Raw genomic sequence first — 53,922 nt, 5'->3', positions numbered from 1 at the left:
TTTAGTTTGTTGCGCTAGCTCAACAACGGAAGGTAAAAATTGTAAGTTTTTTTTTTCAAGTTTGGATAAAATGAACCAAATTAGTTTGTCCAAAACAGATACATTAAAGAGATAATGTTTTGTTTAATTAAAATGTAGAGTATGAACATTACAATTGCAATAGAGATATGATTCTCTATAAATACAAATCTTCTTTACACTCTTGATTGTCATATGCTCATTTGAGTATAAGGACTTTCTTATTTTTTATCCGTTAGAATCAAAGACATGTATCAGAGAATTTATAACATTCACATCTTTCTTAATTAAGTGAGATAGATCCCTTATGTAAGGACTCATTTAAATCAACATCTTAATTTAAATTTTATTTGTTAAATTATTTGCATTTAGATATACATGTTAAAATATACATATACAATTTTGAAACGTTTAGATACATAATATTACTTATAAATTTTGTCTTATTTTACAAATTAAAAATAAAATAAAAAGTAGCTAAATAATTAAAAAATTACATTATATAAACAATTTCTCACATAATAAAGTAATTAGTTAATTGCATATGTAAAAGAAGAACAAAAGAAAATAAGTTAAAATAAATTATTCATAAATTATTCTATACGTTAAGTAGTGATAAAAACATATCATGTGAAAGAAAATAATTCTATATGGAAGTGAGAGGATTAAATCTACGCAATATAATCAAATATAAACTATTCAAATTTAATGTCATATCACCACTTAAAAGTAAGGGAATTTTTCTATCTTAATGTATGAATATATAGTTCAAATTTAATAATTTCACTTTCATATAAAATATTTTCTCTCTCAAGATATATACTATACATTTGATGGTATATTCATATTGCATTGTCCAAATTGAGGTATTTTCTATCACATTTAATAAGAATAAATAATTATTAAGTTGTTCATTTACTCCCCAAATTGCAAGAAGAAATTTTTGATCATTTATGTTATGGACCCCATAAGAATATATAGCCCTTTTTCTCCCCCAGTGGCCCAAATGATTTGAAGACAAATGTTAATTGTTTCTCTTATAACAAAATAAAAAATGTTTATAAAAAATAATTATTTATTTATAGGCTTATTTTATACTTCCAACTTTTTTATTTTTTGATAAATTAATTTAGCATATTTTACCCTTAACTTATAAAAAACATAAATTTTATCTTTCCCTGGCGTGACATGTTGACATAGCATAAGAGTTGAGGATAAAATTCGTCAAAAAAGTAAAAAAATTGAGAATAAAATTTTCCAAAAAGTGAAAAATTTGGAGGTAAAATATGCCAAAAAAGTAAAATTTTGGGATAAAAAATGTAATTCTTTTAGTTTGTTGCGCTAGCTCAACAATGGAAGGTAAAATTTGTAAGTTTTTTTTTCAAGTTTGGATAAAATGAACCAAATTAATTAAAATGTAGAGTATGAACATTACAATTGCAATATATAGAGATATGATTCTCTATAAACACAAATCTTCTTTACACTCTTGATTGTCATATGCTCATTTGAGTATAAGGATTCTCTTATTTTTTATCCGTTAAAATCAAAGACATGTATCAGAGAATTTATAACATTCACATCTTTTCTTAATTAAGTGAGATAGATCCCTTATGTAAAGACTCATTTAAATTTTATTTGTTAAGTTATTTGCATTTGGATATACATGTTAAAATATACATATACAATTTTAAAACATTTAGATACATAATATTACTTATAAATTTTGTCTTATTTTACAAATTAAAAAAATAAAAAGTAACTAAATAATTAAAAAATTACATTATATAAACAATTTCTCACATAATAAAGTAATTAGTTAATTGCATATGTAAAAGAGGAACAAAAAAAAAAGTTAAAATAAATTGTTCATAAATTATTGTATACATTAAGTAGTGGTAAAAACATATCATGTGAAAAAAAATAATTATATATGAAAGTGAGAGGATTAAATCTAAACAGTATAACCAAATATAAACTATTAAAATTTAATGTCATGTGACCACTTAAAAGTAAGAGAGTTTTTTTACATTAAATCTTAATGTATAAATATATAGTTCAAATTTAATAATTTCACTTTCATATAAAATATTTTATCTCTCAAGATATATACTATACATTTGATGGTATATTCATACAGCATTGTCCAAATTGAGGTATTTTCTATCACATTTAATAAGAATAAATAATTATTAAGTTGTTCATTTACTCCGCAAATTGCAAGAAGAAAATTTTCATCATTTATGTTATGTCATTAAAATTCTAGTCAACGCACCTAAATCCCCATAAAGAAGAGGTAGGAAAACTAATCTGCCCTCCCCAAATTAACAAATTAGCGTCTATGACCGAAAAAAATGAAATAAGGAGCAACAAAGACATAACTAACTCAACTAAATACCAAGCAAATAGCTCATGCAACCATAAGTAGAATAAGTATCCTCCTCCTTGAGCACACATTGAAGCAGAGGCAACTAAAATTTATTTTGTCTTCAAGTCAGTTATCAACCAATAACATGAAGATGGTAGAGTAAAAATCTATTTTTATATAATTCCAATTCAATTGTAATAATCAGAAGAAATGATATTTCAAGTTGGCAGTTTGCCAGATAAGTAGAGAGATAGCTTCTCTCTCATAATGGTGGCAGTATTGTCAGCAAATTCACTAGTTTGGTCTTGATATCTCGAATCATGCTGGTGGCAAGAGGGCATATCAATCAGTACTTCATCCTCCATATCGATAACTATATTATGTAGTATACAGCAAACAAGAATAATTCTTGGTAACTTGTGCTTATCAGGCTTCCACATCACACCTTGGATTATCTTCCACATATCCTTCAGCCTAGCCAATGCTTTCTTGGCCACCATTTGGGTTTCAACAACCCTTTTATTAAACTCAACTTGAACATTTGAGAATCCTTTACCTTCATAAGGTGTAAGAAGCCATGAAAAAAGGGGAAAGCCTGTATCCCCTATAATATATTCCCTAAACAGTGTTCCATCTGGAAGTGTTTTCTTACCCCCATTCAACCTCTTCCCTTCTTCAGCCAGTTTGAAAAAAGAAGAGCTTCGAAGCACTTGCTCATCACTCATACTTCCTGGCCATCCAGTAACTATGTCGCGGAATCTCAAATCCGGATCCACAATGGCTTGCAAGACCATGCTACAATTCTTCTCACGGTCAAGCCACACACTATTCAAAGCATCCACAGAGGGCAAAGTCATCATTATGTGTGTGCTGTCAACGGCACCACAACAATTAGAAAGGCCCCGTATGTTCTCAAACTTGGACTTTATCTCCTCCATTTCCATTTCAGTTGAAGCCCAACTAAGATGGTGGAGCCCTCTTTCTTCCATTGTTTCCACAAATTTCCATGTTACCTGGGAAACAGTTGACTGATTCATCCGAAATGATTCACCAATGGTTGACAATGACTCACCAGAGCTAAGCCTTCTGAGAGCTACAGCTACTTGATCATTCAAAGACAAACGATTGCCATTTAGATCAACAAAATTTGAGGCTCTGGCCAGCATGTCTTCTTCCACAAGAGAACATATATAGTTGAACGTCTTCCTTGAGATCTTGAAAACAGACTCAAATTTCTCTATATTTTTAGATCGAGCTAAAGGTCCTAAAATTAGCAAAATTAAACATGAGCATATCACGTAAATGGGCAATTGAATTTCACAATAGTATATAATGAATAACTTTAGCACATCATGAACCATCTTAAATAAAATGAAAGGAAGGTAGTCCACAAGCTAGAAGAAGCAATAGCAGATTCAATTTTCTTTATATCCAGATTACAAATAAATGTGCAAATCCTTAGTATTCTAGAGGTCAGTTTCTCTGAAAGCTATATTAGAAAAATCCTTCTCTTCTTATACAAAGCAATCTACTTAAGTCACAAAGCAAAAATATCACAAAATATGAACAACCTGATAGTAATGAATTGACTGAAGGGTTCACACCTATGCATTTCTGATTTTATTTTTCTTTCAAAACCTCCTTAGCTGTCAATCAGATCAGAAGGTTTTCAACTCATAACAATTCATTTTTTTTATTGTATCGACCATACCAGTCTAACATTTAATCCCATCAAAGCAAATTCTCACATTTAACCAAATAACTTTCACAGAATATGTATACCTTTCTATCATCAATCAATTCAATAAGCCACATGGAAAAAATCTCTTTCACAAGTAGTTTAATTGGTTACAATGTGTGTTAACCACAAGTTTGAGTAATCTCATTGCTCATGTATTTGGTAATTAGTCAGTATAAAGATGAGAGGGCAAATTATGTGACTCCTCAAAGCAGACATTGGGAAGAGACAAAAAAACTGGAGTAAAGGAAGAAAGATCATTTAAGATGTGTTGAAACAATGGAGATAGAAGTCAAAATGAGTATTGACTGACATCAATGCATAACAAGAGAAAGAAGCTGCACAATTCACGTGAAAAAAAAGCATATGATACCCAATTTGTTACGTACAGTGAATTACTGTAACAAGTGAAGATAACAAAAATAATGCAGGTATTTATACCTATAACCAGGATCCCACCAATGTTCTAATTAAGGTACAGAATAACAACTAGCCAAGCAGAGATATGCGAATCAAAACACAAGTAATTCAAGAAAATTGTTACCAAAGTCTAGGATAGTTCCTAAGCAAGAAACAAATTCGAAATACAAGACAAAGACATTAGGGTCAAAGGTATGAGGTTACTTTATTTATCAAGTAACTCGGTAAGAGCAACGTGAATATGAAAGTCAAGCAAAGCAAAGTGAGTAAATAACTAAAGCTTGAAGAAACAAATCTGGAATCATTATAATCCTACAACCCATTACCAGAAAGCACATAACTTCTTTGCCCTACATAACATTAAAAATAATAACAACTACCCCTCTTAATATATATATATATATATATATATATATTACAATAACAAGCAAGCAACAGAATATCACACACTTATCAAAATGAAAAGAGAGGATATTAATTAATTGCAGTGTACCTGAGATTCTGAGGGAGAAGTGATGCCACCAATCGAATGAGGTTGCAGAGGCATCTGGGCCATCTTTGTTGTCAGCTTTCTTCCTCTTCTTGATCCCTCTGATGGAACCCATTGAGTATTCACAACCCAAATTCACAAAAGGGGAACAAAACCCATTAATCATCACCCAGATTTCAACTACACCAAGAACAAGAAACAAAGTGAGTGAGTGTGTGTGCGAATTCCCGAGTATTCATTATAATATGAAAAGTTGAATGAATGGACGGACAAGTAGTAAAGCATAAACAACCAAGGGTGAGAGAAAGAAAGAAGCAGAATACGTGAGTAACTAACGCGTGGTGTAATATATATTGGTGAAGTGAAGGGAATCAAAGAAATGCAAGGAAAAACAATAAAAGAAAACAAATCAAAATATCGAGGCCAGGCCAATTTCAATGAGACTGCTATTTTAGTTTCTCTCGTAATGGACATGAACACTTGAATTCAAGACTTGTGAAACTTATGGTCTTTCAATTATTTTAATTTTTTTTTCAAGTCAGTTTACAATAAAATATATCCCTTCCATTATTATTATAAGTTCTGAATTAAAAGTATAGTTTCATCTTTTCTAATGGTACTATTTTATTTTTTTTTACAAAAAAAAAATGCCTTTAATTAAAATCTTTTATAATGACGTGGAAGTGAGATAAACATACTTTGTTCATTTTATTTACGGAAGTATTTTTTTAAAAAAATATTATTTTAGGATAAATTTAATACTCTTAGGTGAATTAATCAAATTTCTTAATTTTGATGAATTAATTAATTTGACCATTTATAAAAATTAGAAAGAATAGTATTTGACAATAAACATTTGTGGACACAGGACACTTAATGCACTAGCTTGGTATTGGCATTCATTCTTTTTATCATGTCTTATTTTATCTTCTTTTTTTTTTTTTTTTTACTGCATCTCTTTTATTTCTTTCTCTCGTCATTTTCCCATATTTTTGTTACATTGCATTTTACGCTCCACTCATCTATGTTCCTGTCTCGACAATAAGAATCATTTCAACACATCATTTTCATTTACTACTAGTTGTTGTTCGACCATCTCTCTCTGTTTTCACATTATCATCATCGTGTCTTTAGCTTAAATACGTGTAGATATTCATTATTTAACCGGGGGAGGGGACTCGAAATGTTGTTTTATCAATAGATTATATATTTTAGGATGAGTGCTTAAATTATATTCTTTATTCATTTTAAAAGTTGTATTATTTTTTTAAAAAGTATATTACATTTTCATTAGTTTTAATGTAAACAAAATTCTTAACAATAATGAATAATTTTGAATAAATTTCTCTATTATTTTGTTCTCAATTTCACTAAAAATTGCTTTCTTGACATTCTTATTATTGATTTTGAAAATTTTAAAATAAAACAAAAATTTAAATACTATCCACTTTTAGATTTCCATAAAAAAAATCATATTTTTTTAGAATTTCTAAATCTATATAATAAAGGGTAAAAACTATTCATCAAGTGGGAAAAATCCTACGATAATTATTTACATTAAAATTGATTAAAGTATATCATAATTATCTCTCAAAAAGTATAATTTCCAAATATTTTATCAAAAAAATAATGTAGTTTTTCGTTATGATAATTTTAGGATAAGAAGATTGTATTTTGGTTTAAGATAAGAAAAAGAAAACATGAGAGGAATATATTGAAAATTATCGTTAGCAATTTTTTTGGCCATTTTATGGAAAAATTTACTGACGTTAGTTGATTGGTAAAAGATGCCAATAAAAAAACGTAAGTAAAATGCGATTACCGTTTAAAATGAGGTGTCTTTATACAATTGTTGGGTATTAATAAATATATATATATAGCAAGATTTTTAGCCATTTTACGAAAAAAAAAAAAAAGAACTTCGCCCACCGTGGGGCTCGAACCCACGACCACAAGGTTAAGAGCCTTGCGCTCTACCAACTGAGCTAGACGGGCAACTGTTAATAGTTAAATGTATTTATATAATATATAGTTTTATAAATTGGTTACATACTATATTAAATTATAGAATATAGAATGAATAGATGTAGAAACTAAAAATACATACGTACCATCAAGTTCAATTGGTCACATACCATATAAAATATATATTTCTCACTTTGCAGATCCGATGATTTCAAATTAATTAAGTCTTAAATTATACATGACGTATCTATATATAGTGTACCATTTGGCATTTTAGCAATAATTTTTTGATAGCTTTGCGAAATGCGAAGTCTTTAATATAAGGTATCATTGGAGCGGTTGCATATTGCAGTGTTTATAGAACACACTTAAGTGATTCTTGTAGTATATAATTCCAATATTTGAACCACATGGGGTATGTGTCTGATATTTAGAACGTACCAAGTTGGTCAATCAAATTGAAGTGTTTATAGAGCATAACTAAATGTACCAAATTGTTCGCTCTAACTTGGGGAGTAAACCCACTCCTCAAAGCACGTTGACAAGTTTTTTCCCAAAATGGTGTTTTAGTTACAGAACCCAAGCCCAAGCCTTCCCTTCCCATGGAATACACCTTCAACACTTCTAAACAACAGCAAAACTACCTATACTTGTAACCCAAAAGGAGAGAATCTTGACAAAAGAGAAACCTTAGAATGCATCCACCAAATAATGTTCAATCAGATGACTAAAGCACTTATATTTGGAAAGAATTCGAAATGCAAAATAATTCAATTGAAGCAATCAAATTCCATTCAATTGTGAAATAACTTGTCTGGATTATTAAACTTGAGTAAATATTTCCATTGGGGTATCGGGCTCAACCAAATACAACAAGTTAGTAAGTTTTGCTCCACACAAATGATGATGCACTAATATTGGATTATTGGGTACCAAAAACAATGCAAGGAGCAATAATTCATGTCATGTTAATTTGATTGGAAGGACACAGCACAAGGGATAGATGTACTAGCAACAAATCACTCAATTTATTGTTCCATTTCTAACTTAACTAAAAAAACTGCGTAATGACACCAATTTGAGTGATTTATAGTTCCTCTCTCGTACTCACAAAGATCATCCACACCTGATGAACTGCATCAAAACTTCTGAAGCCTTGATCCTCCCACTTGGACGTTCATTCTCTACCCTCTGGCTTCTGATATCTGCTGATCCAAAACCCTCCAAAGACCCTTCCAACGTTCCAAAACTAGATCTAGAAAATGGCAAAGACCCTTCTTCATTCTCACCCAACTCCTTTGCATCACCATTTCCTTCACACTCTTCAACTTGCTCCTCCCTTTTTATCCTTTCCCTACGCTTCTCCTCAGTCTGAGTCGACGCAATAGTAGCTTTCCCTGCAAACTCTTCGCATTTATTTGCCGAGTAATACTTGTAATCACTCGAGTTCAATGACTGGCTTCTCCTCGTTATGGTGGCAGGGGAGTCTGCACCCGTGCTAGAATTGCTTGCTTCAGTGGAACTTTTGGAGCTTGATGTTGATATTGTTTCGCAGGATCGAAAGCTCAAAGAAGCTTCTATCATTTGTGTTCCTTTGAGGACATACTCATGGCCACTACTTGGGTAAATGAAATCATTCTCGGACAAATCTTGCCACACAAACCCGTTTTTGTAACTCCTAGAATGAAAGATCTCATTAGCATTCTTTGATAAACATTGTTTGCAAGAGGTTTGAGCTTGTGAACAAAATAAATGTGTGTTTTGATTCGCAGTATATCATCAAAAATTACGTTGAAATATCAGCAATTTTAGGTAAATGCTCATGTATCAAATTCCACAATAAGAAATTAATTTACATTCATATTGATCTTGAGCTAGATCAACTTTAAATAATACTATTTTCTACTACTAATGTATTTTTAGAATAAAACTATCCAAACATAAATGATTTAATCTCAAAGTCAATTTTGCAAAAGCTCGTTCAACACACACGTAAAGACAACTGGGTCTAAAGGGATTTTGTGTTCCAAGATTCTGAAGAGCCCATAATAATAGAATATACCTTTTTGTAGACCAAGAATACATGTTGGCCATTCCTTGTCCCCGGAGAAAACTCAATCTATCTATCACGTCTGAGAACGACAGGGTAAACAGAGAAAAAAAAATTGGTGAAATTATATCTTAGCATAAATCAAATTTACTAACTAGCACCTCTATTTTCCATTACTGTATTGTTGGCATTTACCTTTGAGACATAGCACTCTCTGTGGAGAAGAGATTGGAACCTCCATGAGATGTGGATGCTCAAGCTGGCCATTTCGGGAAAGGTAGTATATTACTGGAACTTTAACCTCAGTTGCTTGATGCTTTGGTTCAATCCAGATTTTAGAGCTCTCAAGACTTGCTTCTCTTTCTAACATTTTCCTTGATAAATTAGAAATAAAAAAAAAAACAGCAAATTTGAAGGTAATGAAAGCCAAAGTTTCTGAGTGCAGAATGAGAATGGGTGTGTAGAATTGTTATTTCTAATTCAGGTACTGAACTGAGGCATTTATAACGATAGGGGCCACCAAGAGGGAAAGTGTCTCTTGTTTGCATTTGGCAAGTAATGAGCTTATATGTACCAATACCAACAAGTGGAAGTGGCATGGCATGCAATTGCATATATTTCACGGCAATGTGTCAAACCTGTTGTTGAGCTTATAATACTAACTCACGAGGCAGGTGCTACTACTAGTTGCAAGTTAAGGGTCAAATGATGTTTATCAATTATTAATATCAATCATAGTACCCCGCTCACGGACCAAAGTAAGCTCAGGACAAAATTTTCATTTTCTTCATATAAAGTCAAAAGTAGTCCCGTGAAACCATCGCACTGCTTTCAGGGGAAAAAAATGGACAAGTTTCCCGGCAACCAGGCAGAATGTGCGGAAACTAGTGAAGCGAGTGCTTTTATAATAGAAGGCAAATGTTAATCCGTATTTTAAGAATACTGATTAAGAAAATAAAGAAAAAAGCTTTTCATTGGAATGAATAATAGATTAAAATGCCCAGTATTATTTTCAATAAAACTTTTTATCGTTTTAATTCCTTATCAAGTGTCCTTGGCAAGACCCTAGTAAGAAGTGAGGAATCTCGTGCAAAAAAAAGGGCCTAACTTACTATTCCTTCACATAGAAAAATTAAAACAACATGGGTGCTTAAATGCGATACTACATATATATATATATGGGGTACAAAAAAAAACTAGTGTGACACCGTCTACAAAAAATGCTCCTTGAATCTCTGTGTATCATTAAGCTTACATTCGAAGAGACACTTATTCTATTAATGCCGTGCTTTTTCTCTTGCCACATCCACATGCAGGTTACATTTCATAGCCAAAAAATGCCAGGATTTGCTCATATAAACGAAAGGTTATAATCGGAGTGGTTCTGCAAGCAACCTTCCTTGTTGGTGGAGCATACGTGACAAAACACTTTAACCAAGGTTGGAGGCAATTTCTCAGTTTGTTTGCGTTGGTTGTTTAACTAGCCCATGGCAAACTAGGACTAGTATTATGCAATAAGAGCTATTAATTTCGGGCGTGGTTCAAGTATCGTACGTGTGTGGATTGTGAGTTTGTCGTTTGGGGGAGAAGTGGCGTGTGACTGAAAAGAGTACAGTGGCAGAAAGTGAATGGGAAAGCTGGTGCTGGTGAGTGATGATAATTGATGAAAGCTTTACGTGTGACAGCGAATAAATTGGAAACAAATGAAGAAACTGTATTGCATTGATCCCTTCAATGCACAGAAAAGGCTAGCAGGCCACTTTTTGGAATTGGAACCACTACGTTCCAATATCACTGCAGAGTGCAGACAGAGCAAAATGCGCCCAGAAGAGGACTGTGTTATTTCTCCAGCACTTCACCATTTCTAAAACAACAACAAGTTTGTAACTTTGCTCACACATACACACAACTTAGCCGGGTGTGTGAAATGTGTAGAAAACAGTCTGTAGGGATTAAAAGTTGTTAATTAATTTTTACTCTTATTTTTTTTCTTTGTACGCATGCATACATACAATACGAGTGATGACTCTAGACCCATCCATCTTCTTGACAGTATGAGGCCACTTCCTTCTAAGATTGTATTTTCAGTTAGAAGAATAAAAGGTAACCAATTGATTCTAATTAATGATCATGACTCATGAAACCAGTTTCAAGGATTTCAGTCAAATTTTTACTCATCATTTGAATTTATTGCTACTTTTCTATTGGCCTGTATAAAGAAACTGTGATGGATTGATGTGGCATTAGCATTCCAGAGTGTGGATTCTCGGCAGTCACTTTGTAGGACCCAGCAGTCTGCTTTTTAAATGCAGAGAATCTTGGTCTGGCATTTCTGCAGTAGCTTAAGTAATTGCTTTGGTAAGTTTTCTTTTCAGGTACTATGTTGTATTGGAACCAGAAGCTTGGAGGGAGGTCCCTCACTCGTATCTGTCAGGTGATAGTGGCACCCATAAGAAAGTATCATGTTGAAGCACCTGATGACAAGTCTCTTTTATATGAGATTACATATACAATCAACTATCTTATCAAAATATGGCAATCCTGTAGTCATTAGTTCTCCAATCCTTCAGTTAGGTTATAATATCTGAAATGCTAGCTAGGACCAGATTCTTCAACTCAAGGGGAATATGATAATGTGGAATTCATTTTAAGAATGCTTCGTGCATTCGTCACTGGCATCACATTATTGGAATGCCGTTGATGATGCCGTACAGTAGCATAAATTAACTAACGCTAGCAGAATTTCACGTAATATTCTAATTACACAGTTTTACCTTAGTTAAATTTTCAAGAGAGCTCTCTCTGGTTTCTCAAGCATATAGTGCCTAGTTGCAATAGGCAAGTTGACCGTGCAGAAAACAGGGAAACAATCCTTATATTTACGTACTACTATTTGTTTACAGCTTTTTTTAGTTTTAGGAATCACTAAGGAGAAAATCGTGTCATCATGAACTGAATTCTTATCAATGCTGCATATTACGTTATTACATAGAAAAACATCAATCAAGTCTTCCAAGTTTGTTTTTCTCCCGTTTCATTTCATTTACACTCGGTCAATTTTCTTTCTCTGAATGGCTTATCATTTCCATTCTCTGACATTCAGTTTTTATATCAATTTACAAAATTCTCATTTTCCTTACAAGTACAACAAGGATAAGGTGCAATAAAAAGAAAGCTTGGATTCACACTATTAATTTGCATCAAAATGTCTATCTATCTGTGAACAAAATCTCAAACTACTAGTAACTTTTTAATCTCCTACTTTTCTTGGCTTATAACAAAGACAGAATTTTCATTTCAAGAGGAAACAAGGATAACAATAACAAGGGAAGCAGGAAACTGTAAATCCGACCAGTTATGAATGCAGCACTATTGTATTTTATAAACTACAATCAAACTATTTGCTAGAAGAAACAAGAACAGTGATCTGTTTGAGTTTTCCTACACACTTTAGGTTGTAGTTGCAGCAACTGTTTGTTTCTTTGGGCATGCCGCAAATGTATGTCCTTTCTCACCACACTCATAGCATGTCCTCCTCCTCATCTTGCCACTTCCTGTGGAACTTGGTTTATCACCATCAGCTCCATCTATCCTGTCACTTCCTGTGGAACTTGGTTTATCACCATTAGCTCCATTAACCGTGGAGCTTGTATGAGTTCCAGTTTTTTTCTTCAAAGGAACCGCACAACTTATCCTGACAGGTCTCCCAAACAAAACATTTTGGTCCAATGCAAGGGCTGTTTTCAGTGACTGACTATCACTGAAATCCACATGGGCATACCCTCGAAACTCTCCTGTCTCCTTGTCCATACCGAATCGTAGCGATGTTATCTCACAACCATTGAAGAATTTCCTTAGTTCTTCCTCAGTTATATCCCACGACAAATTTCCAACATATATCCTATTGTACCCCTCCAAAATTTCTGGAGCAAAATCTGAGGCTTTATTGGCTCGAGTTGCTTTATATGGTTGGATTTTAAGAAAGAGTCCTCCCCTGTTAAACATCAAATGTTCCATGAGAAATGCACAAAAACAGTAAATCAGGTTTCTAAGAAAGAAAATTGCTAGTGTTACTAACATGTCAGCTCCATCAAGAGCCAATGCTCTTTTAGCTGCAGCCTCAGTCTGCAGGAAGAATGCCACATGTCAGAGCAAGTTATGAGCATGCTTATTTACCAAAGTGAAATATAAACTTAAGACACAACAAATGTAGTGTGCTGATAAATCTCAAGGGCTCAACCGAGATTGATAGTTTAATAAAAAAAACAATCAAGAAATGCTCTATTGCAATAAATAAAAAATGAAGAAAAGAATAGTGCATTATTCCTGACCTTGAAAGTAATAATGGCAATCCCTCTAAACTTGCCAGTTTCAGGAAAAGTCATGCAATCAACTTCAGTTATGGTGCCACAGCTTTCAAAATAACTTCGAATATCATCCTCGGTTGAATAATAGGGAATTCCTCCAACATAAGCTTTCGTGTTTGTAGGAGCATCACCATTGTCTTTACTGAATATATATATATATATATCACAGAAAACATAAACAATTAAAACAAAAATGAAGACAAAAATCTCTCTGGCACTCACATTAAACAGTAGCTATTTACAGTGTAATATTATTATAATTACCTGGTAGTTGTATTGGTTTTGGTTAACTCTGTAGCCTCTGGCATTTCCCCTCCACCATTAGATTCGTTTTCTTCCGCCGTTGTGGATTTCTTCTTGTTCTTGTTCTTGTTCTTCTTCTGTTTTTGCTTCTTCTTCTTGTTCTTTGGTGTGTCGGAAACTCCATTTGCTGCCACGTCATCGCCCTCTACCTTCTTCCTCTTTCTCTTCTTATTGGGCGAACCCTCAGCTTCTGTTTCAGTTTGAATTTCCTTGTTGGCTTGTTGTGAAGGTTGGTCGGATCGAAGCTTCCTTCGCTTCTCTCTTTTGGAGAATCTGGCTTTAGGGGTGGCAGAGTCCAGAAGAGTTTTGAGAGAGTTGTTATTATTAGTAGAAGATGAAGATGAAGGGGGTTCGGCGGCGGCGTTGGAGTTTCTTTGGGCTAATTCAGCTCTCAGCTTAAGCTTCAGTTTCTTGTTTGATAGAACCATTCTGCTCTGCACCTCCCTCCACTCCAAACCCTCAACACACAAACGAAACAAAGGGTTTTGGGGAAGACGAAACAAACGACGCCGTAGATTCGGAGGGTATAACAAACATTTTAGGCTTCGAAAAACCCAGCAGACATTTCTTTGGGCCTTTAGCAAAACAATGGGTTTTGCTAGGTGCACCTACTTCTTATGCACCATCATTTTAAGTGAAGTGGCGAAATTGCCCTTTACTTTAAATTTAAAAAAGGTCTCCCTCTCCTCTCCCTCTTCGTATGCATTGTTGTTGCACTTCATTCTTCTTTCTTCTTTCTTCTTCGCTTCTTCTCGCCGCACCATTGTAGTTCTTGCTTCCAGTTATGCTTTGTTGCCAGTCCCCTTCATTGTTGTCGCCTTCACTTTCGTCGTAAGTTTCTCTTTTCCACTCGTTGATTTTTAATGGGATTGTGTAGCCATTATACAGATTTGAAATCCATATAATCCATACGGATATGCATTACACAGACTCTTAATCTGTATAAATATTTTTAAATATTATTAATTCCAAATTTTTATAAGTACTTATTGTAGAAATTAATTTAACAAGAAAATCTAAATTTGTAAATGACAATTTATTTTTATTGATATAGTCATATAAACATTACTACACTAATAGTAATAAATATTTATATAAATAGTCTTTGTAAGTATAAAATTAAAATTTGTTCATTTGTTTATCAAAATTTTAAAGTATTCAAATACTAATTTGTTAAAAAATGAAATACACATTTATTAGAAATAAATAAAAATTGTACTTACATTTTTATCATATATTTAAGTTTACTAGAATTAGTGATGTGAAGTCTATAAATATTTAAAAAAAATTTCTATATTGATTTATGAATATATAAAAGTATTGAAAAAGTTAATTAAAAATAATTAAATATTTATTTAAGAATTATTAAATACTAATTTATTCAATATTTTTAATTAAATTTATTTATTAGTGAATTTGTTAGTTTCTATGAAACTCAAGTATCATTTGAACGATAACATTAATTGTTATTACTGTTTAAATGCGTAAATTATGGTTAGAACTAGGAAAAGCTTTAAGGACAAAAGTTAATGGTGATGCAGATGAAGTCCCTTAGCGGCGAAGGCGACAACATCTGTACGTAGGCAACAAACACTCACACCTATTACCGAGGATGTTGAACATGTGGATCATGTACCTGACGAGGTCCATGAGCAGTTTCAGGATGCAGTTACTAATGATGTAGTTGTTGATGTCCAGGATTTTTCAGGCGGGCCCCACGATAAATCAGTTTTGATGGATTATGTTCATCATGTGGCAGTCACAATTTGAAATGGAGATATATTTATTTTTTAAAATATATCATATTTTCATAACTATTTTTTATTTAAGTTGAAATGATTTAAATTTTATTTTCATAAACATCTCGAGTTGAAGTTATCCTTCCATGGAAGAAAAGTAGAAAAAATTGGAAGACCTGCTCCAAAGATTGAAGACATAGTGGTTGTCACAAGATTAAGTCCTTTGATTGCATGTTCCTTGGACACTGGTGACAGAGACTTATATATGCTTTTGCAAAGAGGTGGCAAAAGAAAACTAGTAGTTTTCATCTTCCGATATGAGAGGTCACTATCACCCTCGATGATGTGGCATCGTTGCTACATCTTCCCATTACAGGCGCCTTCCATACCTTTGATGCTCTTCATTTAGACCAAGCTATGGACTTGTTAGTTGACTTGCTTGAAGTCAGTTCACAAGAAGCAAGAGATTAGACATTTCAATGCCATGGGGCATATATTTGGTTATCCTAGCTGCGAGACATTTATCGTAACAAATGTGACGCAGGACAATAGACCGTAGCAGCTCGAGCATATCTTTTGCATCTAGTAGGTTGCACACTCTTTGTTAAAAAGAATGTCACACACGTGCATGTGGTATTCTTGGATGCATTTCGCGACCTCAGCCAAACTAGAAGCTACTCATGGGGAGCTGCTGTATTGGTCCATATGTATGTGAATTTGATTGATGTGTCAAAGAGAATCGTCAAGCAACTTGCAGGATATATCACACTTTTACAGGTATTTATAATTTATTTTAAATTTAATTTTTAGTTTTGTAGTTTATATTGAGTATTATTTTGAATTTCTATTGTTTTTAAAATATATGCAGTGTTGGAACTATGAGCATTTTCCTATTATTACTTCTTGTATTGTTGTTGAAGATTATCATGAGAGGAGATCACGTGCTTGTCGTTGAAAGTCTGGAAAGGCATTATCAGTGTTGATGTATCATAAGCAGTTGGATAGATTAACATTCGATGCTATGTGTTGGATCCCTTATGATAACCACCGTGCATTAAGAGAATTTGAGCCGATCTCATTATTTTGCGAATAAATCAAATGGGGTCCATGTATTGTCATACATTGACCAAAGAAGATTGTGTAATAGTTTGGTTATGTGTAGACCATTCCTCTAACCTCTGCTGCCCCATTTTTATCTATAGAGGAGGTTGACGATAGATGGATGCACTTCTCTGAATATCTTGCACTGGTGGGTCAGATTTGTGTTGCTCCTAGACTGTGTGCGGTAAACTACATGAAATGGTTCTACATGATATCTTATTCCTTCATGAGTTTGACACAGCCTGGGATCCTCCTAGACATTCACTCGTGGTGCACGATGATACATTTATTGAACCAAATCCTCTTTAGTAGCCAATCGTCGCACCGATTATGCCAGAACCACCTACAGCTGCACTTGCCTATGTAAACATGCCTCGACATGCAGTGGTGTAATATATTTTGAATTCTCAAAATTATGTGTTATGCATTAAATGTTTATTTTTTTACCTTGTTGTCAATATTGTAGGAGGCTTGTCATGCAATAGTAGAAAGGTTGAAACGCTTGATCAACCTGAGGGTAGTCACAGAAGGAACTGAAGCATACACTGTGACCGAGGAGTGCTTAAGGATCACCAGGGGTGTGAATACGCAAGGGAATGTATATGTTCGATCGAGACGAAGGAGACGTACGTTGGACGCATGAAGATTATTATTATATTTTAGGTTTTATAGGAATTATGTATGCAATATGACTTAACAATGTTTATTATTTAATGTTATTTGATAAACTTTTTATTTATTTTCGTTTATTTAGTATATGAATATTAAATTATTGACCTAAGTAGATTAATTATGTTAAACCTTAAACCAAATTACTTAATCCCTCAACCCTAAATACATAATTCATCAACATTAACACCATAAACCCTAATTCAATTTAATTAGTCAAATAATCCTATATAAAAAACTAAATGAAACATGCGTTAATTATCATATTACATGTCAACCCCATAAGTATGTCACAACTATGTACATTACAAATATTGACTTAACAGTAACTAAATGTTCAATCTTCTCCTAAATCAACAAAGTTTGTTTTCAACCGCATCAAATTTGTATATTGTTGCATTCTACTAATATATAGTGTAGGTTATTGCTTTGCTTGATAATGATAATGTGTAGACCATAACAAAGCTGATGGCGGTAAGGGACAACAGTCTCTTATAAATACCTGTTACATAGGGACATACACATTCAAATTATCAGAATATATTTTATTACATAAATTACACAAACAGGATGATCATGCTTTTACTTGAACAAAATGATTATCATACACATGGCCGATACATATAACGTGATGCATAGAACAATCCCTTGGTGGTTGACTTCTAAGAGAAAAAAACGTCATGCTTTGTTGGAGAGAAAGAGAAACTAGGATAACATTATAACTTAATGCAATCACATATCTTATGTTGGTTATATTCATTCACTTATCCATGGTAACCTGCATGTAACAATTTTAATTTCATTTATTTAAAACAAAATTAATCCATCAAAGCGTAAAAGAAAACTTATAAACCATAGATAATCTATTAACAAGTAGGGACCACTTTAATTCCTCAAATCTGTTTATGCCACCAAGCAGATTGATATACTCATTAGACCATTTTGCAAGTTCTTTAAGCAAGTGGTTACAAATCAAAGACCATGAATCTTCACTCATACCTAATAAGGTAGCAATTGCACGATATCCACAGTTACCATTAGGTTTGATATCGACAATGTTTTCAATAAAATCATGAATGCATGGATGAAATTGATCCAACATCGGTATGATTATTCTTGGTTTTGGTTGTTCAAATGATGATGCACTACATTTGATTGACGAATTACTATTTTGTACAGAATGTAAAACATTAACATACTCTCAGTAAAACGAATCACGGTTAGTTGATCTTTGATGTTTGGTCATCGGTTTCTTTTGAGCACCTTTTGTTTTGACCTTTTTCTGGAGAAACACACCTAGAGTTTAGATCGGAGTAAACAATTTCTCGAACTTTACTCTTTAGAGTAACTTTGCCACAAACATCAATCTCTTCAAACCGCTTGGATATGGTTTCCATCTCTTTGGTTATGCTGACTTCGGGCTCAGATAACCCTTGGTCTAAAAAACTTAGCCCCCGCCAAAACATATTGATTATGTCAAGTGATATACTATCGACAACATATCTAGCTAACTCACATGCACAAGAAAGACCATGAGTAATTCTCATTACACATTCACAACGAGAATTGTCAATACCAGCATAACTTACATGCTCAAACTCAGTATCAATTTGGTTTAAAGCATACCATGATACTATGCCAAGTAGTTTCTTGTATAAGGTAACTTTAAAAACATGTTCAACCACATGTGTACTTGTCTTAAAAGATGCCTTAATTTTAGTGTGTTGCAGCGTCATCATGTTATTCATGGATTCTCAAACACTACATAGGTCTCTAAGACTATTCTGTAGTAGTCTCTTTAAGGCCCAATGAGCAGACTCAATCCTACATTTGAAATACACAAACAAATAAACAAAAACATGTATTTTTATCCATTAGGCCCTAAGCCCTAACACCAAAATATATTTACAATTTTTATATTTGTTAGTTGTTGTGTTTTTTAATGCATCACCTTATTCGTCCAAGCTATAACAAATCTTTCTTTATAGGGAATCAACCATGTTTGCTTTATGTAGTCAACAAACATTGGTCATGAAGAATAAGCAATTTCAAACTTCATAAGATAGTCATCGTCAGAAGGACAATCCACCAAACTTCCCTAGGCTTTCATGACATAATCTCATGCATTTTTTTGAGCAACAAAAATTTTATATTTTGCCTTCACATTCTTATTAATGTGAAACTGACACAACAAATTGGTAGACTTAGGGAAAACAATTTTCACCATATTCATCAATGTTAGATCTTTGTCAATAACAAAAACTCTTGGGAATGTATCATGTCTCAGAAAAATACCTCAAAACCATTCTAGAGCCCAAACAATATTATATAGATGTTCTCCCTCCAAATAGACAAAAGCATCAGAAAATGTCATACCAACAATGTCAAGTAACAACAGCCAGCACTTGTTTATTTTGTAGGTACTATCTATGAGAAATACCAAATTACAGGTATTGGATAGTTTGACTACATCAAGATGACCCCAAAATATATCACGTATAACATTTTCATCCTTCAATCTATGTCAATGAATAAACTAATCTCGTTCAAGAAACTTCATTAGTTGTTGCATTTCAGTATTATTGCCTCTTTTGGAAGAACGATATGCATATCTTGCATTTTATACTTGCTTGATTGTTGTATAACTGTTGCCATTATGCTCCTTCAATGTTAGAAGAATATTTCTTGGTTTGACCATTGACTTTGTCATATTACCAATAATAATTTTCTTATCCTTAATTAGTTGACTAGCATATGAATGTCCAACTAATGACTTAGCCAACACATAATTATGACTCCTACATATTAACTTCCCCATCCATCCTTCACCTCCCACCACTGGTTTCGCTCGCAGCTTAAAGGAACACTCACATTTTTTACTGCCAGTAACTGATCATACTAAATCTTTTTTCATGGCCCTATACTGACCACTCCCTTCACAACCAATAAAACAAATGAGATCATTCCTCTAATTCCAATATCTTTGTTTGACCTCATAATCACCGCCACAAAACCAATATCACACGCAACAGATTGAGCCCAATGCAAAATATCATCACAGGTAGCAAATACCTACAATACAATTCATACATGTTTAGTCTTCAACGAACATTCTTTTACTTACTTTAACAAAAAAAATCATATTAATACCTGAAAAGTATTTAAGGCATCTGAACAATCAACAAGTTCATGCACACCAGGTTCCTCTCCATTTTCTTCATTCACACCAGATTCCTCTCCATTTTCTTCATTCACACCAGATTCCTCTTGATTTTCTTCATTCATATCAACTTCTTCAAACATTATGTTGTCATACATCCACTAATCTTCGTCCATCTTAACAAAACATTAAAAAAAGTTCAATGACAAACAAACAACCCCTAACGACATTGTACATATACTATTACACATTTTAATTTTTTTTACTACATTTAATAAGATAATACATTAAAATTGATAACAATATATATCATATATATTAAAATTTAGACTTGCATAAACTAATATACGATACAATATAATTAATTTTTGACTTCCGTAAAATAGTTAACTTAATAATATTCACACAAACATTATAAATGTTTAACTACTCATCCAGTATTAGCTACCAAAAAAATTATCAACTCTTTTAGGGACTTACCTTTTAGTCCGTGCTAAAAAAAAGTTTGCATAAATAATTACCTACAAATTAGTTATAAATATTAACTTTCTTTTATTACAAATTATATTGCAATAAATTACTTATGTATGTCTTGCTAATATTTGTGTAGTTAATTATAATTCATAAAATTATAAGGATTAAAAAAATAAATTTAAAATAAAATAAAAGTCTAAATTATTTAAAAATAAGTATTACTTTTAAACTATAAAAACTAAAAAGTACGAATGAATTATCAAACTATACGTATTTAAAAATATTTTAAATAATAAAAATAATTATATTACAAAAAAAATAAAACAAATTTTTTAAAAAGTTAAAAAAATATATAACTTACAGATTATCATTTCGTAAGAAACCTACAAATTGTCAATCCGTAAGTAATATACGGATTATAAATTCATATAAAACATACTCTGAGTTGCAGAAAAAATGTACGTACCTCCACCTCCTCTGCCATTAACAACCACACCAACCACTACCATAATCACCACTTGCCAACGAATCACCGTAACCAATGATCTCGATCAAAAATCACACACCAGCTTGAACGGAACTCTCACGAGAGAAGCATCCAAAAACAAGATGAAATGTTAAGTGAAGAAGGAAGAGGAAGAAAAAGAAATAAGAAGAGGGGTAATTTGGGAATTTTGGAAAATTATGGGTGCACAAATGAATTCTCCAAAGCCATTCCATATTTGGGCTACAAACCCAACTTGTTTTATTAGGACTATTGCTTCTTTGACTTCTCATGCTTCTTGTACTTCCTTCTTCCTTTTCATTTTGGAATGTAAAATTAAATTCTCGAATGCACTTTCTCTTTTGCTTTCGAAAGGTTAAGAAACATTTTTGGAAAGAATCTAAGAAGCAACGTGAGAGTGCAGGAAATAATAGTCTTTTATTACTCACCATAAATATTTATAGTACAGTCTGATTCAATTATTTTTAAAAATCAAAATCAAATATAAAATTAACATGCAGTTTGATTTGATTCATTTTAAATACAATCTCAAATATCAACCAAATCAAATTGATCATTTGTGGTTTGATTTAATTCAGTTTAAATATAATACCAAGCCTAAACCAAATGAAATTGATCTTTTGAGGTTAGGTTTGTTTTAGTTTCATAGTTTTATTAATTTAATACGATATAAAATCCAATTGCCTAGGGGTTGTAATAAAGGCTCTACAGTTATTTTTCTTTTTTTATGAAGAAAGGCTCTACAATTATGAACTAGTTGCTTTGAAACAATTATGATAGTTTTAAAAAATAGGAAAAGTATTGAGTTCTTTTTATTTTGATTTTTTTAATGAAAATTATGTGTTAGATGAGTTCTCCTGCTCCTGCCACTGCCATGTGTGACACTTACACGCCCAGGTGCCTCACGTAGCCACTCCTTGAGCTTCCTTTGGTTGCAAATGCAATGCAATAACACGCATCATAAAGTGTCAACACTTGTGTTCCATCGGTTTTCTTGGCATTCTCACATGTGACATGTTGATCCAACTTGATTTTTTTTGTACTCTACCGATTACCCCCTTCTTACTGCTCTCTGATGTCAGCTAAAATACCAAGTGAATTTGAAGCCATGTTCACATACTTATTATGTGGCATCACACTCGCATTCCATGTGTACGTGATTTAGCCTCCCCAACTTCTTTTCAAAAATACCTGCTACTAATATTTGATTATTTATTCTGATAAGCCATCAACCGAAAAAAAAAATGTTAAATTTAATGTTAGCAAATTTAAATTTCTTGTGATAAACGATTATTACCTCCTACTATATAGGTCATAAGTAGTGCATCACCCGTGGTGTATGCTTTAGATATCAGGGGAATGAACGTCAATCTTGTTCCTGTCTACAAATTTCCACCTTTTCTACTTTTCTTAAAATCTACTATTGACTAATTTATATTTTTATGATGACGAGAAATCATAATTTTTTTTTTTTGTGAGAGAGAAATAATAAAGATAATTCAATCAAAATCACTCTTTGCGTAAAAGGAATCATACCATATTTAAAGATATGCCGTCCGCTACAAGATTACATTGCAGAAAAGGATAGAAAACAAGGCTCCAAATATGACATATTTATCTCTCTTAAGTTATAACACTACGCCAGCCCCAGCCCGCATGGGAAATGACTTTTATTTTTTTGAAAGGGCATGGAAATGACCTGTTCATATAATTTTCCTTTCTACATAAAAAAATCACTACACGAGCACTGCATTCAAGCAAGTCTCTATCTTTGGAGGCTCTCCCCTGACTAATTCAATTAATCTTTTTGCCACTGAGATTTCATCCACTCGATTTGTAAACCCCATAAACTTTATCCGTTTTAGATGCTCCAATTTTGTACTATATTTAGTTGCTTGCGTTAAACATGAATTGGACCGTGGAGCCGAATAACTTGTAGAATCATTCTGCACCCATTCGGTGATAAAAAATAAAATAAAAAGTTAGAAATTAAAGTTTAGAAACTATATAAAAACAAGAGCATCAATTACTTCCAAGCATGAAATTAACCTACCGTCACAAAAAGTTGCTCCAAAGCAGGGCATAATTTCAAAAAGGAGACTAAGGCTTCCATGCTATTTTCACCCCTATGGTTGTGAATCCACCATAACTCTCTTATTTTATAGAATATGAAGTTCCCACTTGGAGAAATCGATGGCCATATCAATGCCTGCAAGAAAAACCCTTCTGTAGTTAGTAAAATTGTGTATAACAAAAAATGAGACATTCTAAATTCAAGTCACTACCAATATATATATATATATATATATATATATATATATAGTAAACAGTGCATGCATTCACATTTACATTATAATTTTTCATTGTTGATAAGTTATTATAATCTCTTGTTGTCAGTGCATAAAAATTAAGCTCAAATTATAAATTGGCCAGGTATATAATTGCATTGAATCAGCAATAGAAGATGGGAAATTATAGAGAGAACATACCTGAAAAGTCCACTCACATAAAGTGAGAGCTTCACAATTCTTTATTGTCAACAGTGTTTGGTTGAAATCTTGAGCCTTGAAGTCAGCACAGCTTGGTCCAAGTCTGAAATCAAGCATGGCATGGCTGAGGTTGAAATGGGATTCTGGCCAAATCTTTGGAAGAGGTCCATGAAGTCTGAACCTTTTAAGCTTAGAAGTTCTAAGATGGAGAGACTTCAACTGGGGGCAATCTAATATGGTTAACTTGTGAAGCTTTGATTCAGACTCAATGAACAAAGACTGCAACCCAGTGCACTCAACAATCATCAACTTCTCAAGATGCTCCAAATTTGAAACGATGGAGGAAACCAACTCACTAGTCAAATGGCTCACTGATTTCAAATAAAGCGTTTTGACTAAGAAAGTGGGGGGAACAGTGTTGAGATCTTTGTTGAACATGAACTTCAGTTCATATTGCTTTTTGAGGTCTTTGTTCCCACCACCAGGGAAATCAAGAAGAAGCTTACTGTTAGTTGCAATGGATGCAAAGAGTGCAGTGTCTTGATCGGCAAAGTGAAATTGAAGTTTGCGGGGATGTTTTAATGGATCTAGCTCTTCAAAACGAGACAGAAAACCAGCAACAACACCAGTTATGTCTTGTGTGGTTCCATGTCTGACAAGGACTTGGTTCCATAGGTCTCTCCACCTAGTAGATATGAGGCTGGTTTCTAGTGCTGATTCATTTGGCAGAAAAGAAACTATGCAGCTTAGAACTTCATCTGGCAAATTGCTAAACAGATCCTCCATTGGAGAGTCTCTAATTAATGTTTCTATAGTGGATGAGAATGGATCTTGAAAGAGAAGGGTATGTGGTTTTATATATAATTATAAGATTTGAAGACTCGGAATTGATGTGGCTATCACAGCTATGAATTAAGGGGATATTTTTTTCTTAACCTTCATCAGAGGAAAGAGTTAGACTCTGACTAATTCAGAAGTCTGACAAAAAATCACATATATATATATGATTGTCTTATCTTGGCGTTTATTTTTCATGTTGAATTCAATTCTAAGGACCAACTCTATGCGTTTGACGTTATTTACTATTTCAATATCGTATCTTATGAGACTGAATAGGTTTGAACATGATATTATAATGGCGCGTCTATGTCTATGATAGTGTGGGTGTGGGTATTCCACAACCTGACATAATGCTTATTTTATTTTCAAAGTCAATGATCTTCAAGAGGGAAGGTAAAATAACACAACTGAAAATGAACTCTGTCAATCCGTTTAGATTCTATTGAACAAACATGTCCATATTGATAAAGGGAATTCTAAAAAATTAAAACTAAAAAATAAAAAATTTCATTCTTTCGTTTGACATCTAAAAGTTTCATTCATTCAGTTTTTCACTGCTTAATATAGAGAGCATCATATTACATCCGTAGATAAGGGAGAAAAACATTCTAGAAATCACTATTTGTAAGGGGTTCTTGACCATCGTCACCGATAAAGATATTATCATAGAGAATGGCAGCAGCAGCTGAACCAATGAATGGGCCAAGCCAATAGACCCAGTGATGAGTCCATGACCAGCTAACCACAGCTGGCCCAAAAGACACTGCTGGGTCCATGGATGCTCCATCAAAAGCCCCACCACCCAAGATGTTGGCACCCACTATGGACCCAATTGCTATTGGGGCAATAACACCCACATTCCGGGAATTGCTTGGGGCACCCAACATTTTTTCTTAGGCACCCAACAATTTATCAAAATACCGAAAATACCCATATAGGTATTTTTGGTTATAAATAGTAAGTTGAGTTTTTCATTTCTGTAGTGTTATTTTTTTTTGCAAAATTTCCGTCACTCAGTGTAAGTTGCTTTCGTTAAGGGCGGTTTAAAAACGTATTTGATCTCCGATGGTGTACGTGCGTTTGTGAGGAGTATACAGTGAATTTTGGTCGGTTTTTGTTATCGGAAAAGGAGAGGTAAGCAAAAAAAAAATGATATGCACATACGGATTAGCGATCCATATGATCCATACGAATTGCTGATCTGTAGGTACATAAATTTTTTTAAAAATTGTGAATATTTTAAAAATAATTTTTTTGTAATAACAAAAATCCGTAAATAAAAAAAATTTAGCACTGATAAAAATATGAATTTTGTGATATTGTGGTATAAACAAATGTATTTAGTAATTAGATTGTTAAAAATATTATAATATATATAAACTTTTTTAAAATTAGATTGCTTAAATTTTAATTTAGTGATTAATTAAAAATAATTTAATTCAAAAATATGACCAAATTAATTACTAAAAGATATTGTTTGTAGCTAACTGGTAACTAACAAAGGGATAATATTAGACATTATAAAACAACTATTATATATAAGAACATGATTGCAAAAAATTTATGATCAACACATGATAAAACAACTATTATATAACTAACAAAGGGATAATGTTCATAAGTCATAATAATGTTCCTAATAATTAAAATATTCAATGTTCCAAGTCATAATAATGTTCATAAACATGGCCAAAATAACACATGGTTAACAGTCGGATCAATGAATTCAAAGACAATTTCCATGCTAGCTTTCAAGGACAGAGTTTCACAAAAATATTTTCATCCAGCTCCAATTTTAAGTGTCTTTCTCCAGTGATTGAACACAAGTCGACATTCTGCAACGTCCTCCAAATGCAAATGAGTCCAGCCTTTGTCTTTAAGAAAATAATACATGGTACTTGGAACGTTCTGATATTAAGAAGAATGTTATGTCAACAATTTATGAAATTTAAAACTTGAAAGATAAACAATTGCTGAGAACTAAATTAGAAAGTTGCTTACCAGACTGTTGTAGGTAACGGAGTGAGATACACCTTGAAAGTGACAGAATTTGGCACTTGATGGTATAATGAGTGTCACCTTGGGAATGATTTTGGCCGGCTATTACTCTTGAATATGGTGAGAAAGAATACACTCTTACTATAATGAGTTAACGATATTTGATGATCTCCGGTCAGGTGATAAAAATCTCTTAGTGCTGTCCACCCTGCTATAATGGCTGGTTTGTCCAAATCTTGGTTGTAGACAACGGTATGGAAATTTCCATTCTTGCCAATGAAATGCCATAAGTGGTCAAGTACGTCTTTTCACCTCACAGTAAATGACATACTAACTTCACCCGTAAATCTACATTTGATATAACAAAATAAGGTTGGTTAGTTACACAAAATAATATAATAATGATATGTTAATTAAATAAAAATGAAGATGACCTAGTCCTTGGTGTTAACGGTGTTTAAGATAGTATTTGGTGGAACCACGACCTTCAGCATGATCTTGGCCATTTCGCTGCATTGTTTGTGCTTTTCATTTGTTAATTTTGACATAATTAACATTCAAGCATGATATAACAAAATTGGCATTCAAACATAATTAACATTTAAGCTAACTACAAACATGTCACATATCTAAATAAACGTATCAATATGAAAGGTAAACATTCTTACTAGGTAGAGTCACAAGAACCATATCTAGTTCCTCGTTGATGGTGCTTAACCGTGATGGCAGTGGAGTAGAGCCTGATAATCTGAAATATATTTGAAATTTTGGTCAGCAATCTGAAAGGTCCGTAAGGTGTCTATACTATATTATTTTCAATTTTTAAAATTTACAAAAAATCATACGAATCACTGATCCATATGATTCATACACTAAAAAATAACTAAAAATTAAAAGAAATCATATGACACTAATTTTTTTTAACAAAATCACTAAAAATAAAAAAAAACTAAAAGAATAACTACAAATTTTTTTAACAAACATAACACTACTTAAAATTTTTTTTAAAAAAACCATACGGATCAGTGATCCGTATGGCCAAAACACTAATTAAAATTTAATAAAATACAACAATTTTTTTTACCATACATAATGACATTTAAAAAATTTTAAAAATAAGTCACAAGAATTTTTAAAAAAATAATTTTAAACTTAATTTTTAGATTATTATTTTTAATTAATAATTTTTTTAAAAAAATCTCATACGGATCATTGATCCGTTTGGTAGTACAAATTTTAAAAATAACTCATGAATTTTTCTAAAAATATTGCAACAATTTTTTTTAAAAAAAATATCATACGGATCACTGATCTGTATGTAAAAATTGTAAAAGAATTTCATTTTTTTATATTGAATTAATAAAAAAAATTAAAAATACCATACGGATCAGTACCACAACACAAAATAAACTTTTTAAAAAACATTAACAAAAATTTACCAACAATAAAAACAATAATTATTTTTAATAATAACTAATTCTTTTTACCAAAAATAATTTTAAAAAGTAAATAAAACCTATATGGATTGGTAATCCATATGGGTCATACGGATTGGTAATCCGTATGTACCATATGGATTACTAATCCGTATGACCCATACAAATTGATGATCTGTATGGATTTTTTCTAGCAACAGGCCATTTTTTCCTGCAAAGTTTAAAAAAAAAACAAAACCAACAACAACAAACACCAAAAACCAATAGCATAGAACAATACAATCATGCAACAACATCATAATAGCAAATAATCATTCAACATAGAGGAAAAACTGCTATAAAAGAGAAGGGACCACTTACCTTGAAGAAGATTATCCAACCAAGGAGAAGAAGAACTGCTACGAAGACCAACCCGAACCACAGAGGAAGATGAAGGATGTGTGGCACAGGAAGAACCACGAACACCAACCATGAACAAAAACAGTGACAGGAAGAAGCAGTGTCGTAGGAAGAGGAAGAGGAAGAAGAAGCGTCATAGGAAGAGAAAGAAGAATGAAGAAGCGTTGTACTGTTGTTGTGTTTATATTATTATGGTGAAGGACATTTTTGTCATTTCACCCTAAGTGTTGGGTGCCCCAATAAAAATGTTGGGTGCACCAAGTAACGACCACACATTTTCTTTCTTTGGGTCCACTCTTGTGGCATAAACTGTGTATACCAAACCAAAAGTCATCACAATCTCAAAAATTAGTGCATTCCACACTGACACACCAGAAGACAACGACAGATGTTTCCTGTCCAACACAAATAAAGTTAGAATCAAATTCAATCCTGAGATGGATATTGGAGATCATTTGCACCCGTCATTTTTAAAACAATTATATATAAATACAATAATTTTGTATATTTTATTCCCTTTAATTTTGTATATTTAAACTTCTGTTCTTAGTTTTTTACTCATTTCATGATAATAATTATTATTTTTTATTTTTTAAATTAATTATCCTCTGACTTAGGCTCATCCGTTATGTAACATCCCAATTTTTCGTAAATAAATTTAAAAAGCTTTTTAGTAATAAATAAATAAATAAATAAATATAGAGCAAATAATAGGCTGAGTACCCTAGGTATAAATAGTTATGTTAAGTCAGCTGCCTCCTTTTGGCCTCATTTTCGTTTTTCCCCTTCTCCTCTCAAAACCCTTTCTTTTTCCCGCAGCCCACCAAACCAGTCTCAGAAAAACGACGATCTCGAACCTGTTCACCGTTGGATCGTCGTGAAATTTGAGTATCATGTTCGCAACACAATTCCGAGCATTCTCACCGTTGGGAATTTCGATATCATGTCTGAACTGAGAGAAAAACCCTTCGCATTGTAGCCTTTTTCTTTCCCACAGAAACCCAGAGCTGTCTTGGTAAAACTACGATCCCGGTTTCGTTAACCGTTGGATTATTGTGAATTTTGGATATGTTGTTCGAAATTCAATTCTGCACGCTTCCACCGTTGGGATTTGCGAGATAATATTCGTGGAGGGAGAAAAAGGAATCGTATGAAGACAGTACAAGTGGAGGTTTCAATCTCTTCTCCGTCTCTCTGACGTTTGAGAATTCTATTGGAGCAGTCGGATGAATAATTGAAAGAATTTTCGGGAACCGCTAGAGATGTTGCTATCGCTGGCTGAAGACACGTGAGCCCGCTTAGAGGTAAGTGATGAGTTATTCACAGTTGGGGATTAGTGAGAACATGTGTAGGGATCCTTAGAGGATTAAATTGGGATTTCATTTTGGAATGTTTGTTAAATTGCAATTTTTCCTTTATGATTATAAATAAAATATTGATGTCCTGATGAAAATTGCTTGATAAATTGTGCTCTTGATATTTGTATATTTGGACCTATGATTTGGATATAATTGTGTAATATTATTTGAGGGGTTTTAGTTCTCATGTTGTGATAGTCTTTTATATAAATTGTTATATTGAGGATATGAAATGATAATTTAAATTGTGAGTATGTGATGAATTGTAGAATAACATGTTGCTTTGAGATTATAATATTGTTATTGAGATTGAGTATAAGTGTAAAGTTGAACATGTGTTAATTTGTGAGATACGTGTAAACATGTGATGGTGGATTGTGACACTATGAGATGTGAAATTGTGAATGAGTTCTAGTTGTGGATAAGTGTGTAGTTAACACTTGATGTGAAATTACTTGTGTTGTAAGCTATGAATTGTACAATATCCGACCAGCGTTATCTTGAGAAAAGCGTTGATGCGCAGTGTTAAAGAGAAAATGTAGGTTTCCTATTTAGGAACCAGTGTTAAATCGTAGCGCAATTGTGTTGAACGTGTTTAAAACACGAGTGTAAGGTCGTGGGTATTGTATAATTCATGAGCAGTGTCTGCATGTAAAAAAAATTATTCTAGGGGTTGGACCTGAATCAGGAGGGAGAGGCCCTGACGGACTCTTCAGAGTGTAGGCCTTGGGGGTCACCGGGTTTGAGTGCTCCTTTAAGCCTATGCTGATCTCATATGGTTGGAGCATTCTCGCAAAACATCGTGACCCTGACTGGTCTCCCTATGATCTTACTTAGTGAGAGTGACTTGACAAACCCATTGTGGGGTGTGTCTTGTTATGTACTCCTAAGCGCCCCAGGGTGGTTTTTCACTGACATGGTACCACATTGCATATAAAATTGAGTCTTAGCATAACTATTGCATATGCTTGCTAATTGATGTGTTATTATATCTTGATCGAAGTGTGGAATTCTTGTGTAATGTGATTGATAATTGAAAAGTGAATTTTGAATGACGAAGTGGTGAAGTTACGTGAGCTATGTTTAAGCAAGTGGTATCTCATTTATATAATATATATATTTAATTGTCTTGTTTCTCTATTAGCTAGGAATGTGATAACTCACTCCCTGTGTGTTGTTGTGTTTGGATCCTGTGATGATCTTGAACTTGTGTTCGGGGGAGCAGATGAATAGGTGGATGACTATGAAGAACCTCATACTAGAGGACACGGGAACACCATGCTCTGATAGGATGTGACATTAGGATATAGGTTCTATATTAATTGTATGAGACTTATATGACTTTCTTTGAGTCGAGATGACTTTATTATTTATTTGGAAAAGTTTGAATATGATGTAGAAGAAAATGAATGTGAGCCTTTTACCCATTTGAAAAGCTTGTATTTAAAAATGTTTTAAAAATACTTTTAATTAATATTTGAATTTTTATTCCTTTATTAATATATATGTGAGGGGTAGAGGGTGTCACACGTTACATATTGATATGATATGAGTGTTTAAAGCTTAAGAATGGATGGTTTACCATTCCACCACTAGAAAAATTGAGAAGAATGCAAGCAACAACTGAACCCACCAAATGTGCAATCCAATAGAAAATACTTCTCAAGAGGGTTATGTTTCCTCCTATGAAAGCACCAAATGTGACTGCAGGGTTGATATGACCCCCATAAATGTTCGCTCCCACAGCAACCGCCACAAAAAGCCCATATGCATGAGACAATGATGCAACTAAAAGACCACCAGGAGTTGCAGGTCCATTGCCTATAAGTTTGCCTGCCACAGTACCCAACAACTTGTCACCAAACATGCCATAGCATCCTAAAATTCTCAGTGCTAGGCATCAAAGAAAAATAACAATAGAGCCTATAAGGAAAAATCATTTTTAGTATGACTTTTAAAGTTTTTTTAATATGTTTTGAATATAAAATATTTATCGATTTTGTCGATAATTAATTTTTGTTAGAGAACTTGATTTATCATTTTTGGTAGGATTTTTTCCTCTCAATCATATATTTTCCATCTAAAAGACTTAACTTCAAACTTAAGAAAATCAGCAACATTCGGATCAACAACTTATTTATTAAAAGTAATTATTATGAAAGTCAAAGAAATAACACTTATTATTTATCCATAAAAATTACAATATAAAAGTCATTTCATTCAATAACAATAAATAGATGTGTTTTATAAAAAAAAATTAATTATCTATTTAGTCCATATAATTTTCAAATTTATTCTTTTTAGTCCCTGTAATTAATAAGTTGATTTTTTTAGTCTCTGAGATTTAATAAGTGGATACTTTAGTCCTGAAAAATCCACTTATTAACCATAGAAATTAAAAAGAATAAGTTTAAAAACTATAAAAATTAAATGAATAATTAAAAAAACAATAAATAGATATGGAAAGAGAGGAAAAAACACTTTAGGCTCATGTTGAAAATGGTAAGTATTGTTAGTTGTGCTAACTGATTTTTTAACTTATATTGGGACAAAAATAAATCTCTTAAGTTCTAAAACACTTAAAAAACGAGTAAATGGAATTATGCAGGGTACTCACTATAGGCCATGCCAGAGCCTTGTCCTGCAAAGACAAAAATGAGCATAGAGAAGAGCTCTGCAAATGCTGCTCTGATTGCAGCAGGATTGCTAGCCTCTCTAGGCGACACAATTGCAATTCTATCGATTGCCATTAGCTAAGGAATCAGAATCTACAGAAACAGAAGACTGTGTGCTTGTTTGTTTTCTGGTTTGGTTAAGAGTTACGACTTAGGAGTGAGCATAAAATTGTGAGAGCTTTGTTTGCTCTTCAAATAACAAAATTAACGGCTAAGGAAACGGTCCAGATCCAATTGTTACCCGGTAATACTCTGTACATGTTGTGCTAGCCTGCAGTTAAGGAATACGGAAGGAAGGGATCTTCATGGAGTCACTTATTTGTGATTTGATTGCTATAATTGGCACTAGTTTTGCCACATTTGTGGCTGTGATTTGATGCTGATCTAACTGCATGGTAGATCAAATCAATGGATTAATTAATTAGTACAATTTATCTTCTTCATAATCTATGTGCATGTATAATTGGTCCCCTCGGTCATGGCCTGATTCAAATTGACAATGAAACTTAACAATAGAGATAAATTGAACGGGTTACAATATTAGGAGTAAATTGTTAATTTAGTCATCAATTAGAATGCCATTAGGACGGAGGTATGGATTTATTGTTCAAGTCAGCCAATAAGTAAATTGTTGTTTTTTTTATTAACAACAATCATAATCATTCAGTTCAAAATTTAATCACATATAAAGTTCTTCATTTCTCTCCAATAATATATTCTAGGATAATCGAACATATATCATTTCCCATAAAATTAGGATATAATAACAACTAAATTACACACATTAGATATTATATCTTTTTTATCATTAGCCTGAATCACCACTTAAATCTATTATCAATATTTGAATTCAACCCACTTTAATAACTTGAGCTGGTTTAGTATGACTACAACACCCTATTGCACATGTCCACGTAGACACGTAGTTTCAACTTTCAAGCACCAAGCTACCATTAAGTTATCAAAAGTTCATACTTAATACATTATTTTTTCACCATTATTATTATTATCATTGATTTTCTGGTATTTATATTTTTTTTTAAAAAAATTAATTCAGCCCAATTTGTTTTTTTAAAGGACTTGGGCTGGAATACTTTTGAAACAACCTTGTTCAGAACCATTTCTGGGCCAGCCCACTCCCCCTCAACTCAGATTGTGGAATAGCATTATCCCAACTCAGAAACAAATATTGAAGGTTTCATTGTGATATGACCACATGCTCCTAGCCACATCAAAAGGCCTAAATTCTATTATCCAGCAAACACTATCTCAATAGTGAAGCTCTAAACCACTGCCAAGTATGGTAGTTTCTTCGTGCTCTTTGAGCTGGATTTCACCTTGCTTATCCCATAAGGTGTGCGTGTTGATCATTTTTTTTCTTTCTTTATTTCATTCAGACACTGTTCTTTATACACACACAGCTCAGGTACACGTACTCTACTTTGTATTGTTTCAGCTAAACTTGCCACATACAAATTGTTTGCCTCGCAACATTGCAACTTCATCTTCCAACACTGTCTTTTGTGAATTGGACACAACCCCCAGCGGAGAAAGTAAGAACTTAGACTGAATTTCCTTGTGCAATAGTGCTTGAAAATGTGTTCATTTGAAACACAGCAAAATTAATGATAATCAAGATTCAGGGATCAATTTCCCTTCAAAACAAGTATTTCAATGTCTGTGCTAGTTAAGAATCACGACTCAGAAGTATCTATCTTCAATTCTTTATTAAATCTTCATAATAAATTCCTCTCTGCTGAGTTCACTGTGCATTTGGAAAATTAAATCATTTCCTAGTTATGATTTTGGTGAAAAATGAGAATAGGATGATAAACAAAGTTATCTTGCCTGGTACTGGATTTTGCAAGAATTTATCTCATCTCCTTTATGATTTTCAGGTCATTGCCGGAGAAGACCGCTACTGTTAGGCATTGGAGCATTAACTGCAAATTTACAACCAACAAATTTGGTCTTTGCTCAAGGTATTCATGTATGCTGATGTGGTCATATTTTTTGTGTTATTAAGTTTCACTTCACAAAAAGGATCCTTGTTCGTATGTAAAACTGAGAGACTAGTCATGATCTTCTGAAATTTTGGAATTCCATTACTCTTGGTCGTGTAGAAAAACCAGACAGATACCGAGCTTTTGTGGACTATGAAGATGGGTATTCTTACGTATATCCCATTGATTGGAAGGTAAGAAATAAGAATCATATTAATCTCACAGAAATTCTAGTTACAACCATAAAATTTCCTAGATGTTTGAATGTATCTCCCCCTAGGAATTTGACTTCAGGGCTCATGATTCTGCATTCAAAGACAGATATCTACAGTTACAGAATGTACGGGTGAGATTTATACCAACCGAGAAGAAAGACATCCGAGATTTGGGTCCTATGGAAGAGGTGATGCTGCAAAATTGTGTCCTAATGTTCTATAAGTCTAATTTATACTTAACCAGTTTGTATCTTAAGCAGGTTATATACGATTTGGTGAAACATAGATACGCAGCACCAAACCAAAGACCAACAATAAATGACATGCAGGAGGTTTCTTTTCACTTTATTTCTTCCTCAATGTTTTTTTCTATGAAATATATATCTTTGAATTCTGAATATATACTTACAACTATTTTTGAATTCTGAATGCAGAAAACCATAGATGGAAAACATTACTATACCTTTGAATATATACTTACATCACCAAATTATTCTAGTGCCTCCTTTGCAACAATTGCTATAGGAAATGGTTAAGTAACCAACCCAGTACCCTCTCCTATCTCAATGTGTCAGTTGCCTTCATAAAATGTTCTGTCATGGTCCCAATTCTACCTAACGACGTGTGCTTTTCACAGGAAGGTACTACACGTTAATTGTTGGAGCCAATGAAAGGCGATGGAAAAGATTTCGAGATCAGCTTAAAGTGGTAGCAGACTCCTTTAGGCTTCTTGACATCTGAAATGTCACGGGACAATGCAAAACATGTTTTAATTTGCCTACAGATCAAGTTTGAAATATTCGTATATCAGAGCAAAATAAGTTTTTACAAGTGAATGATATCTTCTACTATACCAATAGAACTCTCTTTTGTACATCGCATGCAAAGTGACTTTGTCTGTCATTTGTGGTGCAAACTCAATTCGTTGTTCCTCGTCTACTCTTACATTGTTCCACTGCTACTCCTTTATGGAGTATTTCGGTTGGGAAATTTTAGAAGGCTTTAATAAAAGATATTAATAAAACAAAAGATTTAAAATTTTGTAACCAACTTGCAAATATTGAAAGAGTATATTGGTCAAACAAGCCTTTTGCAAGACAGTACACATGTCACAATAATATTGATCATTCTACATGTACCAAAACATGTTTTACATAACATAACATGTAAACAAGGAAAAGCATAATTATTATATTGCGGCTTAGAATTCTGTGGGCTTGTTTGTATAGGCAGATGAAAATGAGGACTGAGGAGCAGTGGCTGAAACTGGCAAGTTCAATTACGCCGAACCATCTGCATCCCAGAATTGTGACAATTGTCCAGCATAGTTGGGTAGCAAAGGCCCACTGTGTTGAAATACAGAAAACCAGAAAGCCCAAACCCAGAAACCGCCAATAGATTCAGCACACAATCCATTGAATGCTCGATATAAGCCACCTTAGGATAAGGACACGTGGGAAAATTAAAAAAAAGAAGAAGAAATTATATAAATAGACACATATGTCACATATTCACATATGATATGAGTCACTCTTCTTAGTTATACTTATCCTTTCCTGAACCTTCTTGTGATCTCAAAGCTTAACGAATCAATCAACCGCTGACATGGCAGAAGAAGAAGAAGAACGCAGGATCCTGGTGGCCGTGGATGAAGGCGAGGAGAGCATGTATGCTCTCTCATGGTGCCTCAAGAACCTTTCTTTTCAAAATTCCAAAGACACCCTTATTCTCCTATACGTCAAGCCCCCTCGAGTCACTTATTCAGCCTTCGATGGCACAGGTATAGTTATAGGACTAACAAAAAATAAGCTTAGCTAGCTAGTTAGCTTGGTGTTATTTTGATTAATCAATTATGTGTTGTTGTGTGGTGTTTCTTAATTTTTCAGGATATTTTTTTGCCTCTGACATAACGGCTACCATGGAGAGGTATAGCCAACAAGTTGCCGATTGCGTCTTGGAGAAAGCCAAGAAATTGTGTAAAAATATTGAAAATGTACGTACCTATACCTACATTATCAATTAATTACTATAATCTTAATTTAGTTACATTACATATATGATGTATGTCCTCTCTCTTTTCTTTTTTTTTTTTTTCTTTTTGCTCTGTTGAGTTTCTGAATATTGTCAACGGGTGGTGTGGTTAATTAAGGTGGAGACGAGGGTAGAGAATGGCGATACAAGGGATGTGATTTGTCAGATGGTTCAAAAGTTGGGTGCTGATGTCTTAGTCATGGGAAGCCATGGTTATGGTCTCATCAAGAGGTGAGTGATGAGTCAACATACCCTTTTAATTAAATCAAGTAAGTGTTTAACTTCTCTATATGTAAATTGTAGTTTTAATTAATAAACTTTTGGATGTTGAATGGCAGGGCTTTCCTTGGAAGCGTCAGCAATCACTGTGCACAGAACGTGAAGTGCCCGGTTTTGATTGTGAAGAAGCCAAAACCAACCGCCGGAGAAACATAATAATAATAATACGAATCTAGTATTTACCAGCTTTGTTTTTATGTAAATAAATAAATAGACAAAAAAACAGTTTGCTTTTGTCGCCTATGTGTCATTTGGGTTGCGTGTGTTTTGTTCCTTTCACCTCGCAAAATATTAAACCTTAAAGGGTAAAGGGAAGACCAGGATGCATGCCCTTTTGATTTTGACTTTATTATTTTCTATTCAAAAGTTTCCTATTCGTTTGTTACTTTTTATAACTAGACATAGACATGTGTGATGCACACGTTTATAAATAATTTAAAAAATATTTAAATAAATAATTTGATTGATAAATAAAAATTAAAAATATAATTATTAATGATATTTTATATCATTGATGGTTAAATGAGTTTAAAAAAATTATGTATAAATTAAGATAATTTATATTTATTCATATATTTATAAGGAAATATTTTAAAATTGAAGTATGACTACTCAATTAAAGTTGAGTAACGTGAAGGTAAAAGTAAGTGTTATGCATAAATGTTATAAGAGTAATATAAGAATAAAGTGAAATTGACATAATAAAACACGTAGTGTGAAATATATATAATGAAAGGAAAATAATCTACCATAATATTAAAATACATAAAAATTATGCTAATAAAACTCTTGTTTAAATAGACTTTTTGTATTTATTTCCTTTTGCTAGGGACCTGGTGTTGAATTTTGTTTTCTTTGGTGTGCTTCTTTTTAAACTTTGAAGTATGATTGACTCTTTATTAAAGGATGTTAGAACAATTTGTTTATTCGTCTTTCTCCTTAATGGACTTTCGAAGATTGAATAAAATTCATTTGATGATGAAGATGCATCTTTTGACTTCTTGGATGCTTGTAGCTTGGAGCTTTTGCTTATAACAGATTTTTTTTCCACATTTTTCTTTAATGGACTTTCTTTTTCTTTTGATGATGAAGATGCATCTTTTGACTTGGATAGTTATAGCTTTGGACTTTGAGTTGTGTCATCTTCTTTATTTGCCTTTTTTCTTAAATGAGTTTGTGAGATTTCATAAAATTCTTCATCAGATGATAAATATGCACCTTTTGACTTGTTGGAAGAGGCAAAGTTGTGTTGCTACATTTGGACCTATTATTAGAATTTATGAAATTAAGGAGGTGAAATGAAATTTCATGAAGCAACATATATAATAAGTATGCTTATACATTAACAAATATGGAGATAAATAAATTAACAAAAATATATAATGACTTTATTTGTTAAAATTAGTGTATTTTAAGTTTCTGGGTGATACCTAATCGAGACTATTGTCCTCCAAGACAAAGGCGACATCAAAGGTTTGTTATTACATTAGCTAAAATTTCATTTTTGATGATCTATAGTGTTTATACTAACTTTTATTATGATTCAGGGTAATCTTACCAAGGGATAGAAAGTATAGGGATCGATCATGTTGTAGATCACCTTATGCATCAAGAAGCCGCAACAAAAGTAAGAGGTATAGCATAAGCAGGAGTTACAGTAGGAGCTTGAGCCAAAGTCTAGGCTACTCTAGGTGATTAACTTGATAACCATGGTGGTGGATGCGCTAGAAAATGCTTTAGTTTTCATATATGTATTTTGTTAGAACAAAAACAAAAAGAAAAGAGAAGGAGCATGGATACTAAATTGCATACAACATGATCAAACATGGTCTAATGTTATGATAGCATTAATACTAATTATAGACAAAGTGATTGTTACACATTTGCATTACACACTAATCAATTATAGTGCATGCTTGAGTCCAAATTAAATTATAGACAAAGTTACAAAATAATCATAAATTCACCTTTGATATAGCATATATTCCTAAAGTTACAAAATAATCATAAATTCACGTTTGACATAGGGTAGTGGAAGACCAATAGGCCAAACCAACAACTAAATATCAGCCACTCATGAAGTATTATATGCCAAAATATTAAAATTAGATCATATTAGCAAACACACCCATGATATTGTATATTCATTTAAAAGTAACATTTATGCAAGTTTTGTGTCATGCTAATCATGGTTAGGTTGTCATGGTAAAATATAATATAATGTACATTACCTTGCTATGAAAATAGAGGATAAAAAAATTGACACTCACGGCTCACTATAGTTAAATAATTTATTTGTATTATTATAAAAAAAAGAATAATTTAAGCTATATCAAATAGTTATAAGATGAGAGGAGATTAATTACTTGAAATAGGTGTTCCATCAAATTATTCTCATAACTACTCTCCCTCTTTATGCTTCTGTCATTGGCTAACCAAATGGTCAAACATCTCCTAGACCTTTGTCATGTTGGTCAATTATCTTAATATTGGGAAAAGATTGTGATATTTATAACCAACTCCTTGAAGTCTTTTTTTTTACCTATAGGCAATGAACAATTAAGCATATCTTATTTAAGTTAAAATTTATTCATAAATTGTGAAACACATTGTTTAACTATAAAGTTGAGTTAGAAAAAAACTTCCTTGTAGATTGTAGTTGCAAGTCTGTATTAAGAGCATTTTCTTCTAAAAGAGGAAGACGAGTGTTAAGTAACCATGATTGTATAATGTCCTTGGAAAAGGCAAAGTTGTGTTACTACATTTGGACCTATTATTAGAATTTATGAAACCTTTGTCACGTTGGTCAATTATCTTAATATTGAGAAAAGATTGTGATATTCATAACCAACTCCTTGAACTCTTGGAGATGAAATAAAATTTCATGAAGCAACATATATAATAAGCATGTGTATACAATAACAAATATGGAGATAAATAAATCAACAAAAATATATAATGACTTTATTTGTTAAAATTAGCATATTTTAAGTTTCTGGGTGATACACATTCAAATGTTGATCTAATGCCTTTGAGTTATACCTCTGACTCTTACGTTTACTTGTACTTATTTTTATTACTAGTTGTAGTTGTTGTTGTTGTTTTTTTTTTTTTGCAAACTGTTGTAATTGGTAATCTATACCAAATGTCACATTGTCGTCATCCAACCTTTTTTATTATTAATAGTCGACGTACTACAATATCTAGTAATTTTTGTTGAAATGAAGCCAACTAGGAAAAGTTAGAAATTTAGACAAGGGAAATGAAATGAAATGAAGATAGAATAAAAAATAAAAGGAAAGGAAATAAGAAGAGAAAAAAAATAGAAAATGAATGATTGTCAAGGACTAACAATATATTTTAAAATGTCTACATGTATCCCTAAAGTGAGGCAATGTGATTATTTAAACAAAGGAACATTCCAAAGACACAAATTCATCAACCTTATTAATTATGCCTAACAAAAGTTCACATTCACTTAAAATTATATAAAATACTAATAGTTCAACTTTCACACAAGTGAGTGTGTATGTGCATGTCTGTGCTTTTGGTTTTTGGCTTATAAAATGTCAATATTAAAGCAGAGGACATAAATCAACACTTATGTCTATTAGATTTAAATTTAAATTTCAATGACTAATTTGAATTTGAATTTCAATTTAATACAAAAAACAATTTGCATATGAAGAAATATAAATTGTTTACATACCATCATTTGGATGCACCTCTGTGCTAATCTCCTTCTTCTTTCCAAGTTATATTGTGCTTTTGTCGTGTCTACCCTCTTTTCATATTTTTGCATCTATCTTTTGAATATTTTTTAGCAGAATTATTTTTTACAACGGGAAAATCTATGCATCAGAAAAATAAATGTATCACAAAAGTGAAAATAAAAATCAACAAAACTCAGTATCAAAAGTCTTGCCTGTGTGTAGGACCAAAACTTTGAAGTATGCGATTGTGGAGAGGCTCTCACTATACAATGCAATATGCAATTAGGGGAGTGTCCTGTGATTCGGTCTTTCATGTGAAGATGCTTGCACATCCCCAAATTCATTTGACCGAGTTTTTGTCAAGTGTCGCGCGATTCAGAGGGTCTGACCGAGGTTTCATGGAGTGTCTGCGATTGGGAGAGTGTCCTGCGATTCAGTCTTTCATGTGAAGATGCTTGCACATCCCCAAATTCGTTTGATCGAGTTTTCGTCGAGTGTCACGCAATTCGAAGGGTCTGACCGAGGTTTCATGGAGTGTCGTGTGATTCGGGGTTTGATGCGAAGAGGCTCACACAACCCCAAATTCGTCTGATTGAGGTTATCATTGGTTGCCATATGTGATTGGAGGTCCTACGATTCGGTCTTTGATGTGAATATGGTTCATGAAATACTGCTGCTATAGCATCATCATCATAATCGCGAACGTATAATCTCTAATATTGACAAAAATCTGAAGAAAGTGAAACGCGAATGAATGAAGCAATCAAATTTTAGAAGATTCTTCTGCGCTGAAGATCTGGGAGAGGACAAAGTTGTATGTGAAAAACCTTGAGATGAAGAGCAGGTACGTAGAAGGGAATGCAGAAGACTGGGGCATTTGGAGGTGAGTATCACTCAATTGAAATGTATTGTATAGGATTTTGGAAGATTGTGAGTATCACTCAATAGAAGAATGCTCTTCTTCTTCCACATCATCATTTTCACTTATGTGGCAACGTAATATGGAATAGCTCAGCTTTTATATATTATAAATAGATAGATATGTACTCCATGTTGAACCATTGAATATTGATAATGCTTATAAATCATGATAAAGTGAAATTAAGTGAAGTAAAGAATAAATAGATGAAAACATTTAATATCGATTGAAGGTCACTACTTAGGTGGATTATCCACCTGAAATGGATCATTATGGATTATTATTTTTAACCGTTGGATTAATTAAATAATATAAAATTATCCATACCTGATCTCGGTCTCCTCTGACAACTTTTCTCTAGCCATCGACATTTTTTTTTCTTTCTTTCCTCAGGCAGCCCTCCACTGACCCAAAACACACCACTGATTGGAAACTGGAATATATGATGCTCTCATCCCTCTCTTAATCAAACAATGGATCTATAAACAAAAAGAAACAATATCTTTCAAAAATAGGCATTACAAAAAAAATAATCGCCTAGCAGCAATATGATTCCCAAAACTAAACAACCTTGAATATCAAAATACATGCAATCAATACAGGTAAATTTTAGGGGAAAGCAGAGGAAAATGAAAAAAAAACACAAATTTTCATATCACCACCTACACCCATGATGAGATTTTTGAATTTGATTATTAGGGGTGAAAAGATTTAGAATTGGAGAAATATTTGGTTTTGCATTAGTGGGCATGCGCTCTTGAATTGCTTTCAAAATAATAAAAATAAGGGAAATGGAATTTTGTGGTTTTGATACAAATTAGTTGTGAAGAAATTGGGGACAAAAGCAATATGAACAATGGCGATTTGGGTATCAGGGGTGTTGCTTCACCGATTAATCAAGGAAGCCCATGAGACACCATGATCCAGTCGGTATTAGGGGTGTTCGAGGTATGGGTCATTTCCAAACTCAAGTTGATCCAAATCGATTTAAACAGTTTGAGTTGGATCATTTATGTATTTGAGTCAAAATTGAATCGAATTGATCAAAATCGGTAATGTACAAGTTGAGTCACGGGTTTAGATTTATAGATCCGTTGACCGTTGAACCGATTCGTGAACCCGTAATTAAAATATAAATTTTACTATTTATATATATATATATATATATATATATATATATATATATATATATATATATATATATATATTAAAAACTAAAAAAATAATTTCACAATCAAGAAAAGTATGGTAATGCATGATTTCCTTTCATGCTTTTAATAAAATAGTAACAATTTAATAAGCTTGGGGATAAATCCACCTTATCACCACAAGCCAAGAACATGTGATCAATGTTTTTTTATATAATTAAAATTTATGATAAATAACTTATATTGTAATATAAGATTAATTTTAACAATGGATACTTTTTTAAAAAAATATTGAAATTAAACTTTAAAAAAAATGGAAAGGATAGGTTAAAAGAGATAAGAAAAATCCATAAAAAAAATATTAGTTGAAGATTTTTTAAAATAAAAATACTTTCGTTAAAAAAATACTTCCGATAAAAATATTAGTCTAATTATTATCCTATTTTTTCCTTATATAAAACAAGAACTAATTTTAAAAGATTTTCTCGGGATAAAATCAGAAACTTTTTTTTTCTTATACAAAGCTAAAATTTGAATTTAACCTAATTTTTGAATAGTTATAAAAATCATCCAAATCCAGACTAAAAAAGAGAACCCACGCTCTATTATGTTGTGTCGTGTCACAAGGACAAGACATGAAACTCCACCACAACAAGAGCAAGGACAACAACCTGAATCTCCACAAGCAAGTGACTGCTAGACCCCTTTCTAATGTTTGGGAACATTTTATTAAGAAGGAAGATGGTAGGGCTTATTGTAATATGCAACAGCTAGTTTTATATATGGAACCTCTAACTTGAGAAGACATGTGTTCCAACAATGTAAGAAAAACCCACACAGGCATGATGATAAAAGACAAAAGACAATTGTTTTTGGAAGCGACAGGGAGAGTGGCCCCAATAAAGTTCGTATGAAACTTGTTGATTTTAATAAAGAGCATACTCTAATAGCACTTTCAAAGTTTTTTGTGTAACAGTGGATAATGCAAGTGCTAATAACTTGGTTATTTCATATTTAGCTAGAGTATTGAGTGAGTGTTTTGGAATGAGCTTACTTTGTTGAATAGAGTTCATGAATAAGTGATGTTTTGTTCATATTTTGAATTTAATTGTTAGTGATGGATTGAAAGAAATTTACCTATCCATTAGAAAAATAAGAGCTGCATGTAGGTTTTTGAAGTATTCTCCAAGTAGATTTGCAAGTTTTAAGAGGTGCTAATGAAGTAAGTATATTCATTAAGGTCATGCTAATACTTGATGTACCAACTAGGTGAAACTCTACTTATTTGATGTTAGATGTTGCTGAAAAATATGAGCATGCATTTTATCGCTATGAGTATGTTGAGGCTATGTATGTGTTAAATCTCATATATAGTGAAGGGGAGGGATGTCCAAAAGAGATTGGTTGGCAACGTGCTCGTGTTTTTATTAGCTTTTTGAAGACTTTGTATGATACAAATATTTCTTTTTTGGGTCATTGCATATTACTGCTAACACTTTTTTTAAGAAGCTGGTTAGTATTCAAAAATCACTAAATAAGGGGAGGCATAGTGATGACTTAGTGATACAAAAGATGACAACAAATATGCAGTTAAAGTTTAACAAATATTGGGAAAGTGGTGGAATTAACTACTTTTTGCTTGTTGTTATTTTTCTTGATCCTCGTTATAAATGTGAGTACATTCGATTTTGTTTTAATCGTATGTATAGTGTGGAGAAGAGCATGGACATGATGAAAAAAATTGAAAGACCTCATTCACAAACTGATTGAGCAATATGTACTAGAGCATCCAATTTCTCATTCTAGTAGCAATTCAGCCAATCCTAGTACATTGGCTTAAAACATGGCCTCACAGCATAATGATGACAAAGGTGATAAGGGTGATGATTGGGATGATGAATTCAGAATGAAAATGAAGAAAAAGTAGGGTGAAGTGCAAAACAAAGAGTTAGAAAGGTATTTGGAGGATGATGTTGAAGATGACCATGCTAAGTTTGACATTTTGAATTGGTGGAAATTGAAAGCATCCAAATATTACATTCTTTCCTGTATGGTTAGAGATATATTGGTTATTCTTGTATCTAATGTATCATCTGAGTCTGCATTTAGTACAAGAGGTAAAATTCTAGATTCATTTCGTAGTTCCTTGAGTCCTACTATTGTTGAAGCTCTCTCATTTATGCCCAAAAATGGCTTAGATCTACTAGGCAAAATGTTAATGACTTGCAAGTTGAAATAAATGAAGTGAGAAAGATTGAATCAAGTGTGTAATCTCTTATTTCATTTTTTATATTTGTATAAAATATCAATTAATTTTTGTGGTAATAGGGTTATGTTTAAATTTTTAAAGTTGTTTGGTTTGACTTTAAATACTGCGAGTGTTGAGACTCCAAGTGTTGGAACTACTAGTGTTAAAACTTCTTAAAGTATTACATTCAGGTACATTGTGTAGAAGCAAAGCTTTATGATGAATCAAGAATGATTCAAAGATGTTTTGATGATAACAAAGATGATAACAAAAGATGATGACAAAGGTGATGACAAAAAGCTCAAAGGTCAATCAAATAATGAGTTCAAGATGTTCAAGATAGAATCAAGAACACTTCAAGATTCAAGAGGAAAGTTGAATTCAAGAATCAAGAACCAAGATTCAAGAGATCAAGATTCAAGACTCAAGAGGAAATTTGAATTCAAGAATCAAGAATCAAGATTCAAGAGATCAAGATTCAAGACTCAAGATTCAAGAATCATGAAAAGGCTTAATCAAGATAAGTATGAAAAGGTTTTTTCAAAAACTGAGTAGCACATGGATTTTTCTCAAAACATGTTTACCAAAGAGTTTTTACTCTCTGGTAATCGATTACCAGATTATTGTAATCGATTACCAGTAGCAAAATGGATTTGAAAAAGTTTTCAAACTGAATTTACAACGTTCCAATTAATTTCAAAAAGTTGTAATCGATTACAATGTTTTGGTAATCGATTACCAGTGTCTTTGAACGTTGAAATTCAAATTCAAATGTGAAGAGTCACATCCTTTCACATAAAAGCCTTGTGTAATCGATTACACTGATTTGGTAATCGATTACCTGTGATTATTTCCGAATAAATCAAAAGATGTAACTCTTCAAATGGTTTTTGACTTTTTCAAATTGGTTTTAAGTTTTTCTAAAAGTTATAACTCTTCTAAATGGTCCTCTTGGCCAGACATAAAGAGTCTATAAAAGCAAGACTTTGATTTGCTTTTCAATGCACTTTTTCAATCAATCTTATACAATCCTTTACAAGCCTTGAATCTCTTTGAACTTCTTCTTCTTCTTTGTGCCAAAAGCTTTCCAAAGTTTTCTGGTTTTCTAAACCTTGAAAACTTGTGTTATTCATTCTTTTCATCTCTTCTCCCTTTGTCAAAAAGAATTCGCCAAGGACTAACCGCCTGAATTCTTTTTGTGTCTCTTTTCTTCCTATTCCAAAAGAACGAAGGACTAACCGCTTGAATTCTTTTGTATCTCCCTTCTCCCTTGCCAAAGAATTCAAAACGACACAGTCTGAGAATTCTTTTGATTCTTCCCATTCCCTTATACAAAAGTGTTCAAAGGACTAACCGCTTGAGTATTCTTTTGTATCCTCATTCACAAAGTATCAAAGGTTTAACCGCCTGAGATCTTTGTCTTAACACATTAGAGGGTACATCCTTTGTGGTACAAGTAGAGGGTACATCTACTTGGGTTTGACTGAGAACAAGAGAGGGTACATCTCTTGTGGATCAGTTCTAGTGGAGGGTACATCCACTAAGGTTTCAAAGAGAACAAGGGAAGGTACATCCCTTGTGAATCTTTGCTTGTAAAAGGATTTTTACAAGGTTGAAAGAAATCTCAAGGACCGCAGGTCGCTTGGGGATTGGATGTAGGCACGGGTTGTTGCCGAACCAGTATAAAAACTCTTGTGTGTTTGTTTCCTTCTTCCTTACTCTTTTACTTTATATTGTGCATTTTAATTTTCGCTTTTACTTTTGGTTAAGTTTCTCTTCTACTCCTCATTCTCTTAACAACATAGTAAAAACCTTAGAAGAGTAAATTTTTTAATTAGTAAAGGTTTAAGAATAATTAATTCAATCCCCCCTTCTTAATTATTCTGAGGCCACTTGATCCAACACATTGTTGTTTGTTTCACCTTTTTTTTCATATTTATTTTTTCTAACATGTTTATAATAGTAATGGATTATAATTTGTTCATTTGTTTCAGCAAATCTGGTTGCAAGAAATTATTTTGTAAGAAATAATTGTGTTTCAAACTATTATAGTAAATGTTGTTGAAAAATATTTTATTTTAATTTGTATTAGTCAATTTTAAAATATTATGTTGATGGTGCTAAATGAATCAATTTTACTATTTTTAGATATTTGACAATATTGTGTTAATTGTATTGGATATTTGAAAGAATCATGATAACGAAAGCAACAACATGACAAATTATCAAGCAGTTTAACAAGGCATGGTTGGAAGATAATCAGTCCATAACAAGATTAACCGTCGATTCACTAGGAGACAATAATTTTAAATCAAGAAAGATCACTTATTCAGAATCAACAACAATTATTCCGAATGAATTCTAGAAACGAAAACATGAACACATTGTTCACACATATGGAGACGTCAATAATCACTTGATTGTGACAAAAACATCAGTAATCAAATTTTTTGACGTAGGCTCATAATACAAAGAATGAATTATACTCGGGCTTGCAAGTGTAATCAAATTACTTAACTTAAGCATGTAACACAAAGAATAGGTTGCACCAAAACGGGAAGGTACGGTCAAAATAGCATTCCTTATGAAATATATCTTCATGCAGGTCATTGAACTATAAGGCGCTAGCATCGCTACGAACAAGGAATCACAAACAACCATACAATCTTTTCAATTAAGGCAGAATGCCATACTACAAGCATACATAGAATTATAAGGTTCCTATAACAAGTATATAACATACATATAAGAAGTAAGAATTAAACAGTCACTAAGGATGTATTAAGGAATCACAAGTTTCAACAATCATGTTTATGATCACACACAAAGAAAAGAAAGGATTAATCGGCACATGTTAACACATCGATTAAACATATTCATTCATAACACACTTACAGGTTCAAGGTTCTTGATGACATTAGTATACACGTCAAGTTTTCAAGACCACTTGTATCACCTAACGGCTTGCCATGACATCCTACCGCACTTCACGAATTATAAAGATGGTCAGTCTCACAACTCGTGACTCAACAGTGGAATTATAGTATAGTAAACATTAAGGATGCAAGGCACAACACAAGCATTATTAAGTCTCATTTAATCATGCAGAATAAAATACAAATAATAATTCAAACATGCTCAACAAAAGTACTCATAAGTAATCTCACAGAGCGCACACCAGAATATGGTAAGCACATAACACACTGGCCGAAAGGTTCGACTTGCTTTGATACCACTAAATGTGACACCCTCTACCCCACACATACATGTACTAATAATAAAAGAAATAAAAATGAGAAATTAATTAAGCATTTTAAAACACATTCAAATAAAAACATTTCAAAAGGATAAAAGGCTAACATATACTTTTCTAACATCATAATAGAACTTGTCCAAATAAATAATAAAATCATCTCGGCTCAAAACAAGATCGTCCAAAACATGATGCAATTAATATAGAAACCCATGTCCCAATATCACATCCTATCAGAGCATTGTGTCCTGATGTCTTTCAACACAAGGTTCCTTAAAGCAATCTACCTAATCATCTGCTCCCGCAAATACAAAGTTCAAGATCATCACAGGATCCAAACACAAACAACACATGGGGAGTGAGTTATCACCTTCCTAACTAATAGAGAGACAAGACAACATGTAGATATATATATCATATAAACGAAATACATTTTACATAAACATAGTTCACGTCATTCCACTACTTGTTGTGTAACATCACATCTCAACACAACACGTCTTATTCATTTTCACATCATTGACATACTCAAGGATCAAAATATGATATCACTAAATCAATCAATATCGATCAATATACAAGCATTATGCAACAGGTACACTAAGACTCAATCCTATATGCAATGTAATACAATGTCAATGAAAAATCACACTGGGGCACTTAGGAGTACATAACAAGACACACCACACAATGGGTATGTTAGGTCACTCTCATTAAGTAAAATCATAAGGTGACCAGTCAGGGTCACTCTGTTTTGCAAGAATGCTCCAACCATATAAGATCAACATAGGCTTAAAGGAACACTCAAACCGAGTGTCTTTACCCCCAATGCCTAGACTCCGAAAAATTCATTAGGGTCTCACTTTCCTGATTGAGGTCTAACCCCTAAAACAATTTTTGCACGCAGACATTGCTCATGAATTATACAATGCCCACAACCTCACACTCATGTTTCAAACACATTTAACACATTGTGCTACAATTTAATACTTTAGGCTCGTAACTAGAAATCCTACACTTTTCCTTTAACACTGCGCATAAACACTTTTCTCAAGGTAAACACCAGTCAAGTTATTGTATAATTCACAGCTCACAACACCAGTATTGTCACATCAAGTCTTAATCACACACTTATTCACAATCAAATTTCATGTCCACAATTTTAACATATCACAACGTCACAATCCACCATCACATGTTTACGTGTATCTCTCGAATCAATGCATGTTCAAATTTGCACTTATACTCAATCTCAATAACAATGTTATGATCTCAGAGCAACATGTTATTTTACAATTCATCATATATTCAATTTATCAGTCATACACAATTTTAAGCATAATTTCATGATTTCAATATAACAATTTATTACACTAATATAGATCTTGTCCAAAATACAAACAAATTATACAAAAATGTTTCTCACAACATGGGAAGTAAAAGAGAAAAGAGAAAGCTTAGTGCGGTGGACATTTCTTCCAGCCCAGACATTAGTTAAAGAGTCTAGAATCTTTGTTTTACTAAGACAAATTTGAGTGTATGCAGAAAAAAAATAGAGGGTTTTTGGGAATGGAAAAGGGAAGACAGATATGAGAGGAAGAGAAAGCCTAGAGACGACTTGTCATAAATGTAAAAAATGACATATTACGTCTCTATCTATAGCTAGGGTAATGTGCGCCTATTATTTACTCTATTTTTTTATTTATTATTTTATAAACAAGAACTCTTTTATTTCCTATCAAATGAATAAATAAAATGTTTTTTTTCCTTCAAACCATTATTTTAATTAATAAAGTTATTTCTCCTTATTTATTTAATTATTAAAATCTCATCATTTTTTTAAAACTATTTATTTTAAAATAAAAATTCTTTTAAATTTATTTTACGAAAAAAATAGGATTTTACAGTCCATAATGGACAACCTTTCACAGTGGTCCACCCTAGACTTGAACTCCATGCATGTTTGAATAAAGGTTATGAAAATTGATTTTGAGTGAAAATGATTTAAATGAAATTGATTTTGGAATGTTGTGATTTATGTTTGGACACTTTCATTATGAAAACAAGCTAGGTTAAGAGTAAAGTCGGTATAAATTTTTTTATCTAATGCCAAATTACTTAAATTTGTCTCAAAGTATAATTAATTTTGGACTTTTTTTAACGTGAAATTAAATATGTGGAAGTTTATTTAAAATTGATAATAAATTAAAAAATAAATTTTCAACATGAAACAAAAAAAAGACTTTAGTTTAAGAGAAATTATTAAATGATTCAAGATCATTATGTCATCTATGATTCTGATCAATAATCATGCAATACATGCACATGCTCACTAACAATCTAACATAGATTAACACTATTATCTCTTACTTTAAGAAATCTTAAGAAATTTAAAATGCTCTTTAATCAAATTTAAAATATTAAATTATTCATGTATCACATAATTATTGGTTGAAACCATATATGATGTGGTGGTCATGGACTACCTAAATATTATGAAATTAAAAAATGATTTAGTTTTTGAAATTAATAAACTTTAACTAAAAACTATAATATGTACAAAATGTATAACAAAAATTTGTGTTTTAGTAGAAGGGGTGCACACAAAATCCACCAAAACATGTTTTCATTATTGATTTTGTATGTGAAAACATATTTTCATTTTGTATTTTGTTCCCACCATGTACTATAATGGAAATAAATTTTCACACAGGCAGTTAAACATGTTTCCGTGCAAAGGATATTCTTGGAAAAAAAAATTCATCCACTTAAATACGAGCCATTAACAAATTTTGGATCCAATAGCAACTCCCTTTTGTAACTACCATTCATTTGGTTCAAGCCCATTCCAAGGCAATGGGACTTGGGTTGTGTTCTCACTTCTCACTCCAATAATAAGGGAAATGCTAGGTGCACCCAGCAATTTATTGAAACTACCATTTTGCCCTTTAAGAACAAATTATAAAAAGCGCGAATTACCTCTCGGAAGACACTGTTTGTTCGAACAGCTTCTTCTTCTCTCCCGAAAAACCTACTTCTTCTTCTCTTCTCCGTGAACCTTCTTCTCCGCGAGGCGCGCCCAAGAATTTCTTCCTCTTCTCCGCGAACAGGTTAGTCTCCCTACCCTTTGCTTGTAATATGCAGCATTGTTAGCATAGCAATGGAACCTTAGGATAGTTACCTTAGGATAGTAACCTTAGGGTAGAAGACGAGAGGGGAGAAGACGAGAGTATGCTGGAAAAAATGGCGAAAAAGGTTGACGGCGGAGTCTTCCGGAAGACCCTTTAGGGGTTCTTCCGGAAGTTCCGGAAGAACATATTCCGGAAAGTTTCCGGAAGAAGTGTTCTTCCGGAAAGAACCAAACGTCTTCCGGAAGAACACTTCTTCCGGAAGACTCCCGGAAAACCTCTTCCGGAAGAACCCCTTCTTCCGGAAAGTGTTTTTTTTGTTTTTTTTATAAAAAAATTTAAACATAAATTGTTTTGTTTTTTTTTAAATTTTTTTCAAACAGAAATTGTTTTTGTTTTTTTGTTTTGCTTTTTTGATGTCATGTTTTTTTTATAATTTAAATTGTGTATTTTTATTAAATATTAATTTGTAAATTATTTATTTTTTTGTTTATAAAAGTAGTTGTGTTTGTTTTTGTTTATTGTTTATTGTTTATTGTTTATTTTTTTAAATTAGTGTTTTTTCTTTATAAATGAAGTTGTTTATTTTTATAATTAAAGTTGTGTGTTTTGGAAGTTTTATAAAAATACTAATTTTTTATAATTAATTAGTTTTTTTATTATAAATGAATTATTTTATTTTCTAAAAAAATTGTGGATGTTTACTAAATAATTTTTTTTACATTAGTTGTGTTTTTTTTACAAGTGAAGTTTTTTAAATTGTTATTTAAATTAAGTTGTGGATGTTTACTAATGAATTTGTTTTTACATTAGTTGTGGTTTTTTATAAATGAAGTTTTTTTTTTAAAATTAAGTTGTGGATGTTTAGTAATGAATTATTTTTATATTAGTTGTGTTTTTTTTTTATAAATGAAGTTGTTTATTTTTTTTTTAAAATTAAGTTGTGGATGTTTACTAAATAATGTAGTTGTGTTTTTTTTAGAAATGAAGTTTCTTTTTTTTTTATAAAGAAAATTATTTGATTTAAGTTAGTTATATTTGTTTATAAATAAAGTTGTTTTTTTTATAAAGAAAATTGTGTATATTTTGACCGAAAAAAATAAGTGTTCGACATGATTTGCAGATCATGGCCAGAACACGAGGTTTAGGTCGTGCCATAGGTAGAGTTGTAGGCATAGATAGACCTGCTGACGAGGATGCTGCCGATGTTCCCGAGAGGCGTAGTCGCTGACATGACTGACGATGTCCCTGAGTAGCCTACGGAGGCACCTGAGATGCGTGCGGACGCACAGGGTGCTGATAGTGGTGAGGGGTCAGATGGTGATGATGCTGCTAAGGGATTCCCTGGTGGTCCACGTGACCCGTCAGTGCTCACATCATTTGCCGAGCATGTTGCACATGCCGTGTGGAGTGGACAGGTATTATAATTTGTTAATTATTTGTCATTGTTGATTTATTTGTTTATGATTAATTTTTTTTAATAATTGTATAATTTGTACTTCAAATCAGGAACGTCCTGATTTGAAGTTAGTGTCACATGGGAGCAAGGTGACACTGATTGGGAGGCCAGTGCCTGAGATTGAAAGCCTGGTGGCTGCCACAGGATTAAGTCCACTGATAGATTGTTCAGTTATTACTGGCAATCCTAAACTTATATCCGTATTTGTGGAGAGGTGACACAATGAGACTAGCACCTTCCACCTTCCTGTAGGAGAGCTGACGATCACATTGGATGATGTGTCGTCCATCCTACATTTGCCCATCACTGGCGCCTTGCACAGTTTCCACGCTCTTTCTACGGAGGAGGCCAGATTTTTGCTTACGGAGTTGCTGGAAGTGTCTGCCGAGGAGACCAGAGCCGAGACAGCACTCACACGTGGAGCATATGTACGATTAGGATGGGTTCGTGACATTTATGAGATGAGATGTCAAGCCCGGCGGTGGATTGTCGCAGCTCGCGCTTATCTGCTGCACCTTGTCGGTTGCACTTTTTGCTAATAAGAGTGCAACATACGTGCATGTGGTCCACCTTGACGCTTTCCGGGACCTCGCTCATAGTGGTGGTTACGCTTGGGGGGTTGTCGCGCTGGTTCATATGTATGACCAGTTAGATGAGGCTTGTAGGACCACCACCCGACAACTTGCGGGGTACTTGACGCTACTTCAGGTAAATTTTGTGTTTATTAATATGTTACGTTCGATTATGATTTAAACATGTTTTTATATTATGTTAACCTCAATTATTGTGTAGTGCTAGATCTATGAGCACTTCCTTAGTGTGCACCAGTGCGTGACTGATGATACATACCAGGAGACGTCCCCACGTGCTTCCCGGTGGTTGACGCCGAAGGCGCACATGAAGGGAATCACAGGAGCACCCTACAGGGCACGTTGTGATGGTTTGACCGTCACAGATGTGTCCT

At 32.8% G+C, this 53,922-nt stretch overlaps 6 protein-coding genes, 1 long non-coding RNA gene and 1 other non-coding gene across 12 annotated transcripts; 2 read left to right on the top strand and 6 right to left on the bottom strand.

The window, feature by feature from the left end:
* Positions 1–2,480: 2,480 nt before the first annotated feature.
* LOC100815214 (protein ALP1-like) lies at positions 2,481–5,530 on the bottom strand. Of its 3 annotated transcripts, none has more exons than XM_003555765.5 (3): positions 5,306–5,530; positions 5,038–5,214; positions 2,481–3,650 (listed from the first exon to the last, which is right to left on the bottom strand). In XM_003555765.5, exons 2-3 carry the CDS (start codon positions 5,198–5,200, stop codon positions 2,605–2,607), a joined length of 1,209 nt encoding a protein of 402 aa, XP_003555813.1. In that variant the 5' UTR covers positions 5,201–5,214; positions 5,306–5,530; the 3' UTR covers positions 2,481–2,604. The 3 variants fall into 3 exon arrangements, with proteins under 3 accessions (XP_003555813.1, XP_006605825.1, XP_006605828.1); XM_006605762.4 differs by having other exon boundaries at positions 5,358–5,529; XM_006605765.4 differs by having other exon boundaries at positions 5,371–5,524.
* Positions 5,531–6,956: 1,426 nt separating this feature from the next.
* TRNAK-CUU (transfer RNA lysine (anticodon CUU)) lies at positions 6,957–7,029 on the bottom strand. Its single transcript has one exon. It is a non-coding gene; the product is annotated as a tRNA-Lys (tRNA).
* A 747-nt stretch (positions 7,030–7,776) lies between these two features.
* Positions 7,777–9,877, bottom strand: LOC100791980 (protein SOSEKI 2). The gene is made up of 3 exons (XM_003555138.5): positions 9,245–9,877; positions 9,062–9,131; positions 7,777–8,677 (listed from the first exon to the last, which is right to left on the bottom strand). Exons 1-3 carry the CDS (start codon positions 9,417–9,419, stop codon positions 8,116–8,118), a joined length of 807 nt encoding a protein of 268 aa, XP_003555186.1. The 5' UTR covers positions 9,420–9,877; the 3' UTR covers positions 7,777–8,115.
* A 2,444-nt stretch (positions 9,878–12,321) lies between these two features.
* On the bottom strand, positions 12,322–14,210 carry LOC100814693 (uncharacterized). The gene is made up of 4 exons (NM_001253244.2): positions 13,681–14,210; positions 13,381–13,558; positions 13,128–13,174; positions 12,322–13,043 (listed from the first exon to the last, which is right to left on the bottom strand). The coding sequence occupies exons 1-4, from the start codon at positions 14,145–14,147 to the stop codon at positions 12,500–12,502; spliced, it is 1,236 nt and encodes a 411-aa protein (NP_001240173.1). The 5' UTR covers positions 14,148–14,210; the 3' UTR covers positions 12,322–12,499.
* An 8,672-nt stretch (positions 14,211–22,882) lies between these two features.
* Positions 22,883–25,252, bottom strand: LOC100791457 (F-box protein At2g39490). The gene is made up of 3 exons (XM_006605761.4): positions 23,857–25,252; positions 23,421–23,576; positions 22,883–23,313 (listed from the first exon to the last, which is right to left on the bottom strand). Exons 1-3 carry the CDS (start codon positions 24,640–24,642, stop codon positions 23,104–23,106), a joined length of 1,152 nt encoding a protein of 383 aa, XP_006605824.1. The 5' UTR covers positions 24,643–25,252; the 3' UTR covers positions 22,883–23,103.
* Positions 25,253–25,304: 52 nt separating this feature from the next.
* Positions 25,305–32,637, bottom strand: TIP1-10 (aquaporin TIP1-10). Of its 2 annotated transcripts, XR_005890246.1 has the most exons (5): positions 32,505–32,637; positions 31,470–31,720; positions 29,143–29,147; positions 28,809–28,924; positions 25,305–25,558 (listed from the first exon to the last, which is right to left on the bottom strand). It is a non-coding gene; the product is annotated as an aquaporin TIP1-10 (long non-coding RNA). The 2 variants fall into 2 exon arrangements; XR_005890245.1 differs by lacking the exon at positions 29,143–29,147 and having other exon boundaries at positions 28,809–28,919; positions 31,463–31,720.
* A 1,132-nt stretch (positions 32,638–33,769) lies between these two features.
* Positions 33,770–35,614, top strand: LOC100813624 (PsbP-like protein). 2 transcript variants are annotated; one of them, XM_006605323.3, is made up of 8 exons: positions 33,770–33,916; positions 34,019–34,115; positions 34,461–34,544; positions 34,686–34,759; positions 34,846–34,968; positions 35,041–35,112; positions 35,215–35,316; positions 35,418–35,450. In XM_006605323.3, the coding sequence occupies exons 1-7, from the start codon at positions 33,863–33,865 to the stop codon at positions 35,314–35,316; spliced, it is 606 nt and encodes a 201-aa protein (XP_006605386.1). In that variant the 5' UTR covers positions 33,770–33,862; the 3' UTR covers positions 35,418–35,450. The 2 variants fall into 2 exon arrangements, with proteins under 2 accessions (XP_006605386.1, NP_001239935.1); NM_001253006.3 differs by having other exon boundaries at positions 33,791–33,916; positions 35,215–35,311; positions 35,418–35,614.
* A 683-nt stretch (positions 35,615–36,297) lies between these two features.
* LOC100813085 (universal stress protein A-like protein) lies at positions 36,298–37,434 on the top strand. The gene is made up of 4 exons (NM_001348654.1): positions 36,298–36,560; positions 36,667–36,773; positions 36,930–37,042; positions 37,150–37,434. The coding sequence occupies exons 1-4, from the start codon at positions 36,386–36,388 to the stop codon at positions 37,244–37,246; spliced, it is 492 nt and encodes a 163-aa protein (NP_001335583.1). The 5' UTR covers positions 36,298–36,385; the 3' UTR covers positions 37,247–37,434.
* The last annotated feature ends 16,488 nt before the right edge of the window (positions 37,435–53,922 follow it).

The sequence above is a fragment of the Glycine max genome, chromosome 20 (genome assembly GCF_000004515.6).
Source record: "Glycine max cultivar Williams 82 chromosome 20, Glycine_max_v4.0, whole genome shotgun sequence".
NCBI lineage: Eukaryota > Viridiplantae > Streptophyta > Magnoliopsida > Fabales > Fabaceae > Glycine > Glycine max.
Note: the sequence above shows the minus strand (reverse complement) of the source record. Positions and strands in the feature narration are given on the sequence as shown.

Bases quoted from the DNA above. Each gene is read 5' to 3' on its own strand.
- LOC100815214 (XM_006605762.4), bottom strand. From the start codon at position 5,508: ATGTCCATTACGAGAGAAACTAAAATAGCAGTCTCATTGAAATTGGCC. The intron at 5,215-5,357 runs GTATTCTGCTTC...TTCTTGGTGTAG, and splicing joins ACCACGCGTTAGTTACTCAC to TTGAAATCTGGGTGATGATT. The intron at 3,651-5,037 runs GTACACTGCAAT...TGCTAATTTTAG, and splicing joins CTTCTCCCTCAGAATCTCAG to GACCTTTAGCTCGATCTAAA.
- LOC100791980 (XM_003555138.5), bottom strand. From the start codon at position 9,419: ATGTTAGAAAGAGAAGCAAGTCTTGAGAGCTCTAAAATCTGGATTGAA. The intron at 9,132-9,244 runs GTAAATGCCAAC...TGTCGTTCTCAG, and splicing joins GAGAGTGCTATGTCTCAAAG to ACGTGATAGATAGATTGAGT. The intron at 8,678-9,061 runs GTATATTCTATT...CTTTCATTCTAG, and splicing joins TATTCTTGGTCTACAAAAAG to GAGTTACAAAAACGGGTTTG.
- LOC100814693 (NM_001253244.2), bottom strand. From the start codon at position 14,147: ATGGTTCTATCAAACAAGAAACTGAAGCTTAAGCTGAGAGCTGAATTA. The intron at 13,559-13,680 runs GTAATTATAATA...ATATATATTCAG, and splicing joins AAAACCAATACAACTACCAG to TAAAGACAATGGTGATGCTC. The intron at 13,175-13,380 runs GTCAGGAATAAT...TTCTTCCTGCAG, and splicing joins TTGCCATTATTACTTTCAAG to ACTGAGGCTGCAGCTAAAAG.
- LOC100791457 (XM_006605761.4), bottom strand. From the start codon at position 24,642: ATGGAGGATCTGTTTAGCAATTTGCCAGATGAAGTTCTAAGCTGCATA. The intron at 23,577-23,856 runs GTATGTTCTCTC...TTTTTCTTGCAG, and splicing joins TATGTGAGTGGACTTTTCAG to GCATTGATATGGCCATCGAT. The intron at 23,314-23,420 runs GTAGGTTAATTT...GAATGGGTGCAG, and splicing joins TGGAGCAACTTTTTGTGACG to AATGATTCTACAAGTTATTC.
- LOC100813624 (NM_001253006.3), top strand. From the start codon at position 33,863: ATGGTAGTTTCTTCGTGCTCTTTGAGCTGGATTTCACCTTGCTTATCC. The intron at 34,969-35,040 runs GTGATGCTGCAA...TATCTTAAGCAG, and splicing joins ATTTGGGTCCTATGGAAGAG to GTTATATACGATTTGGTGAA. The intron at 35,312-35,417 runs GTTAAGTAACCA...TGCTTTTCACAG, and splicing joins AACAATTGCTATAGGAAATG to GAAGGTACTACACGTTAATT.
- LOC100813085 (NM_001348654.1), top strand. From the start codon at position 36,386: ATGGCAGAAGAAGAAGAAGAACGCAGGATCCTGGTGGCCGTGGATGAA. The intron at 36,774-36,929 runs GTACGTACCTAT...TGGTTAATTAAG, and splicing joins TGTGTAAAAATATTGAAAAT to GTGGAGACGAGGGTAGAGAA. The intron at 37,043-37,149 runs GTGAGTGATGAG...GTTGAATGGCAG, and splicing joins GGTTATGGTCTCATCAAGAG to GGCTTTCCTTGGAAGCGTCA.